The following is a 69,634-nucleotide window of genomic DNA, read 5'->3' as shown; positions in this document are numbered from 1 at the left end:
GCTAATTCACCAGCCCCAAACAGAGAGAGACAGAAAACTGCTCACGATTCCAGGATCATCCTGGACTGTAAAGATACCCGCAGTATCTCTTCTTCACTACAAATTATTATTCCTACAAGAAACTCCTTGAACCCCCTGCCTCCTCCACCCTCACCACAAAAATTGTGCGGAGCTCATGGACTATTTTATCACTAAGATTGAGACCATCCGTCCACCTGCCGCTCCCTCCCTTCCCCCACGGTTCCCCCCTGTCCTAGCCCTGAACTCACATCTTTCTCTAGTTTCTCTCCCAGTGGCTGTTGGAGGCCAATCATCTCAGCCCCAGGACATCGCTGCAGGAGTTCCTCATGGCAGTGTCCAAGGCCCAACCATCTTCAGCTGCTTCATCAATGACCTTCACTCCATCATAAGGTCAGAAGCGGGGATGTTCGCTATTGATTGCACAGTGTTCAGCTTCATTCACAACGCCTCAGATAACAAAGCAGTCCCTGCCCGCATGCAGCAAGATCTGGACAACATCCAGGCTTGGGCTGATCAGTGGCAAGTAACATTCACGCCAGACAAGTGCCAGGTAATGATCATATCCAAGTAGAGAGAGCCCAACCACCACCCCTTGACATTCAACGGCATTACCATCGCCGAATTCCCCACTATCAACATCCTGATGGTCACCATTGACTGGAAACTTAACTGGTCAAGCCACATAAATACTGTGGCTACAGGAGCAGGTCAGAGGCTGGGTATTCTGTGGCGAGTGACTCATTTACAAGGCACAAGTCAGGAGTGTGATGGAATACTCTCCACTTGCCTGGATGAGTGCAGCTCCAACAACACTCAAGAAGCTCAATACCTTCCAGGACAAAACAGCCCGCTTGATTGGCACCTCATCCACCTTAAACATTCACTCCCTCCACCACCGGCGCACCGTGGCTGCAGTGTGTACCATCCACAGGAAGCACTGCAGCGATTCGTCAAAGCTTCTTCGAAAGTACCTCCCAATCCCACGACCTCTACCACCGAGAAGGAAAAGGGCAGCAGGTGCAAGGGAACAACACCACCTGCACAGTCCCTTTCAATTCACACACCATCCTGACTTGGAAGTACATCGCCGTTTCTTCATCGTCGCTGGGTCAAAATCCTGGAATTCCCCATCGAACAGCACTGTGGGTGAACCTTCACCACACAGACTGCAGCGGTTGAAGAAGGAGGCTCACCACCACCTTCTCAAGGGCAATTGGGGATGAGCAATACCTGCTGGCCTAGCCAGCGATGCCCACATCCCATGAAAGAATTTTTAAAATCATCCAAATTACCTATGGTCTGCCAAACATCAATTCCTCGTTAATATCGTGGTGAGTATCCCTATCTATTATGCGGGAGACCGGGGTTCAATTCCCTGACGAAAAGGTCATTGCTGCTTTGGAAGTTTCACTTTCATTTATCTGCAATATTGGATGTTGAAAATACAATGAAAAACTTACTTTCCACCCACCAGCCTCCACATTCAATGTATGATCCTCTGCCATTTCCACCACGTCCAAGCGTGATGCCACCACCAAAAACATCTTCCCCTCCCCTCCACTTTCAGCCTTCCAAAGGCACCGCTCCCTCCACGACACCCTGGTCCACTCTTCCATCACCCCCAACACTCGCTCTCCTCCCCACGGCACCTTCCCATGCGAGTGCAGGAGATGCAACACCTGCCCTTTCACCTCCTCCCTTCCCACCTTCCAGGGCCCCAAACATTCCTTCCAGGTGAAACAGCAATTTATTTGTAATAGCTTTGCTGAACACCTCCGCCCAGTCCACGAGTGTGACCCTGAGCTTCTGGTCTCTTGCCATTTTAATTCCCTGTCCCAATCCCACTCTGACCTCTCTGTCCTCGGCCTCTTGCACTGTTCCAATGAAGCTCAGCAGAAACTCGAGAAACAGCACCTCATCTTTCGATCAGGCTCTTTACAACCTTCTGAACTCAACATTGATTTCAATAACTTCAGATCATAAACACTGCTCACATTTTTTCGGAGACCAAGTGCTGGTTATGGTTCTAATGTTGCCATTTACAGCTCCTCTAGTCCCATCTTTTGTTTCTTTACTGGTTCCATTACCACCCTCCTTGCCTTGCACCATCATCCCTTTTGTTATTTAATCACTCCTGCCCTCCACCCGATCAGAGACCTTCCCTTTTGTTCTTTCCTCCCCTCCCCTTCCTCCCCCATCCCTTTCCCTGACTCTGTACTTGTTTAAAAACTGTTTAATCTTCAACCTTTTCCAGTTCTGACGAAGGGTCATCGACCTGAAACGTTAACTCTGTTTCTCTTTCCACAGACGCTGCCTGACTTGCTGATTATTTACAGCATTGTCTGTTTTTATTTCAAATTTCCAGCATCCGCAGTATTTTGTTTCTGATATCTCCTTCTGTGGCTCGGTGTCAAATATTGTTTAAAAACGCTCCTGTGAAGCGCATTGGGACGTTTTGCTACATTAAAGCGCTATTTAAATAGTTCGGGCAGAAGTTTAATCACTGATGTGTGGCGCCGTGATCGTACAGTGGTTCGTACTCTGCGTTGTGGCCGCAGCAACCTCGGTTCGAATCCGAGTCACGGCATAGTGTGCGCTGCTTCTTTTGTTCTCTCCCGCGCTTGCGAATATAATGTAACAATATATCAATATTTAATAAATGAAAAAAACATTTTTTTTGGTGGCGAAAACCTATTTATTCCATCAAATCCCAGCACTCTCACATGTACTTGATGTTCCACGGTTCAAACCCATCTCTTCTCCCAGCTTTTTCTTCCTTCCACAGTCAATAGGCCGCCTTTTCTTTCCTCCTTCCATTTCATGGACACTTTCCTGCTCCATTGCCGACTCTAACATTCACTTTCACGATCTCATGCCTTTAAGTTTGTTCTGCTACGACCGCTGTTTCTATTGGGCACATGTCCCATTCGCACCAATGTTTATTTGTGCCTTGAAACCAGTCGATAGATTTCGATCTGCGTGACCGCTCGACAGACAAACACGACGAAAGCAGGGCTGGTCTCTGGAAAGACAGCCGCCCGATTGTTCACGAAATTTACTTGGGGAATCTTGTGATCCAGGGGATGGTAACTGAAGAACTGGGGTTTTTGTTTTGATGCTTGTTGGCTCTTTTCTCTCAGCAGTTGAGTTGCGTGAGCGACGGGCAGCGCTGCAGAGCTGCGAATGGCGGTTGAAAGGTGCACATTTGGCAAGTTGGGGCGGTGCAGTAAGATCGGAAGTGTTCCGCCTTGATCTTAATAGTTCTGTTGAAACGTGCAATTGAATCGAGTAGAGGATAAATGTAAAGAGCGCCTGTGGGGAAAAAGGGGCGATTACAGGCCGTGAGCGGAAGGTCTTACAAATTCTGTGTGCGGAAACGGCAGATTTTAAAGTGCGTGTGTCGGAAAGTAAAGTGCGATCTTGTGTGTGAGAAGAGCACAAGAAAGTTGTGTTTGAAGCTGCGCCCTTGAGGCAAGTTGCAGGTTGTCAGGAAAACTGCTCCAGTGAAAGCTCAAAAATAAACCCAGAAACTGCTGGCAACACTCAGCAGGTCAGGTAGTATCTGTGGAGAGATACTCGCTTTCCCGGGGCGTCATTGTGCACTTTGATTAATACTAAAGACCTGTACAAGATGGACGGGTTGCACCTCATCGGGGCTGGGACCAATGTCCTCGCAGGGATTTTACTCTTGACTTATCAGCGAGCGATACCGGCCTTTACTGGGCCTCAGCTATTTACAATCTACATCAGTGTAAAGTATCCAAGATATCTGACCATACAAAGCCACGTGGGAAAGTGAGCTGTGAGGAGGACTCAAAGTGTCTGCAAAGGGATATTGACAGGTTACGTGAGTGGACTGGAAGGTGGAAGGTGGAAGATGGAGTATAATGTGGGGAAATGTGAGGTTAGTCATAGAGTCATAGAGTTATACAGCACGGATAGAGGCCCTTCGGCCCATCGTGTCCGCGCCGGCCATCAGCCCTGTCTACTCTAATCCCATATTCCAGCATTTGGTCCGTAGCCTTGTATGCTATGGCATTTCAAGTGCTCATCCAAATGCTTCTTGAATGTTGTGAGGGTTCCTGCCTCCACAACCCTTTCAGGCAGTGAGTTCCAGACTCCAACCACCCTCTGGGTGAAAAAGTTCTTTCTCAAATCCCCTCTAAACCTCCCGCCTTTTACCTTGAATCTATGTCCCCTTGTTATAGTACCCTCAACGAAGGGAAAAAGGTCCTTAGTATCCATCCTATCTGTGCCCCTCATAATTTTGTACACCTCAATCATGTCCCCCCTCAGCCTCCTCTGCTCCAAGGAAAACAAACCCAATCTTCCCAGTCTCTCTTCATAGCTGAAGCGCTCCAGCCCTGGTAACATCCTGGTGAATCTCCTCTGCACCCTCTCCAAAGCGATCACATCCTTCCTGTAGTGCGGCGACCAGAACTGCACACAGTACTCCAGCTGTGGCCTAACCAGTGTTTTATACAGCTCCATCATAACCTCCTTGCTCTTATATTCTATGCCTCGGCTAATAAAGGCAAGTATCCCATATGCCTTCTTTACCACCTTATCTACCTGTTCCGCCGCCTTCAGGGATCTGTGAACTTGCACACCAAGATCCCTCTGACCCTCTGTCTTGCCTAGGGTCCTCCCATTCATTGTGTATTCCCTTGCCTTGTTAGTCCCTCCAAAGTGCATCACCTCGCACTTTTCCGGGTTAAATTCCATTTGCCACTGTTCCGCCCATCTGACCAACCCATCTCTATCGTCCTGCAGACTGAGGCTATCCTCCTCGCTATTTACCACCCTACCAATTTTTGTATCATCAGCGAACTTACTGATCATACCTTTTACATTCATATCCAAGTCATTAATGTAGACCACAAACAGCAAGGGACCCAGCACCGATCCCTGTGGTACCCCACTGGCCACAGGCTTCCAGTCACAAAAACAACCTTCGACCATCACCCTCTGCCTTCTGCCACTAAGCCAGTTTTGTATCCAAAGTGCCAAGGCACCCTGGATTCCATGGGCTCGTACCTTCTTGACCAGTCTCCTGTGCGGGACTTTATCGAAGGCCTTACTGAAATCCATGTATACCACATCCACTGCGTTACCCTCATCCACACGCCTAGTCACCCCCTCAAAAAATTCAATCAAATTAGTCAGACATGATCTTCCCTTGACAAAGCCATGTTGACTATCCCTGATTAATCCTTGCTTCTCCAAGTGGAGACTAATTTTGTCCTTCAGAATTTTTTCCAATAATTTTCCTACCACTGATGTTAGGCTCACTGGCCTGTAGTTCCCCGGTTTTTCCCTACTCCCCTTCTTGAATAATGCTATTACATTAGCGGTTCTCCAGTCCTCTGGCACATCCCCTGTGGCCAGAGAGGTTCTGAATATATGTGTCAGAGCCCCCGCAATCTCCTCCTTTGCCTCACACAGTAGCCTGGGATACATTTCGTCCGGGCCTGGGGATTTATCCATTTTTAGGCCTGCTAAAACCGCCAATACCTCCTCCCGCTCGATGTTAATATGTTCGAGTATATCACAGTCCCCCTGCCGTATTTCTATGTCTACATCGTCCTTCTCCATAGTGAAAACAGATGCAAAAAATTCATTTAGAACCCCTCCTACATCTGCCGGCTCCACACACAGATTGCCATTTTTGTCCCTAATGGGCCCTATTTTTTCCCTAGTCATCCTCTTACCCTTAATATACTTATAAAACATCTTAGGATTTTCCTTTATTTTGCTCGCCAGTGTTATTTCATGGCCCCTCCTTGATCTCCTAATTTCTTTTTTAAGTATCCCCCTGCACTTTTTGTACTCCTCTCGGGCTTCCTCCGTCTTTAGCCTTTTGTATCTGCCAAAAGCCCTCCTTTTTTTCCTAATCCATTCTCGTATATCCCCTGACATCCAAGGTTCCCTGGAGTTCTTGGAACCACCCTTGACCTTTACGGGAACATGTTGCCATTGTATGGTCTCAATCTCCCTTCTGAAAGACTCCCATTGCTCCGATGCGGATTTTCCTACAAGCAGCTGATCCCAGTCCATTTTGGCCAGATCCTGCCTTATCCTATTAAAATCGGCCTTCCCCCAATTTAGAACCTTTATTTCCGGCCCCTCCCTGTCCTTTTCCATGACCACCTTAAATCTCACCAAATTATGGTCACTGTCACCAAAGTGCTCACCTACTAGCACTTCTTCCACTTGGCCGGCCACATTCCCTAGAATTAGGTCCAGTACCGCCCCCTCTCTTGTAGGACTTTCTACATGCTGGCTCAAAAAGCTCTCCTGGATGCACGTTAAGAATTTTGTATCCTCTAAGCCTTTTACACTCTGAGTATCCCAGTTAATATTGGGGAAGTTGAAATCCCCCACTATTATTACCCTATTATTTGCACAATTTTCTGAGATTTGCCGACATATCTGTTCCTCTATCTCCCCCTGACTGTTTGGGGGCCTATAGTACACTCCCATCAAAGTGCTTGCCCCCTTTTTGTTTTTAAGCTCCACCCATATGGCCTCATTTGAGGAACCTGCTAATATATCATCCCTCCTTATGGCAGTAATTGATTCTTTAATTAATATTGCGACCCCCCCTCCTCTTATACCTCCCCCTCTGTCTCGCCTGAAGATTCTGTACCCCAGAATATTGAGCTGCCAGTCTTGCCCCTCCCTCAACCATGTCTCTGTGACAGCAACAATATCATACTCCCATGTGTTTATCAACACCTTCAGTTCATCCACCTTATTCGCAAGACTCCTTGCATTAAAATAGATGCCATCCAGCCTTGCCCTCACATATTTGCCCTGTCTTCCAAGCTGACTTGTTTTTTTCTCTATATTTGGCTGCACATCACCCCCTATTGTAGCTCCACTCTGTATCCCATCCCCCTGCCAAGTTAGTTTAAACCCCCCCCAACAGTGCTAGCAAACCTCCCCGCAAGGATATTTGTCCCGCTCTGGTTCAGATGCAACCCGTCCGACTTGTACAAGTCCCACCTTCCCCAGAAGCAGGCCCAGTGATCCAGGAAACTGAAACCCTCCCTCCTGCACCAACTCTTTAGCCACGCATTCATCTGTTCTATCCTCCTATTCCTATACTCACTAGCCCGTGGCACTGGGAGTAATCCAGAGATTACAACCTTTGAGGTCCTGCTCTTTAATCTGCTACCTAGCTCCCTAAATTCTTGATGCAGGACCTCATCTCCCTTCCTACCTATGTCGTTGGTCCCAATGTGGACCACGACCTCTGCCTGCTCCCCCTCCCCCTTGAGAATGCCCTGAAGCCGCTCAGTGACATCCATGACCCTGGCACCAGGGAGGCAACAAACCATCCTGGAGTCACGTTTACGGTTATTCACTTTGGTCGGAATAATAGAAAAACAGAATATTTTTAAATGGTGAGCAACTATTAAACATTCGTGTTCAGAGACTTGGGTGTCCTGGTACAAGAAACACAGAAAGTTAACATGTTGATACAGCAAGCAATTAGGAAGGCAAATGGAATGTTGGCCTTTATTGCAAAGGGTTGGAATACAAGAGTAAGGAAGTCCTGTTGCAATTGTACGGGGCTTTGGTGAGACCACACCTGGAGTACTGTGTACAGTTTTGGTCTCCTTATCTAAGCAAGGATAAACTTGCCTGAGAGGCGGTGTAACAAAGCTTCACTTGGAAATGAGGGTGATGATGCCTTTCCTCGTGGACTCTGACATGCTGTCTGCCAGAAACATATCCCCGTACACTTCCAGTCGGTCTGGGTCTATCCAGTCCCACAGAGCCAACGGCAGTTTCATGCCCGAGCACCAGTCCCAAATCTGCCCCGGTGACGAGGAGGGGTCGACATATGTCTTCACCACCTGGAGGTCATTTGGTGGGCGGACCGCCCGCTGTTTATACAAACCGCGGGAAATTCCCTGCCGTTCAATTCAACGGGAATCAAAATGGTCTTGGGCCGTAGCACAAAGTGGGTGGTAGCGGATTGGCCTGATGAAAGAGAGAGCTCTGATGAAAGGTCATCGACCTGAAAGGATGTTTCTCTCTCCACAGATGCTGCCTGACCTGCTGAGTGTTTCCCGCATTTTCTGTTTTTATTATTAATATAACCTGAGCTCTGTCGAGCGTTTGTTGTTCGATTCACTGATAAAGCTGGGAATTGAGGGGAAGCTGGTTCATGGCGAACCCCAGCTCTGAATCCCCCCGGCAGAGAGTTCAAGGAATGTTTAATACAAATGAGATTCAACGACAGTATCAGAAAATCTCTCCTTGATGGTCGGTCTCATTCTCCCGAAGTGAGGAATGAGCGGGAGGGGCAATTCCACCCGGGGTTAGATTTTATTACAAGAGAATGACCCAAAATGTCAGTTTAATATGGAGCTGAAATCGCTCAGTTGGTAAAGCATTAGACTGAAGATCTTACAGATCCCTGGTTCGATCCTCGGTCTTGGCAGTTTTGGGTTATTTTGTTTCTTCTTCTTTGGGCCGCTTCTCGAACATTTATTTGCACTGACACTTTTACCCGACACTGAACGGTTGGGGATGGAATAGAGAGACATCAAGGATGTCTGTATTTAGCTTTTATTTCTCTATTTCCTTCTGCCTTTCTCTCTGGTTTTTGTCTCTCTCGGTGCCCGATGAACATTTGATTTGATGCATTTGTCCTAAACTGATGCCTTTTCCACATCTCAGGGCGGTCAGACACGCTGTGTCTGTCTGTTACTGCTTGTGACCATTAACGGGAACAGGCCGCGAGTTAAACATTTATCAGCAAACCGCCAGAGAGATAACACAGCGGGAATAAAACACATTGCCTCACATTGTTCGACACCGAGTGACACAGATTGTAATGTGTGTCAGTAAACAGACCCGGAAAACAGAGTCCGAGAAAGGAAAGAAATAGAGAGATAGAAAAGAGTCCAACGCAGGGCTCGAACCCATGCCCATAGACTCACTGGCTGGTTGGCTCAGTTGGTTTGATCGTGGTGTGAATGATATCAACGTTGCAGCTTCGATCCTCAAACGGGTCATCAACTTCATTATTTTTCGGGTTTTGGTGTCCAGACTTGACAAACAAACAAATCCACATAAATAGTCACGGGGAATACTTTTTTCAATAACAGCCATTACAATGTTTGATATACCTTTGCCCCTGGGGCGGAGAAACACGTCTTATTTTTTATTTTATAATAAAACCAGAAAATGCTGGAAATACTCAGCAAGAACATAAAAACATGACAAAAGAAATAGGAGCAGGAGTGGGCCATCCGGCCCCTCGAACCTGCTCCGCCATTCAACAAGATCATGGCTGATCTTCTACCTCAACACCATTTTCCTGCACTATCCCCATATCCCGTGATGTCGTTAATATCTAGAAATCTATCGATCTATGTTTTGATTGTACTCAATGACGGAGCGTCCACAGCCCTCTGGGGGAGAGAATTCCAAAGATTCACCACCCTCTGAGTGAAGAAATTTCTCCTCATCTCAGTCTAAACGGCCGACCCCTTATTCTGAGACTGTGACCCCTGGTTCTTGACTCCCCAGCCAGGGGAAACATCCTCCCTGCATCTACCCTGTCGAGCCCTGTAAGAATTTTGTATGTTTCAATGAGATCACCTCTCATTCTTCGAAACTCTGGAGAATACAGGTCCAGTCTACTCAATCTCTCCTCATAGGACAATCCCGCCATCCCAGGAATCAGTCTGGTGAACCTTCGTTACACTCCCTCTATGGCAAGTATATCCTTCAGCAAATCAGGCAGCATCTGTGGAGAAAGAAACAGAGTAAAGGGCTGAAATTTTAACCCCACGAATGGGTGGGCTGGGAAGGTAAAATTAGAAAAAATAACTAAACCCTGACCCCAACCCGCCCACTCCTGGTTTTAACGGAGGCGGGTCGGTCAGTGAAAGCTTTGAAGGAGGCTGCGGGCCTCCATTTTCACAGCTTTTTTATTTTTAACTCCTGGGGGCTGGGATTCCTGGGCCTTCTCCTTCACACCACATGAGAGGAGACGAGAAGGCCCGAAACAGCAGGTAAATGCCTTTATAGCACAGCTTGTGGGCCCGGAGGAGCAGGAGTGCTTCCCCCAGGCCCAACAAGCCAACCTGCCGTGATCCCACACAGGCGATCGGCCGACCCCCTCCAAATCTCCAACCTATTTATTCCATCAAATCCCAGCACTCTCACATGCCTGTTCTTGATGTTCCACAGTTCAAACCCGCCTCTTCTCCCAGCTTTTTCTTCCTTCCACAATCAAGAGGCCGCCTTTCCTTTCCTCCTTCTATTTCATGGACACTTTCCTGCTCCATTGCCGACTCTAACATTCACTTTCACGATCTCACGCCTTCAAGTTTGTTCTGCTCCGACCGCTGTTTCTATTGGGCACATGTCCCATTCACACCAATGTTCATTTGTCCCTTGAAACCAGTCGATACATTTCGATCTGCGTGACCGCTCGACAGACAAACACGACGAAAGCAGGGCTGGTCTCTGGAAAGACAGCCGCCCGAATGTTCACGAAATTTACTTGTGGATTCTTGTGATCCAGGGGATGGTAACTGAAGAATTGGTTTTTGTTTTGATGCTTGTTGGCTCTTTTCTCTCAGCAGTTGAGGTGCGTGAGCGACGGGCAGCGCTACAGAGCTGCGAATGGCGGTTGAAAGGTGCACATTTGGCAAGTTGGGGCGGTGCAGTAAGATCGGAAGTGTTCCGCCTTGATCTTAATAGTTCTGTTGAAACATGCGATTGAATCGAGTAGAGGATAAATGTAAAGAGCGCCTGTGGGGAAAAAGGAGCGATTACAGGCCATGAGCGAAAGGTCTTTCAAATTCTCGTGGCGCAGGACGCTGTGTGTGGAAACGGCAGATTTTAAAGCGCGTGTGTCGGAAAGTAAAGTGCGATCTTGTGTGTGAGAAGAGCACATGAAAGTTGTTCTTGAAGCTGCGCCCTTGAGGCAAGTTGCAGGTTGTCAGGAAAACTGCTCCAGTGAAAGCTCAAAAATAAACCCAGAAACTGCTGGCAACACTCAGCAGGTCAGGCAGTATCTGTGGGGAGATACTCGCTTTCCCGGGGCGTCATTGTGCACTTTGATTGATACTAAAGACCTGTACAAGATGGACGGGTTGAACTTCATCGGGGTTGGGACCAATGTCGTCGCAGGGATTTTACCCTTGACTGATCAGCGAGCGATACCGGCCTTTACTGGGCCTCAGCTATTTACAATGTACATCAGAGTAATGTATCCAAGATATCTGACCATACAAAGCCACGTGGGAAAGTAAGCTGTGAGGAGGACACAAAGTGTCTGCAAAGGGATATGGACAGGTTACGTGAGCGGGCAAGAAGGTGGAAGATGGAGTATAATGTAGGGAAATGTGAGGTTATTCACTTTGGTCGGAATAGTCGAAAAACAGAATATTTTTAAATGGTGAGCAACTATTCAATATTCGTGTTCAGAAAGACTTGGGTGTCCTGTTTCAAGAAAGACAGAAAGTTAACATGTAGGTACAGCAAGCAATTCGGAAGGCAAATGGAATGTTGGCTTTATTGCAAGGGGTTCGAATACAAGAGTAAGGAAGTCTTGTTGCAATTGTACGGGGCTTTGGTGAGACCACACCTGGAGTACTGTGTACAGTTTTGGTCTCCTTATCTAAGCAAGGATAAACTTGCCTGAGAGGCGGTGTAACAAAGCTTCACTTGGAGATGAGGGTGATGATGCCTTTCCTCGTGGACTCTGACATGCTGTCTGCCAGAAACATATCCCCGTCCACTTCCAGTCGGTCTGGGTCTATCCAGTCCCACAGAGCCAATGGCAGTTTCATGCCCGAGCACCAGTTCCAAATCTGTCCCCGAGATGAGGAGGGGTCGACATATGTCTTCACCGCCTGGAGGTCATTTGGTGGGCGGACCGCCCGCTGTTTATACAAACCGCGGGAAATTCCCTGCCGTTCAATTCAACGGGAATAAGAATGGTCTTGGGCCGCAGCACAAAGTGGGTGGTAGCGGATTGGCCTGATGAAAGAGAGAGCTCTGATGAAAGGTCATCGACCTGAAAGGATGTTTCTCTCTCCACAGATGCTGCCTGACCTGCTGAGTGTTTCCCGCATTTTCTGTTTTTATTATTAATATAACCTGAGCTCTGTCGAGCGTTTGTTGTTCGATTCACTGATAAAGCTGGGAATTGAGGGGAAGCTGGTTCATGGCGAACCCCAGCTCTGAATCCCCCCGGCAGAGAGTTCAAGGAATGTTTAATATAAATGAGATTCAACGACAGGATCAGAAAATCTCTCCTTGATGGTCGGTCTCATTCTCCCGAAGTGAGGAATGAGCGGGAGTGGCAATTCCACCCGGGGTTATATTTTATTCCAAGAGGATGACCCAAAGGGCAGTTGGATGTGGGGTCGAAATAGCTCAGTTGGGAGAGCGTTCGACTGAAGATCTAAAGGTCCCTGGTTCAATCCTGGGTTTCGGCAGTTTTGGGCTATTTTGTTTCTTCTTCTTTGGGCCGAATCTCAAACATTTATTTGCACTGACATTTTTAGCCGACACTGAACGGTTGGGGATGGAATAGAGAGACATCAAGGATGTCTGTATTTAGCTTTTATTTCTCTGTTTCCTTCTGCCTTTCTCTCTGGTTTTTGTCTCTCTCGGTGCTCGATGAACATTTGATTTGATGCATTTGTCCAAAACTGATGCCTTTTCCACATCTCAGGGCGGTCAGACATGCTCTGTCTTTCTGTTACTGCTTGTGACCATTAACGGGAACAGGCCGCGAGTTAAACATTTATCAGCAAACCGCCAGAGAGATAACACAGCGGGAATAAAACACATTGCCTCACATTGTTAGACACCGAGTGACACAGATTGCAATGTGTGTCAGTAAACAGACCCGGAAAACAGAGTCCGAGAAAGGAAAGAAATAGAGAGATAGAAAAGAGTCATAAAAAGAAAGAAAACCCTTTCTCCACCCCAACAACAACAACAACAACTTGCATTTATATCGCGCCTTTAACGGAGTAAAACGTCCCAAGGCGCTTCACAGGAGCGATTATCAAACAAAATGTGACATGGAGCCACATAAGGAGATATTGGGACAGGTGAGGTAGGTTTAAAGTGTCTTAAGGGAGGAGAGAGAGGTCGAGAGGCGGGGAGGTTTCGGGAGGGAAATCCAGAGCTTTGGGCCCAGTCGGTTGAAGGCACGGCCGCCAATGGTGGAGCGATGAAAATTGTGGATGCGCAAGAGGCCTGAATTGGAGGAGCTCAGAGATCTCGGAGGGTTACAGAGATAGGGAGGGGCGAGGTCATGGAGGGATTTGAACACGAAGCTGATAATTTAAAATTTGAGATGTTGGTGGACTGGGAGCCAATGTCGGTCAGTGAGCAGAGGGGTTCTCCTCCTGAACGGTGGTTTGAATGTTTGGGGGGCGGGGCTGTGATAAATATCTCGATTTAATATAATGATCCCACTTTTCTACTACCCCGAATTATTACAATGCTGACCTGGAACAATCTAGAACATACCGCAAAACAAGACATTCAGATCAAAGGTCACTTTAGCAAGGAGTTTAAAAGATTCTTCTAAGGAGGAGAAGGCTCAATAAACGGACTGTGAACATTTCATGACGGCCTATTTATTTGTGTCCAGGGAGAGGGATGAGACACATGAAATGTTTCACACATTTCAAATCTCCCCGGTCAGACTGCTGATTGTTTATTGATCAGGAAGATGGCTGGTAATAATCTGAGACCCAGTGAAGAGGTGAGAACAGAGCAGCAGGGAATGATCCCAGAACAATAGGAGCCAGCAGCTCACCGTCTGGTCCCTGTGTCAGGGACAATACACAACACCTCAGCTCCAGAGCAGGAACAGAGAGCTGCTGTTAACGTGGCCCAGCCCTCGCAAACTGCTGCAACTGTGGGATGGAAATCAGACTTTGGGTGTCGGAGGCTGCTTTAGCGGCTCAGTGGCTCATCGAAAGAATAATTTCTATTAAAGAGCAGGGCTCTGCTTCATTACAGACTGATACTGTAAAGTACATGGCAGAGTAAAGCTCCCTCTACACTGTGCCATCAAACACTCCGGGGGACAGGTGCATCAAGGGTTAGATCAAGATCAAATCTCCGTCCACACAGTCACAGAGGATGTCATTTGTGACTTTGACAAGGGCCGTTTCAGTACTGTGGCAGGAGTGGAAACCTGATTGGAGGGATTCAAACATGGTGTTGTGGGAAAGATGGACATGGATTTGGGAGGCGGCAACACTTTGGAGAGGACAGGGAGGTGGGAGATGGGGTGGTAGTTTGCAAGGACACAGGGGTCAAGGGTGGGTCTTTTATGAAGGAGGGCGATGAGAGCAGATTTGATGGGGAGGGGGACAGTACCTGAGGAGAGGGGACCGTTAACAATGTCAGCTAACAGGGGGCCAGGAAGGGAGGTTGTGTGGTCAGCAGTTTGGTGGGAATAGGGCCGAGGGAGCAGGATGTTGGTCTCATTGTCAAGAGAGCTCAGCGAGGGCATGAGGGGAGATAGGAGAGAAACTTGGTGGGCTTGGGAAAGGAGGGGAGCGGCAGAGGCAGCTGAATGGATGGTCTCAATCTTAGTGACAAAGAAGTCCATGAGCTCCTCGCACTTTTTGTTGGAGGTGAGGGTGGAGGAGTGAGGGGAGTGGGGTTTAAGAAGACCGTTTGTAGTGGAGAAGAGAAGCCGGGGGTTATCTTTACATTCCAGGATGATCCTAGAATAGTGAGCAGTTTTGTCAGAGGAGACAGGACCCGATAGTGCTTTATGTGGTCCAGGCAGATCTGGCGATGAATGGCCAAACCAGTTGTCCACCATAAATGTTCAAAGCTGTGTCCCTTGGACTTAGGGGAGAGGAAATGAGGGCAGACCCAGGGGGAGCGACCAGGGTGAGGGGGAGTGATGGTTTTAATGGGTACAAGAGCGTCAAAGGTGGAGGTGAGGGTGTGATTGAGCAAATCAGTAGCTGCAGAAATGTCGTGGTGAATGGAGGGCCAAAGACTGGACAGTTGGGAATTTGAAAGTGCCGTTGTAAGTGACTTGGGGGAGAGTTTTTTCCAGGGATGAACACAGAAGGAAGTGGGTTAGTCCCACTCCCCGGCTCTTTCCCCACAGCCCTGTGAATTTTTTCACGTCAAGTATTTATCCAATTCCCTTTTGAAAGTTACTATTGAACCTGCTTCCACCTCCCTTTCAGGCAGTGCATTCCCGATCATAACAACTCGCTGCGTAAAGAAATCTCTCCTCATTCCCCCGCCCGTGGCTTTTTTGCCCATTTATCTTAAATCTGTGTCCTCTGATTATTAACCCTCCCATCACTGGAAACAGTTTCTCCTAATTTACTCTGTCGAAATCTTTCATAATTGTGAACACGTCCATGAAATCGCCCTGCAACCTTCTGAGTGTAGTCTCAGTGCCCTTCCTGTTGTTCCTTCCTTCAGTTCCCATGTGGTCTAGCGGTGAGGATTCCTGGTTTTCACCCAGGCGGCCCGGGTTCGACTCCTGGTGTGGGAATAACAGCCTTTTCGTCCCAGCCTCACAATTTGCCTGGAGTCCGGGCTGTGGCTGCTGCTTCTTCCCTCGCTTCTGTGTCAGTCCCACAATCACACTGACAAATGAGGCAGACCACAGCTCTTAAAGGGACAGTGCACCGAAACCCCAACCGTGCAAGCTGAAGGGAAGCAAGCAACAATGTCCCGACAGGTCACTCAGCAGCTCATGGCCAAGTGTTTGACAACAATCCTTTTATCATTTACTGTAAAACCCGAGTCTCAGTGAAACACACACAGAACATTCTGGAAACACTCAGCGAGTCAGGCCGAATCTGTGGAGAGAACAGACCAATTAACTGAGAGTCTCAATGAGACAAGGAACGAGACACGGCTCTTCACAAATTGTCACGGGATCTTTTACACTTCGGAGCAGAAAGAACGGACCGCCATTAAACACCTCATTCAAAGGACAGCACCTCTCACGATGCAGCTCCCTCTCAGCACGACACAGTCAGTCTGGATCATGTGTCCCAGTCCTGGAACGGGAGCTGGAACCCACACCCTTCGAAACACCAGCCTGACTCCCTGGTGTTACTCTCACCCCCGGCTAGTCATGAACCAGACTGTGCCATTCCCAGAGTAACTGATGACCACAGCCTCAGCCCTGGGTCCCGGTCTGCATCATAACCGCAGCCTGTCACCGCTCATAGAAAGTGGCGTGGGATTCCTGAGTTCATTCTGTGATGTGCATTGGGGGAGTGGGACTACATGGATTGATCTTGCATAGAGCTGGCATGGACCCGATGGGCCGAATGGCCTCCTTCCGTGCTGTAACCTTTCTATGATTCTATGATTCCATGTGGGTGGAGAGGGATACAAGGAAGTGATCAGAGATGGCCTTATCCATGATTGACACGATCGGGGGGAGAGAGGCCACGTGAGATGGCAAGGTCGAGGGGGTGGCCATGAATATGGGTCGGGGAGTTTCTATGCAGGGAGAGATTAAGGGAGGATAAAGTATCACACAATAGACTTGTTGGCAAAATTGAAGCCCATGGGATTAAACGGACAATGGCAGCGTGGATATAAAATTGGCTCAGGAGCAGAAAACAGAGAGTAGTGGTGAACGGTTGTTTTTCAGACTGGAGACAAGTATACAGTGGTGTCCCCCAGGGCTCGGTATTGGGACCACTGCTCTTCTTGATATATATTAATGACCGGGACTTGGGAGTACAGGGTATAATTTCAAAGTTTGCAGATGACACGAAACTCAGAAATGTAATAAACAATGTGGAGGACAGTAACAGACTTCAGGAGGACAGAGACAGACTGGTGAAATGGGCAGAAACATGGCAGAAGAAATTTACTGCAGAGAATTGTGAAGTGACACATTTTGGTCGGAAGATTGAGGAGAGACAACAATTTTAAATGGAGTGGATGAATAGAGAGACCTGGGGGTGTAGTTACACAAATCTTTGAAGGTGGCAGGACAAGTTGAGAAGGCTGTTAAAAAAGCAAATGGGGCCCTGAAAGACATCCAATCGTTTCAAAACAGCGACTCTTTTTTTTCTTTTTCTTTTTTTCTTCTTTTTTGTGTGTTTTTAGGCCCCCCTTTCATAAGAAGGGGGGGTTTAGGGTTTGTTTATGTGCAAAAACACCCAAAGAAAACCAAAAACCAGTGTGAAATTAAGATTTTATTATTTTTGTCCAGAATGCACTCCAGCCCCTGCGGTGCCCACCGGTCGGGGAAACCGGGGAGTAAGTGAACTCCAGCTCCCCAACTCACCCGGCACCGTGCCCAGAGACCGGGAGAAGGGGCTCCCCCCGCCCACACCGCCACCAACCGACCCGGCAGGTGAGACGTTTTTATTAAAACCGTCCACCAGGTCGAGCAGGTCCTGGGAGATGTCGAGCCGCGAGCGGGCGAATTCAGCCTTATCGGCCTCGTCCACCCCGGCACCCAGGACGCCCGACCCGGTGAACTGTATACTCTCCTCCGTGCCCGGATCCGCGACCCCCCCTATAGGCAGGGTCTCCCCATCCCCCCCGGGAGGCACGGACTCGGTCTCCTCCCCCCGAGTGGTGGACGACTCCCGCCGATGGTGTGAAATGGAGGGTGGGGCCGCTGGATCCGTAGCAGGTGCCAACTCCCCTTCCACGGGGGGCCGTCCCTTTGCAGGGTTCCCCTCCGCTTCCAGGGAGTGGCGCCTTTTTTTCTTTCCGGAGGCTCGCGGCGGGAGGGTCTGCTGGGGCCCCCTCCTCCGCTCCCTCCTGACCAACGATCTGCCCGGCCTCCGTCGCGACCACGAGATGTAGATCGGCCGCGGTCACGATCGCAGCCTCGGGCTCACTCGATTGTTCAGCATCCCGGGGACCAGCCTCCAGATGTTTGATTTTCCTCCTCGCCTTTTTTCCGCGAGGGTGCCCTCCTTCCCCCCCGGCGGAGGCCTTGTGTTGTTTTTTTATTCTTCGAGTGTGTTCATGTGCAGTAAACAATAAACCCAGAATATGTGATAATAATTTTTTCCCTTGTGTTTTCGGCCCTCTTTCACAAGAAGGGGGGGTTTGGGTGGTTTTTTTGTCGACTGGAAGTTCAGTCAGAATGAGGCTTTTTTTTTTCCCTTTTTCCTTGTGTGTTTTTCTTTTTTTTTGGAACATTTACATTGCTTGAGTGAAAGGGGTTAACTCAATCTGTTTGTTCAGTGACTGGCATTAATGATACTTGATTTTTCTTCCTTTTTTTGTTGGCTTCAATTCTTTTTCTTTTCTTCCTCCTATTTTTTATGTGTGTTTTTCGGCCCACCGTTTATAAGCAGGGGGGGTTCAGGGTGTGTTCATGTGCAGGAAACCAATAAATCCAAAATAACTGTCAAATAATAATTTTATTATTTTGGTCCAGGATGCACTCCAGTTTCGTCCAGTTTTCTCGTTTAGCCTCATCTGGGACAATTGGAGTCAGCTGACTGCAGGTTGTGTATAAAAGGTGCTGGTTGGTGGGGAAAGTGATAGTTGAGTTGTTTGGTATCATGGGGGATTTTGTAGTGAGAGGTTTGTTCTCAATGCTGGTGTTATTTGGAGTGGTTTGTTGCTCTGATATTTGGCAACAGTTTAGAGGCCAGAGATTTCCATGGAGAAGAGTAAAACCCACCCCTGTGCCCCAGAGAGTCCCTCCCTCTGTGCCTCCCTTTGGTTCCCATTTCAGTGTGTCTGAGGGGAGAAGTCTGTCTCCACTGCAGACTGTGATGGTGCAGTGTGGAGAGCAGAACCTGCTGGTGAGGGTAGACATGGATTTATTTAGAACCAGGCACCTGATTAAAGCTGCTGACCTGACCCTGGGGACAGCAGGTTGTTGGCCAACTGGGATCTACTCTCAGAACCACACTGTCCTCTTTGACTATGGGCTCCATGAATGTGGCAGCAGATTGCAGGTAATGTGATTCCTCAACTCTTGTTCCAATTTCACTGTGTGGATTACTGCCCACTCTGAACTCATTAATATTGGGTGAAACTCCAGCCACTGAGGAGATCCCTGAATGAAATCTGTGTATAAATTCTTGCCCACTGTTAAATATCACCCTGTGTGAAACTACTTCTTTATGTTGCCATGTCTATCTTAGCTTCATATTTAAAAAAACTTCAAATTGTCACCAAGGGACTGCATCTTTCTTAAATGGGTCATTACTACTCTCTAACTCTGAGATTCAACTCTATTGGCCTTGAACCTTCACCTACATTTTTCCAAACCACTCTGTTCTCTTGTGCCTCAATTGATTTATCTTTTCTGTTCCTTCCTGTGGACATTCAGGCCTGTTGCCTCAACTTGTGGTCAATGAATGTTCAGTGTGGAAGTTCCTGTTGAGACTTCTCTTGAAAAATGAAACAAGTGGAACAATAATTGGGATACAGTGTATTAAAGGGGAACTCCACTTTTGGTTATTACACCTGCCAATCCCCTTGATTCCATGGATACAGATGAGGTTTAAAAGTGATGTTGTGTTTTGTGCTCTATATCAGGGGTAACTTGAAGCCCCTGAAGGTGAAAGCTCTATTCTATATGGGAAAGAATGCTCATCAAATCTGGCAGTGCCAATCATTTCAGGGTTTCTGACTGCAGGCCTGAAGTCCCCTGTAATAGAAGGTGGACTGAGCAGAGTAACAGAGGCTGCTCCAGGCAACTTCAACCAATGGTGGAGCAGCTTCAATCATGTGTGATTGAGGAGCAGCTAAAACCCCTCAAACTGCTGCTTAACAGGGCAGGAAAATGACCAGAAATAGCTTTTGTCCAATGAGACCAGCTCTTCATTCCTTAACCTGATGTATTTCAGATGGCTGGAGATTTCCTGGTCTATACCACCCACCTGAACCATACCCGAAATGCTTGTGGATCTGTTATTGTGAGAACTAATGGAGCAGTCATTCCCATTGAGTGCCACTATTTTAGGTAAGAATCTTTACTCTATTGCAAATGAGGTCTACAGCAGGTGCAGTTCTCTGAAGTTGTCCTGAAATTACACTCCTGTCCTTCCAGGAAGGGCAATGTGAGCAGTGACCCTATCAAGCCCACCTGGATCCCATTCAGCTCGACCAAGTCTGGAGAAGGGCTTCTGTCATTCTCGCTGCGTCTTATGAACGGTATGTGATGGGTGGATGGGGAGTGCTTTTCTGTCGTCTCCCACTGGGAGTTACATCCACTGTCTCCAACCCTTGTCCTCTTGTACTTCAGATGACTGGCTTACAGAGCGTACCTCGACTGTCTACTACCTGGGGGACCTCATTCACATTGAGGTCTCTGTTTCAATGACCAACCACATGCCCTTGAAGCTCTACATTGACAGCTGTGCAGCTACATTGAGCCCAGACAAGGATTCCACCCCAAGATACAACATCATTGACTACCATGGGTAAGGAGCTCTCTGCTTTCTCCAGCTGGTTATGTCTCAATAGGTTCACTTTATTCACTTCGTCCCTTTTTTAATCTTTCTTCGGTTGCCTCCTGGACAGCAAAGCTGAGGACTCCTTTTCAACCTTTGTGTTGCCAAGAGGTGAACGTGAGCTGGACAAACTCCAGTTTGACCTGGATGCGTTCCGCTTCTTTGGAGATGACCGTTCCTTGGTAAGAGGAAGCCAAACATTGGGTTCCCCATGTTGGGAGGAGGTCACTAAATAACAACTTGTATTGAATGTGTCCCTCAGATTTTCATCACCTGTCACCTGAAAGTTGCTGCAGTGGATCGGAGAGATTCCATGAACAAAGCTTGTACTTTCCAGAATATGTAAGTTCCCTCTCTCTCTCAGGGATGTGTTGTATTAAAGGGTGATGGACAACCTGGTTGATAAACTGATTCTCTGGTTTAGCTGGACCCCATTGGAAGAATTGACCAATGACGTGTGCGCCTGTTGTCATCTGGGCAACTGCAGTGTCACGAGCGAATTCCGACTTGATTCCAGAGGAAGGAGGGATCTTTTATCTGGACCTGGTAGGACATTGATCCTCTCTATGTTGGAGGTCACCCTTTACCCTCTCTAACTGGAATGTTTGATATTGCAGAGAGTGATGCTGAATTGAAGTGGGAGGGTGAGGCCTCACTTGGACCCCTGGTCATTCTGGATCCTGAAGTGTCAGACCTGGCAACTGAGCCCCTTAATGAGGTTGAGCAAAGGATGCAGGAGAGGTCTCCAGGTGGTGAGTTGGCGGACTGCTAGTTTCCATTTTCCCTCAGTATTTGCTTCACTCACTAACCGTTGGTTTCTTGTTCTGTTTTAGGTGTGGAGTCTGATGTGGTCCTGATCCTGTTCCTGGCCCTGACTGTGACTGCTGTCTCTGATCTCTGCTTTTTTTAGGCCCCCCTTTTATAATTAGTGGGGGTTTAGGGTGTGTTTGTGCAGAAAACCAAAAACCAGTGTCAAATTAAGATTTTATTATTTTTGTCCAGGATGCTCTCCAGCCCCTGCAGTGCCCATCGGCGGAGATGGTGTCGCCATATTCCATCGAGCTACACCCACCCCAAGTCTCAGGCCGACTAATAACAAAGGCCTTGCAAAAGAAAACCTCCTCTCCCCAATTCCCACTGTTTGGAGGGGGGCTCCTTTGCAGGATTTTGTAAACAAGAATATCCGTGATAGTGAGAGGGAGGGATGGTCGAATGGGAAGGAGGGAGTCTGCAGGGGTGGGCTGCTGCAGAAGTAGGTGGAAGAGGGGTGGGGTTGCACCTTAACAGGTGGATCTTCTGGTGGGCAGGGGGAGATGATGTCTTCCCCTAGACAGCTGGAGCTGCCCAGGCTCAGTCCTGCACAGATTGAAAAGTAACTTCACCCAGGCAGCTCCAGCTGTTCTGGGCCAGACACTGGGGGGAAACCCCCTGTTCTGTGCGATCTTCGTTCCTCCCCCTCCCTTCAGTTGATCACACTGCACCGCACCGACCTCCTCTTCCTCCCTCTGTTGGATGGTATCGGTCAGCAGCAGCACACCCCTCACAGTGAATGGTGGTCGTCTTCTCCCTCCTTCCCTGTTGGTTGTTTGTTCCTTCTCCTTCTCCCAGATTCAGAGGTATACAAGCAAGGGCTAGTACTTTTCACCCTGCTCTCCACCCAGAGCTCTCGCTCTGACCTCCACTCTGCTCTACTCAGCAGTATTAACTGGCAAGTTCAGTCAGGCTGATTCCTGGATGGATTGATTGTCTGTTTGAAAGACATCCAATCATATCCCAACAGTGACTCCTTATTTTTTCTTTTAGAAATTTATGAAATGGGACATTGGAAGTGATTGAACGAAAGGAGGATCCGAAAGACATTGAGTTGTATCAAAAACAGTTTTTTACTATTTTCACCACTCCGCTCAGCTCAGGAGTGTGGGATGGAAGAGCAGCCGGGGGTTTATCAGTGACTTTTTCTGATGAGTCTGAAAGACATCCAATCGCATCAAAGAAGTGACCTTTTTGCTCCCAGGTTTTTTTTTAGGACTTTTTTCCATTCCCAACAGCGACTTGTTTTTTCTTTTTTTAGGCCCCCCCTTTATAAGAAGTTGGGGGGTTCAGGGTGTTTTATGTGCAAAAATCCCAAAGAGAAACCAAACCAAGTATCAAATTATATTATTTTCCTCGTTCAGGATGCACTCCAGCCCCTGCGGTGCCCACCGGTCGCGGAAAGCCTCAAGCGTACCGGCAGACTCCGCGTGCTCCATCTCCAGGACCACCCGGGCGCGGAGCATTCTGTGGAAGAGAGGCAGACAGTCCGAGCGACCGCCCCCACGGGCCGCGAGCAACCTGCACCTGTGGATGGCCACCTTGGACAGGCCCACGAGGACGTCCACCGACCTGCCCGCTCCCCTCCTAACCGGGCGGCCAAAGATCAGGAGCATGGGACTGAATTGTAGCCAGAACTTGGAGCAGCCCCTCCAAATAATCAAACAGGTGCTGCAGTCTCCCACACCCCGTGAACAAATGAAACACTGACTCATCCAGGCCGCAGAAATTGCAGGTGGACCGGGAGTCCGTAAAATGGTGTAAACGCCTATTGCACGCGACTGCTCCGTGCAACACTCTCCACCCCAGATCCCCAATGGAACACTGGAGGATCCCTGAGTAGAGAGCCCCCCACTGGGGACCCCCGTCTCCGCCGGACGGCAGGATGGTACGCCAGGGCGTGTCCGGGTAAGAGACAAGGGCGAGGAAGGGGAGAGTGTGCAGGAGCAGCCCGGACAGGAAATCCCTCCGTGCGGAGTGAAGAGGCACGGAGGGAATTTCCAAGACTGCTCAAGTTGAGGCGCAGCCTCCCGAGCCAGACTCAGCAGAGCGTCCAGCCGGTCGGCATCCTCCGGGCTGACCTTTGGCAGGTCCTCCCACAAAACTCTGCGCGCTTCCTCACTGGACGGATCAGGAGAGAACAGAGCCTCGTAGTAGGATCGAGCCCGGGCCCTGAATCCCTCCGGGTCCGAGACGAGGGACCCGTCGTCGGCCAGCAGCGTAAGGAGCTGTTTACGGGCCCCCCCGCCGCTTTTCCAGCGAGGTCCAGTTGCAGGTCCCTCAGAGCATCCTTCATCTTTTCGTACACCTGCCGCAGGGCCTGATCCTCGGCGGCCTGACCGAGACGGGACTCCAGGCCAAGCACCTCCTGCTCCAACCGCCTGACCTCGGACTCCCGCCTCTTAGTCGACCCCCTCGCGTACTCTTGACAGAAGAGGCGGACGTGAGCCTTGCCCACGTCCCACCATAGCCTCAAGGAGGAGAAGCCTCCCCGCTTCCCTCTCCAGTCGCTCCAGAACAGACGGAACGAGTCCCGGAACCGCGCGTCCTCCAGCAGCCGGTTGTTAAAGTGCCAGTACGCGGACTCCGACCGGGCACGGAGCAGAGCGAGCTCCATCCACACCAGGTGGTGGTCCGAGCACGACACCGGCCGGATGGAGGCCGACGGGACGCAGGAGGCGTACGCCCGCGAAACGTACAGGCGGTCGATTCTGGTGCTCCCCCCTCCGGCCCTCACAAAGGTGAACTGGCCGGAGTCGGGATGGAGATTCCGCCAGACGTCCACCAAGTCGAAGGACCCGACCAGGTCCCTCAACTTCTCCGTCGCCGTTCGGGCACGCGCGGGACCGGAGCGGTCCCTCGCCTCGAGTGTACGGTTAAAATCCCCCCCGAGGATAATGCACTCGCCGGCGTCGACTGAGTTCAGGTAAGTGGACACTTCCTCAAAGAAGCTCACTTGCTCGGCTCCGGACCAGGGGGCGTACACGTTCACCAGGTGAAGCAGCACGTCCCCGTGGCGAAGGGCCACGTGGAGCAAGCGGCCCGGCACCGGCTCCTTGACCCCCAAGATCTCCGGCTGAAAAGTCGGGGCCAACAAGATGGCCACCCCGCTCGAAACGCTGGCGAGGTGACTCAAGTAGACCCCCCCTCCCCATTCCAGGATCCACGTGGCCTCGTCTCCCGGAACGGTGTGGGTTTCCTGCAGAAAGCACACCGCATACTTCCCGTCCCGCAGGACCGAGAACTTGTCAAATCTACGGCGGGCGTGTCTGCCGCCGTTGATGTTGAGGCTGGCTATGGTTATCTCCATGGCAAGAGCACAGCGCAACCTACCTAAAAACTAATGCGCGGAGGGAGCGGGGCCGCTAGTCGACCGCCACTCCCTCAAGAGCCCGGTGAGGAGGGATCTGAGCCGACGCAGCCCGACCCCGCCGCCGTCCCCCTCCGCGGCCACGGACGCGACGGCGGCCAGGACCGAGCGGATTAACTGCGCCGGCTCCGACCAACGGTCGAGGGCCAGCCGGACGCCATCGCGACGACGGCTCCAACCGGACGCAAAATCCCGGAGTTCCTCAACGGGGATGAGGGGAGACTCGGTGCCGGGCACGAGGGCGTCCACCACCTCACTGGCGGCGAACTCCAAATCCTCCCCAGTGCCCACCACCGAGTCCCCGTCCTCCTCCGGGTCATCGTCGCCCGCGGCCGACCCACTCCCCGCACAAAGCGCGGAGAACGAGACGGCCGCGCCGGCCGGCCCCGCCTCCGCCACGATCCCACCCCCAGGATCGTCGGCAGAGGAGTCCTCCCCGGGCTCCACCGGGGGGTCCGGGTCAGAGGGCGGCGCCGGGCGGGGACCCTCCCCAGCCTCCGAGCTGTGAAAGACCGGCACCCGGATATAAGGGGAACCCGGGGAAACCGGGGAGAACGTGTACTCAAGTTCTCCCACCTCCCCCGGCTCCGAGCCCAGAGACTGAGAGGAGGGGGTCCCCCCACCCACGTCGCCAGCGACCGACCCGGCCGGTGAGATATTCTGGTTAAAACCCACCACCAGGTCGAGCAGGTCCTGGGAGAGGTCGAGCCGGGGGCAGACGAATTCGGCCGCAACGGCCTCGCCCACCCCGGCACCCAGGACGCCCGACCCGGTGAACAGGGTAGTGTCGGGTAAATGCGGATCCGCGACCCCCCCTATCGGCAGGGTCTCTCCATCCCCCCCGGGAGGCACGGGCACGATCTCCTCCCCCCGAGAGGTAGATGACCCCCGCCGCTGTTCGGATGTCACGGGCGGGGCCGCAGGATCCGCGACCGGCACCGACTCCCCTTCCACGGGGGGCCGTCCCTTAGCAGGGAGCCCGTTCGCTTCCGGGGAGTGGCGCCTCTTTTTCTTCCCGGGGGGTCGCGGAGGGAGGGGGAACTCCATGTCTGCTGGGACCCCCACCTCCGCTCCCTCCTGATCACCTGCCAGCCCAGGCTCTGTCGCGACCGCGAGATGTTGACTGGCCGCGGTCACGGCCTCGGGCTGACTCAGATCTTCTCTGTCCCGGGGACCAGCCTCTAGATTCTTCCTCTTTCTCCGCGCCTTTCTCTGGCGAGGGTTCCCCTCCTCCCCCCTGGCGGAGGCCTCGACGCCAACCTCCACCCGCGCAGTTGACTGTCCCGACGCGGGGGCGGGGTTGGGGGGAGGAGCGGTGGCGGCGCCAGCCCCGGCCGCCGTAGCTGTTTTGGCGGCCTGAGAGGCAGGGCAGTTCCTCTTCAGGTGCCCCACCTCCTTACAGGCATGGCACCGCCCACCCTCTGCCGTCCAAAAGACGCGGTAAGGGGTCCCCTCGTGGAGGGCGTTAAAGCCCCCCTCTGTAACCTCCTCCCGTGCCAGCTTGACGAATGCCTGGCGACGGAAGGAGTAAACATGCCGGAGGCTGTTCTCCCTGAGTCCGAGCGGCAGCGGCGTTACCCCCGACCTCACCTCCCCCAGTTGACGTAGGTGGGGGAGGAGGAGCTCGTCCGACAGAAAAGGCGGGACGTTAGATAAAATGACCCGCTGCGCGGTGGCCTCCAGCGGGTCCACCGGCAGGAAGGTCCCGCCCACCGTGAGCCCCTTACTAAGGGCCAGGGACACCGCCCGCTCGGACCTCAGGAAGAACACCGCCCTCCCGTACATTTTCGAGGCCGCGACGTTGGCCGAGGGGCCGACAACCTCGGCCATGGCCTTAACGCAGGCCTCAATGGTCATGTTGGGGTGGGCGTAGCTCTTCACCCCATGCTTCCTTGTAATGAGGCGGAAAGGCGCCGGCCCAGCAGGAGCGGCACGAACTGTAGGAGCGGCCCCCGAGGTAACCGCCGCATACGTCCTGCTGGGTCCCGGCACCGGCGAAGATGGTGAAGCCATGACTTCAGGAGCCACACCCACCCCAAGTCTCGGGCCTACTGATGAATTTAGGCCTTTTTAAAAGAAGCCCTGAGGAAACCTCTCTCCCCGAATCCCAGAGCTTGGTTGGGAGAGGGGCCCCTTTGCTGGTTTTATTTTCCCCCAGAATATCCGGGAGAGCAAGAGAAGGTGGGAGGGATTAATGGTGGAATGGGAAGGAGGGAGTCTGCAGGGGGAGGCTGCTGCAGAAGTGGGTGGAAGTGGGGCGGGGTTGCACCTTAAAAGGTGGATCTTCTTCTGTCTGTCTTCCAGTGGGCAGGGGGAGGAGATGTCTTCCCCTAGACAGCTGGAGCTGCCCAGGCTCAGTCCTCCAAAGATTGAAAAAGTAACTTCACCCAGGCAGCTCCAGCTGTCCTGGGCCAGACACTTGGGGGGGGACCCCTGTCCTCTAAGGTCTTCTTCCTCCCACTACCTTCAGCCGACGCACCTCACTGCACCGACCTCCTCTTCCTCCCTCTGTTCGGTGTCGCAAACCAGCAGCAGCAGCAGCACAACCCCTCCCGGCTGCTGTTTGGTCGTATTCTCCTTCTCCCTCCCTCCCTCCTTGTTGATGGTGGTTTCTCCTTCTCCTTCTCCTTGACTCAGAGGGACCCGGGCAAGGGCCTGCTCTCTCTGCTCTCTCTGCTCTCCACTCAGTGGCAGTTCAGCCACAAACACCTCCAATGCCGAGCTGGTGTGTCTCAAAGACAACCCAACAGAGATGTGATCAGATTCCGTTTGAGGAAAGTCAAAGAAACCAACAGCAATGGCATCACAGAATAATTCTCCAATCCCACCTGTATTCCAAAGCTCTGATTGGTTCTGGGAATCACACCCCACCTTCTGTCCTTTGTTAATTGGTGCCTGGATTCATGGACGATTCCTGAGTGGTTGTCAGGGATTGTCAATCATCATTGGTGATCTTATACCCTGTTTTCAGGCAGGCTGTCCCAGTAGTATAAATACAAGAGCTTGTGGGGGAAGAGGTTAGGTTGTTTTTGCAGTTTGAAGTGTGATTGTGGTTAATAGTAAAAGTTAAAATGGCCTCCCAAGTGTGTCAGAACTATCACAAGGAGTGTGAGGATGGTGTCAACAAGCAGATCAATATGGAGCTCTATTCCTCCTATGTTTATCTTTCTATGGTGAGTTTTCTATCTGAGGTATTATTTCAAAATTATGGCTGTGGTGTCATTTTAATCTAAGCAGGTAGAATTCTCTGAAAATGAATTGGCTTTGGAGTGTACCTCTGTGACCCTCCCAATTTTTTTTCTGATTTTGGTTCTGAGCTGCCAGTTATCTTCAATCTCTGTCCTCTGGTTACTGACCCACCTACCAGTGGAAACAGTTCCTCTTAATTTCCTCTATCAAAACCCTTCATATATTTTGAACACCTCCATTAAATCTCCCTTTAACTTTTTCTGTTCTAAGGAGAACAATCCCAGTTTCTCTAGTCTCCCTCATCCCTGTAGGTTGAATGTGGAAATGAAAATTAAATCCAAAAGCATTATTGCTTTCCTGTTTTCTATTACTACAACCTCTTGTCTTGTTGAGCTACTTCACAGGGAGGGACTTTCAACATATTCAGTAAAGATCAATGAAGCAAAGTGAGATTGACTTTTAAGAAAAATGCTTTTTTTTTAGACACTGAGCCCCTTAATTCCAAGCACTGTGGCAGAGAATGGGTAATTTGTCTACTGTGATGTTGCTGCCATTTTGAATTGGCCATTAATGAGATCTCTGTCTGACCTGACTCTTCCATTTTATCTCTCTAGTCTTATTACTTTGACCGGGATGATGTTGCCCTGCGTCACTTTGCTGAGTTCTTCAAGGAGCAGTCACATGAGGAACGGGAGCACGCTGAGAAACTGCTGAAATTCCAGAATCGGCGTGGGGGCCGAATCATCTTGGAGGACATCAAGGTTCGGTTCAGCAAACTGAAGAATTGCCTTGGTTTTGTGAAAAGTGGACTAGTTTGGTCTTGCTCAATAGATTTTCAATTGAGTTGTCTGGAGGAGGATTAATATTATAAAAATGGATCCTCAAAATAGGAGATTTCAGGCTCTAATTTAAGTGAGAAATTAGAAGTAACCTTGTGACACCAGCAAAACTGTGTGGAGCAGGAGGCAGAGTTGGGATCAAATCGATCAACTTTGAGTAGATCATGACAATTAGTGCTAATGCTCTGTAATTGCAAATAGTGGCATAGTGAGCTCTGAAGAGCAAAAATTGAGGGAGCAAGTGGATGATTATGATGGTCGATGCAGTTTGATGAAGTCGTCCACATCAGATGGCAGTATGAGCAAAGGGATTAGGGAGTCTCGAGGACAAATGTCAAGTTAGCTTGTAGGTGGAATAAAAGACTAATTGGGTTCATCCCAAGGCACAGAATTTAAAAGCAAGGAAGTGTTAGTGCTAGTTAGACCTCATTGGAATGATCTTTCTTGGGATACCTGAAAGCATATACTGCTGTGAATGAAGTGCAACAACTCATTCCCAGGGTATCTCCTAGGATGAACAGACTAGTAGAACCTGTGTGGTCCCCTGGTTTGGGGAATCTAGAAGTGACATTGACTTGTGATCCTACTAATGCCTGTTATGCTCAAGGACAAGTAATTTTCAATTTCATATACTAACCACTTATTTAATTGTTGACTAGAATAATTTTTTCTCCATTCTTAATCTTCCCTTTCCAGAAGCCAGAGCAGGATGAGTGGAGCAATGGTCTGGAGGTGATGCAGAGAGCTCTGCAGATGGAGAAGAATGTGAACCAGAGTCTGCTGGATCTGCACAAACTGTCCACTGAGAGGACAGACCCTCATGTAAGTCCTTAATGTCCATAAAAGGATTTGCATTTATATAGTTTTTCAGGATGTCTCAAAGTGCTTTACAGCAAACAAGCTATTTTTGAAGTGTAGTCACTGGTGTAATGAGGGAACAGGGCAGACAATTTGCACATGGCAAGGTCCCACCCACAGTGATGTCCAGGTAATCTGTTAGTTGGTTAAGGGCTGCTAGCCAGGACACTGGAGAAAACTCCCCTGCTGTTGTTCAAATAATGCCAGGGGTTCTTTTGCATTCAGCTGAGGGCAGATGCAGCCTCTGGTTAACATCTCATCTGAAAGATGGCCCTTCTGACCATGCAGCATTCCCTCACTTCTGCAGTGAAGTGTGAGCTTGGATTGTGCTCCACTCTCTGGAGTGGACTTGAATCTCTGGCACGAGTGCTACCATTGCCAACAATTGGTATGTTTGTTTTTGGGTGATTTGAAGACTCTCCGCTTAATCTGTGATGATATTTAGAAATGTTTCTCTATCCAGTAGCTTTGTGTTGATCTTTCACAAGAGAATGCAACACTGGAATCTTCTTAAAATGGGTTAGTGCATTAAGGGTTTAGGGCACTCCAGTAAATTCTTTTTTAAATACTGATCAGTGGTTCCAACTCTAAATTAATAAATATATTTCCTCCAGGAGTAATGCAATCTGACACACAATCCACCAATCTGTGCAGGAGTTGTACCAGTTATCCAGTCCAGAAGAGGATCATGAATAATCCCCAGGGGAGGTTAAGCTCAGACCCTGGATATTGTCTCCTCTGAGCTAATGTACTTCATATTTTTCTTCCAGTTGTGTGACTTCCTGGAGAGCCACTACTTGGATGAACAAGTGAAGATGATCAAGAAGCTTGGAGATCACATCACCAACCTGAAGAGACTGGGAGCCCCTGAGAATGGCATGGGAGTGTACCTGTTTGACAAGCACAGCCTGCATTGACTGGGATTCTATAACCATTAGTTCTATACTTGGTGAATGCTTTGCTTGTGGTTATTTTCCAGTTTTCTCACCTGTTGTACATGGCAATAAAAGCTATTCATCAAACTGGTTTGTCTTTGTTGTATAATTAAGTATCTGATCTGATTATCCAGATCACAAAGCTACCCACTGCACCACACCCAGCTGAGGAACTTATGATCCAAGTTAGAACTTTCTCCAGGTGTAAAAATATAAAAACCCCTCCTGGTCCAGCTTCCTGACTTGACTCTGTGCCAATCCAGGATGGTTATGATCACATCTCCAAATTGTTACTGGGATGCCTGAAATACATAATTTCTACAACTACAATCTCAGTAAACAATTCCTGCAGAAAAGGGGTTTTCATAACATCTGCAAGCAAGACAACATCAATATGTCGTGCTTTAAAACAACAAAAGGGGAGGTGTGGCTGGAGAAAGATGAATATGTCAGGACAAGGGAGGGGATCCCTGCAATTTTGCTGTAGTCTAATGCCATAAGTCACTCACTAGGTTGCTCGAGTTGTGGCCTGTACAAAGTATACTGTTGACAACCCTAGAGTCTTCCTTTGGTCAGACTGTCCTGTTTAACGTTCCCTCATCCAGGGCAATATTTGCCCATTCTTTGTGTTTGAGTAAACCAGCTGTTTGCAGAAAACACCAAACTGCAGTCTGTCCTGTGGTGTTTGTTGTTGGGTAACCTGTGCTGGTAGAGGAATCATTTGATTTCATTTCTATCACCCAACAACTTAAACTGCCTTCCTTTTGATCATTGCATTACTAACTGTTAAATGGAGCCACAAGTTAATTGTAATCCAATAGTTACTGTACATTATCTTCCATACTTCATGTATTCTTTCTAACTACCACAACTTGTACAAAAACACTGCCCTTAACCCACAAATAGTGTGATTTTTTTTTCCTGAAGGTATCAGAAATGAAACCATAAAGTTTGTGAGCCCACTACATAAATATTCTCTTGGACTGAGGTTGCAGACAAAGGGATCTGTTATACATGGTTACACTACCTACAAATTAAACATTGGCTTGACTCGCAGGGGATGGAGGATGTCTGTATAAGCAAGACTGGATAACAGGGTAGGCCTATGGGATTAAGACTACTGCTTGTGTGAAAGATAAACACCAACATGAACTGGTTGGGCCAAACAGCCTGTTTTGGTGTAAGTTTTATGCAATTCACTCTTCTCTGTTCTTGAGGCTTTGTGATCCTTGTATTCAATGCCTGATAGTTGGACCAGAGATACAACAGGAGAGGGACAAGATACTGCAGATACTGGAAAACTCAAACACACAGAAAATGCTGAACATACTCACCAGATCAGGCAACATTGGTCTTGAAAACAGGAGACAGTTGACATATCAGATATAAAACCTTTCCTCACAACAGACTCGAGATTTGCAGGAGATGAATAAACAGTGCAAACTAAACACTGGACTTTACAGGTTCTAAATTTCATGGGGATAAAACTCCACATCGCACTTTACAGTGATGGAGCAACAGAGTTCTGTTTGACGATCCCAACTGATCCAATTTCCATTTCCCCGACTCGTTGTCGGTTGGTTTGCGGACTCACTGCGGACTGTCTGGTGAAGGTCAGTCTCCTTCAATCTATTGCGGTGATCAACATTGTGAATCTGGGTATAACGGACTCTTTCAGGACACACCAAGATGCCCATCAATTGTCCAAGAGACAGGATAACTCAGAACCAAATGTGCTCGACACCATCTACGGGATGGGATTTCCATTTGTAAACTCATCGATCTCTTTGATATATGTTGTGAAGCTCTGATTCTGGGAACAGAGATGTTATCAGATTCAGTTTGAGGACTCAATAACTGGGATGACATTGGAGGCCATTGTTGGATCCAAGGAGCCGATCAGTCCTTTGAGGAAAACAACAGCAATGACATCACAGAATAATCATCCAATCCTGCCTGTATTCCAAAGCTCTGATTGGCTCTGGGAATCAACTCGCCCCCTCTCTCCTTTGTTAATTGGTGCCTGGATTCATGGAAGATTCCTGATTGGCTATCAGGGATTGTCAATCATCATTGGTGATGTCATACCCTGTGTAAATGCAGGCTGTCCCAGTAGTATAAATACAAGAGCTTGTGAGGGAAGAGGTTAGGTTGTTTCATGCAGTGGTGTTTGAAGTGAGGTTTCTGTTAACCGTAAAAGTTAAGATGGCTTCCCAAGTGTGTCAGAACTACCACAAGGAGTGTGAGGATGGTGTCAACAAGCAGATCAATATGGAGCTCTATTCCTCCTATGTTTACCTCTCCATGGTGAGTCTTGTACTGTCTCTTCATTCTGAGAACTTGGAATTTTTTTTTTGTTCAGAATTGGATTCAAATTACATTTCTCTTGAGTTCCTTTTCCTCCCTGGGGTGGAATATCTTTGGGCAGTGAGTACTTTGTGTGTAATATGGGGTGATCTTGTGTTAATGGACTGCTCCTTACAGCACCTGCACTCTATTGAGGGGCTTAATATATGAACCTGGCTCAGCTGCTGCTTGAATTTGTAAGAGAAGAGCAGAAACCTGGTCAAGTGCTTGTCAACAATTGACTTAAAAGGTTCAGTTTCAATGGGGTGACTGTTGCCAGTGAAATGTTGACAGGTCCTCACTAGTTTTCTTGCATTTTTACTTGCAGGTGAAGTACTATGAGAGTCCTAGGCTTTTGTCACTGCCTTGATCCTTAACACATTGTGGAGTTTGAAACTTCTGGAATATAAGAATTTTCTTGTTCCTTGCCCAATTTTAGATTAGAATAGCAAGTAGAAGGAGGGGCTACTTACTGTAAGTACAGTTTAGTTTGCGTTACTAGTTAACATAGTATTTTTTTAAAGAAACTTTGAGCACTCATTAACTGGGGAGGGGAGAGAAAGATAATTGTATGTCGGTGAGATCTAGGTCTGACATGATTCTATTTAAAATTCCAGTCCTATTACTTTGACCGGGATGATGTTGCCCTGCGTCACTTTGCTGAGTTCTTCAAGGAGCAGTCACATGAGGAACGGGAGCACGCTGAGAAACTGCTGAAATTCCAGATTCAGCGTGGAGGCCGAATCATCTTGGAGGACATCAAGGTTTGTTCATAGAATCAGGCCATTTGGCTCATAGTGTCTGTGCTGGCTCTTTGAAAGAATATCCAATTAGTCCCTCGTGCCCTGCTCTTTTCCCATAGAGCTGTAAATTATTCCTTTTCATGATTCTATACATAAAAATCTGTTCTGACAGTTGCTATTGAATCAGCTTCCCTTTCAGGCATTTCATTCCAGACTGTAACAATTCACTGTTTATATATGAAATCTCTATCTTCCCTCTGGTTCTTTTGCCCATTATCTTCAATGTGTGTCCTCTGGTTAATGACCCACCTGACAGTTGTTGAGTTCATGACTGGGCCAAATGTAATTTATTGAGGCTTATTTTCATATTGAATGATTGGTCCCCACTGCAGCCTCTATCCAGCTTTCAGAATGTGGAAAATTTCTCCACAGCAGAGAAGATGTTTTCTCATTAATGAGCCACATGTTCTACATTATAACTGAACAGAGTACTTGTTGCTAACATCAGGGCAAAAATCAATTTTCTTCCACTCTCCAGTCATCCTCTTGTTTCAGGCTAGTTTGAGATTAATACTGCATGGGATGCAGATGGGAGCTTGAGCATTTTGTGACTTGAAAGACTTCCCTTTTCAGAAGCCAGAGCAGGATGAGTGGGGCAATGGTCTGGAGGCGATGCAGAGAGCTCTGCAGATGGAGAAGGATGTGAACCAGAGTCTGCTGGATCTGCACAAACTGTCCACTGAGAGGACAGACCCTCATGTAAGTCCTTAATGCATCAGTGGCATTTAGCTTTTGGGTTTATTTTTAATTTGGATTGCGTAATTTAGCATTGTCCTTTAAAATCACATCAGACTGAATGCAGCTCAATACTTTCCATTTCTAAATCTGAGGTTTGTTAAATCTACTGAAGGTGAGCATTAAAATCTGTCCTTGAAATCAATCTGTTTCAAGGGTTGAGATATCTTGGGCTTGAAGGGAACCTTCAAATGGATACTGACTTTAGGTGAGTGACTGGGGCAGGGCAGCATTTATTTTCAATACCAGTGGCTGGGAGGGCAAGGAGTTAGATCGAGTAGTCTCTTGGCCATATTTTGTAATGAGACCTTGAGTATTCCCCAGTAGGGAAGTGAGATTAAAGGAACCTAATGATTCAAGTAGCTAGCTTGATTTTTATTTTTCCCTTTCCAGTTGTGTGACTTCCTGGAGACCCACTACTTGGATGAACAAGTGAAGATGATCAAGAAGCTTGGAGATCACATCACCAACCTGAAGAGACTGGGAGCCCCTGAGAATGGCATGGGAGTGTACCTGTTTGACAAGCACACCCTGGGGGAGGAGTGACTGGACTGTTGTCCATGTTGCAGATATTCAACTTGTGTATTGAAGTTTTATGTTGCCATCTCTCTGACCTGGGAATGGAATTCAAAGTCTAAGATTAACTTCCAAACATTGTAGTTGAGTGTTCTTGCAGCTGAAATAAAACATTTTGATGTTGAACTGGTTCCTTTTCTTCAGTAATTGAGCACATTCTAACACCAATGCACGTGGCCTTGCGTCAAACAAAAAAAATTCTAAGAAATAGGTTGTCACCGTGATAAAATCTGATTTGTTTGGGCACATGGATGTTTTAACCCCTTCCCCTCCAGAAGGCTTAATTTGGTTTTGTAGCAGCCTAGGATGGCCATCAGGCCAAAATTAGATTTGTACCTAACAGCTTTCAATATTTGGTGTTCTGTAGTAGAGATTAAAGTGTAATCTGATTACAGTAAGACCTCTTCCTCCACATAGGCTTGAATCCCTTTAGGAGGGTGTGCATTTTTTTATTACTATTCGTTCATGGGATGTGGGCATCAATGGTGATTACAGTAGTTAACCTCCTGAATAAACAACCCCACACATTGCTGCTGACTTGTCCATTGTAGGACATGAGGGAAGTGTTCCCTGAAGCAGGTATTCAAATTTAAGTAGTTACAAAAATCCTGGAGCAAAGTAAGACCAAATCTCCAATTGTTCCTGCTAGGGTTACCTGGCTCTTTCCTCCTTCTCTTCAGCCCATCTTTTTCTTCCTGTGCAGAACTTGGGTCCAGCTCCTGCTATTTGTTTCAATCTCAATTTTTATTTTCCAGTCTCTGTTCACCTCATGCACCTTTTATATCCTGGACCCCATAGCCTCTAAAATACTTCCATTTGCTGTTGCAAATCTAAGAGTCCCTCGAAGTTTCCCTTGCTGGATTCTGTTTCATTAAACAGTTCTTGCCCCATTCCCCTCTCCTTGCGAATACAATCTTTGTGTAATCTTATGTGGCCTGGAACCAAATAACACTCGATCCCAATTGCCAAAACTGCCACTTATAATTCTACTGAAGAGTTGGAGAATAGAGCCATCTAATTAAAGGCTAAACCACCAACTACTTGGTCTGTTCAAAGCTTTAACTGAGTTTGCACCAGTGATGTTCAGGTTATTCTCACACAGGGATCATATGATCAGATCAGTCCATCGACCCCACTTTTCGTTGCTTCATCTTTCCTTCACTAGGTTCCACCTTTGATATTTTTTTTTAGCCTGCTGTTTGTTGTTGATCCGACAGTATTCTGATGTGATCTGGAACACAAAATATCCATGGAGCCCCATCCTTCCCTGACCGGATTTAGGGAAATATCAGTAACTCCCCTTTCTAATGAGAAAATTCACCACTTGACTCTTTCCACTTGGTGTTTGACTGTCCAAAAAGTACAAGAGATTAATCATTGAAACAAGGGATTACCAAACCCAGGAAATACCAGATAGTCTGTTCACCACTGTCGCTCACTGTATATACAACCAACACACTACACATAGTGTTTGCCTCTCACCGCAATCCCTCCCAACACCAAACACCCCCCGCCCAAATCCCTTCAGTCAATGGTCCACAGTCTCTTCCCCGTGGAGTGCTCTGCATTTTATTGTTTGTAAAATGTCATGATGACAAAACAAGAACTCAACATGCCGTGGCCCCCTTCACTTTCCAGCCGATGTGTGTACAGATGCTCACTGACCCTAGAATTGATGGAGTATTGAAGGACTTGTGTTTAACACGTTCATCACACCCACTTTCCATTCGCCTGACTCGCTGTTGGTTGTTGTTCACAGGCTCTGATCTGTTTGGATGTTGCCTCAAACCCGCAGCTACTTGCCAAATAACCAACTCACGGATCCATCCAGAATTATTCAAAGACACTGACCCGCAAACAACAATTAAACCTGTGGTTCTGGATCTTTGAACCGTCACGATCAGTGACCATAACCGATGGGATGGGGGCAGATCCACCAATTGACAATTTGGTCCATTATGGTCAAGTGCCCGGGTGGCCCCGGAGAGGGAGCATGTGGTGTCCACCGTTACGCTTGATGCCTTCCGCGACCGCTGGGCACCGTAGGGTATAGACTGTCTTTCAGACATCAATAATAGAATCCTGATTTAATTGGGAAAGTATCCTGTTGTTTTTGGTGGCACTTGATGCTTATTTTGGTATCTTTTCAGTTTGATTGGACCATCCAATATTAGTGGTGCCCTGAGAGGGCCACTTGTGATGGTTTATGTTTGGTGATCCTGGGGCAACCCAGAGTCTCCCTTATTGGTCCATCAAAGAAAGGTCGATTATGGTCAAGAATATGGTCACGATCAGATTTTTTTTTCTTTGGAGTGTGGGATGGAAGAGCAGCCATGGTTTTTTTGCTTTTCCTTTTTTTGTGTTTTAGGCCCCCCTTTTATAAGAAGGGGAGGGGGGTTTGGTTGTGTTTATGTGCAATAAATCAATAAACCCAAAATAAGTGTCAAATTATAATTTTATTACATCGATCCAGGATGCACTCCAGTCCCTGCGGTGCCCACCGGTCACGGAAACAGATTTTACAGTTTGAGGAAAGTCAAAGCAATTGGATCTTTATTGAATTGTCAGCCAATGATGCTCCTCCTTCAAAGTTCTGACTGGCTCTGGGTGTCATCTCCCCTCCTCCCTTTTCTTGATTGGTGTTCTGAGAGAGGATGTAATTTCTGATTGGGTATTGCCAACTGTCACTCATCATCTAGGCTGCCACGCCCAGGATTAACCAGCAGTATAAATATGGAGCTTTGGGTGGCTGTTTTTCAGTTTCTTGCTTCAATAGAGTTGTTTAGTTTTGTTAAAGTTAATTTAAAGATGGCTTCCCAAGTGTGTCAGAACTATCACAAGGAGTGTGAGGATGGTGTCAACAAGCAGATCAATATGGAGCTCTATTCCTCCTATGTTTATCTTTCTATGGTGAGTTTTGTTTCTTTGACGCCTTCACATTGGAGATTCTAATGTGACATTACAAAATTCTGTTTTCTCCAACTCATCTATTGCCTTTTCTCTAATCTGCACCCCCTCCCCCCAATTGATGGATGGTGAGTGTCTTTTTAAAGCTGTAATATAATGTGATTTATTGTACAGTCATTATCAAAATGTCTCCCTCTTCCTTGCAGTAGTTGCACCACATTCTATATCTTAAATCTCAATCGTTCACTTTCCTGGTGTCTGAGCTTTCTATTGAAGTTGTGTTTTGCAGTACACTCTGCATTCAATGCCTGGGATTCATATTTCTTACCCTCTATTCTACATCTCTCCACAGTCTTTCCCCACATTCTCCTTGCAATGGTGGGGGTCATAATCTTAAATTAGAGCTAGTCCATTTAGGAGGTAAGTGATGAAGCACTTTTCCCCTCAAAGGTACTGGAAATCTAGAACTCTCTCCCTTGAAAGTCTGTGGATGTTGGGGATTAATTGGTGCTTTCAAGACTGAAATCTTTTGTTGGGTCAGGGTATTGAAGGATGAGTTGATGTACAGATCCATGTTCTAATTAAATCATTGAGTTGGCTCAAATGGCTGTATGTCCCACTTCTGTTTCTATGCTCTGAACCTTCACTTTTTAAGTACCAGCTTGTCCCTGTCTGTCTTCTCTCTCTGCCTTTGCTCTATTGGTGGTAGGGCCTTCAGCCATTTTGGTCCTACTCAGTGTAACTGTTAATCCCTTTGCCTTCCTACCTCTGTCTGTCTCTCAAAGCATTCAAATGCTAACAGTTTCTAGTCATGCAACTCTTACTGCTTGGTATCTGTTTCTCCTCTGAAATGCCTTGATGTTTAGTGTTGAAGGTGCTTAGTAAATGCTGTTTGTGGTAGTTGTAGAAAGGGGTTTGTTTCAAATTTCAGTCATGAAAAGGATGTAAGCTTTTATGTTCCTTCACTAATTTCTAGACATATAATTCAGTCTTGGGTGTGAAGATTAAAGTGAAATATTGTGTTGAGCATGTTCAAAGCTGAATTGGTAATTTTCCATTGGCCAGCTTCCCTATTGCTAGGAGTGAGATTATCTCACTACCAGGTTAGTGAAGCAAGTCAGCCTGTGCTAGTTTTCAGAACCATCTGCCTACAAGCTCAGTGAGACTTTAACCCTTGACAGAAAGCAAAATATTGAGGTTGGCTTTATGTACAATACCCATGATGATAATTCTGATACCCAACTACTTTTGATCTCACCAGTCCTATTACTTTGACCGGGATGATGTTGCCCTGCGTCACTTTGCTGAGTTCTTCAAGGAGCAGTCGCATGAGGAATGGGAGCACGCTGAGAAACTGCTGAAATTCCAGAATCAGCGTGGGGGCCGAGTCATCTTGGAGGATATCAAGGTTAGATTTAATGGAGTGGCCTTCTGAATGGCTCCCCTTAAATGGACAATTTTAAATATTTCTAAAGCAATTTGTTCTAATGCACATAATTACATAGAATGTCCAGCACAGAAACAGGACATTTAGCCCAACTGGTCTATGCTGGTGTTTATGCTCCACATGAGCTGCCTCCCACCTTCATCTTGCCCTATCATCACATCCATCTATTACTGTCTCCCTCAGTACTTCTCCTTAAAGACATTTATACTATTTGACTCGTGGTTGTCGTGGTGTAATTCTATACTCTTGGGACAATTGGTTCATGGCAACATGGACATCTGATTGCTTTTCAACCCTATTTTCCTTCAGTACTTTCTTGTGTATTTTGTTTAATCCATTAAGTGAACTGGCTGAGACCTGATTCCCTTTTCAGAAGCCAGAGCAGGATGAGTGGAGCAATGGTCTGGAGGCGATGCAGAGAGCTCTGCAGATGGAGAAGAATGTGAACCAGAGTCTGCTGGATCTGCACAAACTCTCCACTGAGAGGACAGACCCTCATGTAAGTTTTTAATGTGGGCCTTTGGGTAAGTTCGAGGTGGTGGAAATTTACTGTCCTTGAGCCTATTCAAAAGATCTTCATACCCAATAGCTTTGTTGGTGTCATGCTCAAATTTTATTGGGGAGGGGAGACAGGAAAGGGAGATTGCCCTACTGTCTGCATTAGAAGTAAATGTATCTGATCCCAGGATCTAAGCACTTAATAGAGCAAAGTTACTGTATAAAATGCATCAATCTAAAGTGCACCACTTGACTATCCTCCAGACCAAGAAAATTAAAATCCAAACCCTTGGAGAAGCTCAGATCTTCCTCCATCTCTTGCTGGACATAACTATTTTCCATCTTTTCTTCCAGTTGTGTGACTTCCTGGAGACCCACTACTTGGATGAACAAGTGAAGATGATCAAGAAGCTTGGAGATCACATCACCAACCTGAAGAGACTGGGAGCCCCTGAGAATGGCATGGGAGTGTACCTGTTTGACAAGCTCACCCTGGGGGAGAGTGATTGAACTGACTGCAGGGATAAAGCTTATTGTTCAGTACTCCTGTTTATAGTCTGAAGAACCCCTATCCTGTAGCAATGGTGACTTTGTACTAAGAGCTGTGAGACCTGGGCTCTTGATGTGAAATGTAATAGTAACTGGAAATAAACTGTTACAGAAGACTGGGTTTTGGCTCCTTGTAAATTGAGTGATTGCTTATTTTTCAGATTAACATAATTCAGCTGTTGTAACAAATTACATTGGGCTATGTATTGGCTTTCGGGTGAGATTCTGCCCATGACATTTTTTCTTCTGGGGTCATATCAATGTAGTGACTTGGGTGTTGAGGGCCAATGTGTCTGCCTTGAGTGTAAATTGTATTTATGCAGTAAAATGATTACTGCTGATTTCAATGCAAAGAACAATACAGTAATGAGTTACTGTTCCTATTAGTACTGCATATTATCAACTGTTTAACTCATTAATGATGCAAAATCAGCTGCTGTAACATTTTGTTCCAATAAAACACAAGGAAAGTGAACTAGTAATTTCAGTCCAATAGGCAATTTTTTTAAGAATAGTATCTGCCTGGGGAAGAACAATCCAGATGCTTTTTTTTCAAAGATGCTACAGACCTCAGTCGGTAGTTGGGGTAGCTTATGAAATCACTCACTATTACTCCTAATAAACTGTTTGTTTGGAGTCAAATAGGTCTCATATGGGGGAGTGCAGGTTCCCTGTTTGTCTATTTCCCTTCATTTTCATCTTCTGCCCCCCAACCCCCTGTTAATCTCCCCCATGAATAATAAATTGGGTATGGTACAGAAAAAATACCTCGAACTAAACTCCAGCAAACAAAATCTTCCTTCTGGGAGATGTAGTAAATGCACTAAACAACTAACTTGAACCATTAAGTTGAATAGATAAGGCTCCTAAACTCTTCCATACCACTACTGTTCCATCAATTCATAAACCCAATATAAGCAGCTCATCCATAAATCTATCAATTTGTATTTATCCCATTGTGCAGTTAATACTAGATTGCAATTCTAAATTCTACTGGATCACCATTTCATTTAAACCAAGTTAAATAGATATTTTGCCTGAAACTCCACATCCCAATGCCATCAATTCATAAACACAATACAATCAGCTCCTCCATAAATGTGTCGATTTGCCTATAGTCCTATTGTGCGTTCCATACCAAATTGTAATCAACCTTTCCAAATCCTATGGGTTCTCCATTCATCTCCTTCACCCCTATGAATGGATTCAAATGTTGATGCTGTAGCTGTAATTATCCAGTGTTTCCAAGTGAAGTTTAGGAACTTGTGACTTGCACTGGGTGTGATAGAATTGCCGTCTTCAGTCAGTCCATGTTAATATCTTTATATTGATTGAGTAAATAAGGGGAAACTGATTCCAGTAGCAGACCGGTTAGTAACCAGCAAACACAGATTTAAGGTGATTGGTAAAAGAACCAGAAGTGACACGAAACTTTTTTCAGTGTTCTGATCTGGAATGCATTGCCTCATCGGGTGGTGGAAGCAGATTTAATAACTTTCAAAAGGAAATTGGATAAATACTTGAAGGGGGAAAGAGCAGGGGAGTGGGACTAATTGGATAGCTCTTTCAAGGAGGCAGCATAGACACAATGGGCTGAATGGCTTCTTTCTGTGCTGTAATAGTTGGATATTATGATCTCTAAAGGCACTTTTGGGATATCAATGTCACCACATTTCATACGTTGTTGAGCCATAATTTTACGAGTCAGTGTGGATTATCTGGTAGCTTTGACTGCTGCATAGTTCGCACCTTTGAGGTGTAGTCACTGTTGTAAGGTAAGAAATGCGGCAGTCAATTTGCCTCCAGCAAGGACCCAAAAACAGCAATGAAATATTGACCTGATAATCTGTTTTAGTGATGTTAGTTGAGGGATAAATATTGGTCCAGATATTGGGGAGAACTCCGCTGCTCTTCCTCGAAATAGTGCTGTGGGATATTTTACGTCCACCTGAGAGAGCAGATGAGGCCTCGATTTAATATCACATCCAAAAGACGGCACCTCCGACAGTACAGCACTCCCTTAGTCAGCCTAGATTATGTGCTCAAGTCTCGAGATGATGACTTGAACCCACAACCTTCTGACTCTGAGGTGAGAGTGCTGCCACTGAGCCACAGCTGACACAAATGGAGATGTTTGTGTGGGTGACATTGCATTCAGTAATCTTCACTGCCTCTCATTCTCGCTGAATATCCTGAATTTTACCAAACAACATTTCATGAGAATCAAAACTAAAAATGATGCATCCCACAATGCTTTGCCCAGTTGATGCCCCCATGCTGCCAATCCTCAGACACACCCATTCTCTATATTAGAACTGGGGACGATTCACACCATCCATGGGATGGAATTTCCATTTCTCTGACCAATGGATGGTTTGCAAATTCACTCAAGACAACTTGATTGCTTTGAATATTGTCTCAACATCACAATCACCAACAAGTAATAAACTTGACCAGATTATGAAGAGCCACTTCAGTGAAAATATCAAATTATTATCAAATAATTCAAAGTTATGATTCCAAGAGATTGAAACAAAGAGAAACTTTCCGATTTTTTTTTAAATTTTTTTTTTCACTTTCAGATTTTTTTTTTCCTTTTTTCTTTTTTTTTATTTTGTTAGGCCCCCCTTTTATAAGAAGGGGGGTGTGGTGTGTGCTTAAATACTAAAACCAAACAAACCAAAACCAAGTGTTCAAATTAAAATTTTATTCTCCTCGTCCAGGATACACTCCAGCCCCTGCGGTGCCCACCGGTCGTGGAAAGCCTCGAGCGTACCGGCAGACACCGCGTGCTCCATCTCCAGGGCCACCCGGGCGCGGAGCATTCCGCGGAAGAGAGGCAGACAGGCCGAGCGACCGCCCCCACGGACCACGATCATCCTAGACCTGTGGATGGCCACCTTGGACAGGCCCAGGAGCAGGCCCACGAGGACGTCCACCGACCTGCCCGCTCCCCTCCTCACCGTGCGGCCAAAGATCAGGAGCGTGGGATTGAAATGCAGCCAGAACTTGAGGAGCAGCCCCTTCAAATAATCAAACAGGGGCTGCAGTCTCGCACACCCAGTGTACAGATGGAACACGGACTCCTCCAGGCCGCAGAAATCACAAGCGGCCTGGGTTCCGTGAAATGGCGTAACCGCCGGTTGCACGCGACGGCTCCGTGCAACACTCTCCACCCCAGATCCCCGATGGAACACGGGAGGATCCCTGAGTAGAGAGCCCCCCACTGGGAACACCCGTCTCCGCCGGACGGCAGGATGTTACGCCAGGGCGTGTCCGGCCGAGAGACGAGGGCGAGGAAGTGGATGGTGTGCAGGAGCAGCCCGTACAGGAAATCCCTCCGCGCGGTGAGAAACGGCACGGAGGGAATTTCCAAGAGACGGCTCAAGTTGTGAGGCGCGGCCCCCCGAGGGAGGTTCCGGGGTTTGGCGCCGAGGAGGAACTCCGTCCGAACGGGGGTCAGGTCGGACGGGATGGCTCCGCACGCCTGAGCCGCCTCCACATCCCGAGTGGAGTCAGGGCCGAGCGCCGATTTCAACGCCCGGATGGCGATGGCCGCGTCCCCGGCACGCCACGAGGACATCCGTGCGGCGAGCGCCCACGGCTCCAACCAACCCGACCCACCGCCATCCAGGACGTCCCTGACTCTGGTCACCCGACCGGCCACGGCCCTCCGCACCGACAGCCGCGAGCGGCCGAAGCCGATATCGCGGAGGAACGGATTCCCGAGCAGCGGCTCCTGCAGGACAGCCGCTACCCCTGACGGGCGAGAGCTCCGACCGGAGGCGACCATGTTCCAGACCCTGAGCAGATCCTGGTAAAAGACAGGCAGCTCCCGCAAAGACGTGCGGCCGCCCACCAGCGAGACGAACAGGAGCTGCGTGTCGTAGTTCAGGCCGTGCAGCTGGCGGAAAAAATACGTCGCCAGCGCACGCCATCTAAGAGGACGCTCAACGTACAGGTATCGCCGCAGCGTCCGAAGGCGGAAAGTTGCCACCTGGGTGCGGACGCACACCAGCCCCTGACCGCCCTCCCTAAGCGGGAGAATCAGTACCGCAGCAGCGACCCAGTGTATCCGTCTGGCCCAGAAGAAGTCGACGAACTTCCTCTGAATCTTGGCGACAAACTCGGGGGGTGGGGTCAAAGTGACCAACCGGTACCACAACATGGCGGCCACCAGCTGGTTTATGACCAGCACTCGACCCCTGTAGGATAACACTCGGAGCAGTCCTGTCCAGCGCGCCAGGCGAGCGGCGACCTTGGCCTCCAGCTCTTCCCAGTTCGCCGGCCAGGCTTCCTCGGCAGGGCCGAGGTCGACTCCCAGGTACCGGAGGTGCGTGGTACTCCAGGCGAAAGGCCTGAGCTCCTCCGGCAGGGACTCCACCCGCCACTGACCCACCAGAAAACTAGACAAAACTGGAGTGCATCCTGGATATCCACAGGTCCAGGATGCTCGCGGTCCGTGGGGGCGGGCGCTCGGCCTGTCTGCCTCTCTTTCGCGGGTTGCTCCGCGCCCGGGTGGCCCTGGAGATGGAGCACGCGGTGTCTGCCGGTACGCTTGAGGCTTTCCGCGACCGGTGGGCACTGCAGGGGCTGGAGTGCATCCTGGACGAGGAAAATAAAATTTTAATTTGATGCCTGGTTTCGTTTTATTTGGTTTTTTGTACTTAAGCACACCCTACACCCCCCCACCCTTCTTATAAAAGGGGGGCCTAAAAAACACAAAAAAAAAGAAAAAAAAAAGGTGCTGGTTGGTGGGTAAAGTGATAGTTGAGTTGTTTGGTATCATGGGGGATTTTGTAGTGAGAGGTTTGTTCCCAGTGCTGGTGTTAGTTGGAGCGGTTTGTTGCTCTGATATTTGGCAACAGTTTAGAGGCCAGAGATTTCCATGGAGAAGAGTAAAACCCACCCCTGTGCCCCAGAGAGTCCCTCCCCCTGTGCCTCCCTTTGGTTCCCATTTCAGTGTGTCTGAGGGGAGAAGTCTCTCTCCACTGCAGACTGTGATGGTGCAGTGTGGAGAGCAGAACCTGCTGGTGAGGGGAGACATGGATTTATTTAGAACCAGGCACCTGATTAAAGCTGCTGACCTGACCCTGGGGACAGCAGGTTGTCGGCCAACTGGGATCTACTCACAGAACCACACTGTCCTCTTTGACAATGGGCTCCATGAATGTGGCAGCAGATTGCAGGTAATGTGATTCCTCAACTCTTGCTCCAATTTCACTGTGCAGATTACTGCCCACTCTGAACTCATTAACATCGGGTGAAACTCCAGCCACTGAGGAGATCCCTGAATGAAATCTGTGTATAAATTTTTTGCCCACTGTGAAGTATCACCCTGTGTGAAACTACTTCTTTATGTTGACATGTCAATCTTCGCTTTATATTTAAAAAGAACTTCAACTTGTCACTGAGGGACTGCATCTTTCTTAAATGGGTCATTGCTACTCTCCAACTCTGAGATTCAATTCGATTGACCTTGAACCTTCACCTGCATTTCTCCAAACCACTCTGTTCTTTTGTGCCTCAATTGATTTATCTTTTCCGTTCCTTCCTGTGGATATTCAGGCCTGTTGCCTCAACTTGTGGTCAATGAATGTTCAGTGTGGAAGTTCCTGTTGAGACTTCCCTTGAAAGATGAAACAAGTGGAACAATAATTGGGATGCACTGTATTAAAGGGGAACTCCACTTTTGGTTGTTACACCTGCCAAGACCATTGATTCCACGGACACAGATGAGATTTAAAAGTGATGTTGTGTTTTGTGCTCCATATCAGGGGTAACTTGAGCCCCTTAAGGTGAAAGCTCTAATCTATATGGGAAAGAATGCTCATCAAATCTGGCAGTGCCAATCATTTCAGGGGTTTCTGACTGCAGGCCTGAAGTCCCCTGTCACAGAAGGTGGACTGAGCAGAGTAACAGAGGCTGCTCCAGGCAACTTCAACCAATGGTGCAGCTACTTCAATCATGTGTCATTGAGGAGCAACTGAAACCCCTCAAACTGCTGCTCAACAGGGCAGGAAAATGACCAGAAATAGCTTTTGGGACAATTGGTTCATGGCACCACCCACCTGAACCACACCCCAAATGCTCGTGGATCTGTTATTGTGAGAACTAATGGAGCAGTCATTCCCATTGAGTGCCACTATTTTAGGTAAGAATCTTTACTCTATTGCAAATAAGGTCTACAGCAGGTGCAGTTCTGTGAAGTTGTCCTGAAATTACTGTACTGTCCTTTCAGGAAGGGCAATGTGAGCAGTGACCCTATCAAGCACACCTGGATCCCATTCAGCTCGACCAAGTCTGGAGAAGGGCTTCTGTCATTCTCACTGCGTCTTATGAACGGTATGTGATGGGTGGATGGGGAGTGCTTTTCTGTCGTCTCCCACTGGGAGTTACACCCACTGTCTCCAATCCTTTTCCTCTTGTACTTCAGATGACTGGCTTACAGAGCGCACCTCGACTGTCTACTACCTGGGTGACCTCATTCACATTGAGGCCTCTGTTTCAATGACCAACCACATGCCCTTGAAGCTCTACATTGACAGCTGTGCAGCTGCATTGAGCCCAGACAAGGATTCCACCCCAAGATACAACATCATTGACTCCCATGGGTTAGGAGCTCTCTGCTTTCTCCAGCTGGTTCTGTCTCAATCGGTTCACTTAATTCACTTTGTCCCTTTTTAAATCTTTCTTCAGTTGCCTCCTGGACAGCAAAGCTGAGGACTCCTTTTCAACCTTTGTGTTGCCAAGAGGTGAACGTGAGCTGGACAAACTCCAGTTTGATCTGGATGCGTTCCGCTTCTTTGGAGATGACCGTTCCTTGGTAAGAGGAAGCCAAACATTGGGTTCCCCATGTTGGGAGGAGGTCACTAAATAACAACTTGTATTGAATGTGTCCCTCAGATTTTCATCACCTGTCACCTGAAAGTTGCTGCAGTGGATCGGAGAGATTCCATGAACAAAGCTTGTACTTTCCAGAATATGTAAGTGCCCTCTCTCGCTCAGGGATGTGTTGATTAAAGGATGATTGACAACCTGGTTGATAAACTGATTCTCTGGTTGAGCTGGACCCCATTGGAAGAATCGACCAATGACGTGTGTGCCTGTTGTCATCTGGGCAACTGCAGTGCCACAAGGGATTTCCTCGTTGATTCCAGAGGAAGGAGGGATCTTGTATCTGGACCTGGTAGGACATTGATCCTCTTGATTGTTGGAGGTCACCCTTTACCCTCTCTAACTGGAATGTTTGATATTGCAGAGAGTGATGCTGAGTTGAAGTGGGAGGGTGAGGCCTCACTTCGACCCTTGGTCATTCTGGATCCTCATGTGACAGACCTGGCAACTGAGCCCCTGAATGATGTTGAGCCAAGGGTGCAGGAGAGGTCTCCAGGTGGTGAGTTGGCCGACTGCTCGTTTCCATTTTCCCCTCAGTATTTCCTTCACTAACCATTGGTTTCTTGTTGCTTTATAGGTGTGGCGTCTGAGGTGGTCCTGATCTTGGCCCTGACTGTGAGCGCTGTCTCTCTGATCTCTGCTTCTTGGATTGCCTTGTTCCTGAACAGGAAACACAAGCAAACCCAGTTTAACTAGTTATCAAATGACCAATAAAGCAGTGACCACTTGTATCTTCTAATGGCTGGTTGCTCATTTCTCACTGTCTCCAGTCAACGACACAATGAGTGCTCAATACCGTGTTAGTAACACACTGCACTCCTCCGTCAGTTCCTCCTGTTAGTGAAATGGGTTGAAATGGGTCCATGTAACTAGTGGCAGAATGGCTGGTAATCGTGTATCCAGGCCCAGTCCAGGGATGGCTGCAGCAATGGGTGAAGGCTTGCCAGGCCCTCATTGTGCAGGTCAATGAGCTCTGAAGGGACAGTGGGACTGGCCTGAAGTACTGGTGCCGGGTGGTTGACTGCCCAATCATTCCCTTGGTGCTCTGTGGCCATTGATCACTCGAATCCGCACATGGGCTCCAAACTCCTAAACTTTCCCATTTGGAGCTAATTGTCCAAACACCAATAGGATTGAAAGTGGGTGGACTTGAACTCTCTTCCAAGATTGAAGATCTCTGTCCCTGGTGTGAAGATCTTTGTTTTGTTGGGCTGGGGCTCCAAGTAAATTTCCAATGCCCAGTGTAAAGATTAATGTTCACAGGGGGCAATGTTGTGCTCATTGGGTACAGGCACAGAGTGCGAGGGACGGGGAGCCCAGCGGTTGTGATTTACCTCTGTTGGATTTGAATTTCACCTGTCTTCTCGTGAGCACAGACTGAAGTTTCGTTATCCTCAGCTTCCCCTCACGGCAGGCCCTCAGGATTGTATTGTAAGTAGTTAGTCCTATTTTTCAGATTACGTTATTGTTTATCATTCACTATATTTGAGGGGTGGCAATAGGAACAGGAGTAGGTCATTTAGCCCCTCTCGCCTGGTCCACCATTCAATGAGATCATGGTTGATCTGTGACATAACTCAATATACCTGCCTTAGTCATATCCCTTACCTTTTTGATTAACAAAATTTTCACCTGAGATAATAGATTTAACAATTGAGCTAGCATCAACTGCCATTTGTGGAAGAGTGTTCCTAACTTCTCCCACTCGTTGTGTGTCGAAGTGTCTCTTAACTTCATTCCTGAAAGTCCTAATTCGAACTTCGAGGTTATGTCCCCTGGTCGTTAAACTGGCTGTGTCTTTATAACTTTACAGTGAATTGGGTACAATCCATGTCTGGGACAACCTTGCCTTTGAAATACTGAAATTTGTTCATAAAATGTTCTTCAGATTTAATAAGAGCATATTTGTTTATTTTTACTGAGCTGGGTTTTTCTTTTTGGTAAATCAGACATTCAGGGGGTCTATTAAACAGGATGGGAGCTGTTAGCAGTAAACACCCTCGCTTCAGACAACATTCTTTGGCAGGTGGAAACCACTTCTCCATTTAAATCAAATCATAGTAATATTTTACTTAACCTATAATCACTGAAGTTTAGTGTTTAAACATAGCAGGAGATCCAGGCTCGTTCTGTTGCAGTAGAATCACAATAAGTTAGTGGGAACTTTTAACAATAGCAATTCATTTCTGCTCACTACACACAAGGTGATTTTTCTTCCAGTGGAAACTGCAGTCAGACGGCCCCTCCTCACTTTCACTCTGAGCTTCCTCACACTATTGATAAATAATGTTAGGAAACATTAAACCCAATAGATGACAATACATTGTAGTGTAGTGTAGGGCCATCCTACCCTCTTCTGACTGTTGTCTGATTTACATGTAAACATTTCAGGGAGGCTTTACAAACTGGATATACTGGCCAGGACACCAGGAGAACTACTTTGGGGTATTTTTAAAATGTTGCAACAAAATACCATGTAGAAATGCTTCATGAATTCATTCTCAATGAAGCTTAGGATCTTACAGGACAGAAACAGGTGACTTTCCTCTCGCCCCCTCATCCAATTTAATGTTCCTCTGTTCCAAGGTGCCTCCACTATTATTCCCATTTAAAATAATTCATGGAGTCTGTGTGAACAACATTTTCGGGCAGAACTCTACATTGTCCCCTCCCTATAAAGATATTTTTTTGAACCGTAGACATGTATCTTTTGCCATGTTACATTTGAACCTAGGGGTTATAGAATCATAGAAATTTACAGCACAGAAGGAGGCTATTCGGCCCATTGTCTGTGCCAGCTGAAAAAGCTATCCAGCCTAATCGCACTCTTGGCCTTGGTCCGCAGCCTTGCAGGTGACGGGACTTCAAGTGCGCATCCAAGTACTTATAAAAAGCGATGTTGGTTTCTGCCTCGACCACCCTTTCAGCGAGTCAGGTTCAAACCCACACCACCCTCTGGGTGAAAAAAATTATCCCCGGGTCCCCTCGAATTCTTCCAATTATTTGAAATATATGCCTCCTGGTTATTGGTCTCTCTGCTAAGGGATATAGGACCTTCATATTCTTTTTTTATTTGTTCATGGGATGTGGGTGTTACTGGCAAGGGCAGCATTTATTGCCCATCCCATTTGCCTTTGAGAAGGTGGGGGTGAGTTGCCGCCTTGAAGTGACGCAGTCCGCGTGGCCCCCAATAATTTTATACACCTCAATTAAAACCCCAATCAGCCTCCTCTGTTTCAATGAAAACAACTCCAGCCGATCCAATCCTTCCTCACAGCTAAAATTCTCCACTCCTGGAACATCCTTGTAAATCTCCTCTGGACCCTCTCTGGTGCAGTCCCATCTTTCCTGTAATGTGGTGACCTGAACTGGACACGGGTTAAATTTATTAGTCCGCCTGTTCCCACAGGTCCCAGTCGAGTTTCTTCATTCCTTTCCTTGGTTCAATCCGTCATTCACCGATTGGGTTTATGACCGGTCACCACCTCCTGTGATTTCCCCAATTGGCTGCCCCTCTTCTCAGAGATTCTCTCGCTCCACAGACCACCTGCACTCTGTCGGTTCCACCAATCCGGGAAGCTTCACCTGTGATTGGATGAACTCGGTGACCCGGGCCCGTCATGGCGGCCGAATCTCCCACAATGCACAGCGGCAGAGAAAAGGCCCCATCTGTGAGACAGGCCGCGCTGCACTCTGGGAGAATGTTCGCACATGCGCACATCACCCGCCGGATCAGCGACCGCTTCCGGTTGTGTCGCGAGACAAACTTTCCGTTTTTTCGGTTGAGAACGAGCGGTTTTTATTGTGACGGAAACTGACGTCACTTTTCCTTTGAATCGCACGGTTTGATTTAAATAAACGGCGCACATGCGCAGTGTGGCGCGTCCCTCTTAAAGGGCCCTGGACCGGCCGAGAGTCCCCGAGCCCGGGGTCAGGACCGAGAGACGGGCAATGGGATTAGAGCGGAGGGCGGCAGCACAAGTTGGTGAAACCGTTAAAACAGCATCCGGTTCCTTGGCTTAATAATCGAGAAATAGAGCACAAAAGCAAGGAAGTTCTGTGAAACGTTTATAAATCATTGTTCAGGCCTCATCTGAAGTATTGTGTCCAATTCTGGGCACTATAATTTATTGAGGAGGTCAAGGTCTTGGAGAGGATGGAGAGGAGATTTCCCAGAATTATACCAGGGGTGGGGTTTAGTTGTGTGGAGAGACTCGAGAACCTGGGATTGTTCTGCTTCGAGCAATGAAGGTTAAGGGTAGAAGTAATCGACGTGTTCAAAATTAAGAGGGGTTTTGATCGAGTAAATAAGGAGAAACTTCACCCACTGGCGGGAGGGTCGGCAACCAACGGACGCAGATTTAAGATGATTGGCAAAAGAACTAGAAGGGAGATAAGGAGATTTTTTACACAGCGAATTGTTATGATCTGGAACGCACTGCCTTAAAGGATGGTGGAGCTCGATTCAATCGTAACTTTAAAAGGAAAATTGGATAAATACTTGAAAAGGTAAAAATTACAAAGTTTATGGGGAAAGAGCACGGGAATGGGAGTAATCGGTTACATCCTTCAAAGAGCTGGCCACTGCACGATGGGTCGAATGGCCTCCTGTGCTGTGAGATTCAAGGATTGTATATTTTCCATATATTTGTTTCTGTAAGAAGGACAATGACAGGCTGTCTGAGCAAAGCAGATGTTCAAAAGGCCCAAACACACGAGGCATCAAAGAATCAGGTGTAGATTTCAGCCCAAAGATGTTTTTTCTGCTCCAGTCATCAGCACAACACAGACCCCTGAAACACAACCAGTCACTCCTTCCAATATCACAGAGCCAGAAACAGACCAGCTCTCAGTTTGCTTTCGAGTGAGTGCTGAACTCATCACATGGTGTCTGCACTAAACTGGCAATTAGAATCTCCTCATCACTTGGCTGTTTGTTAATACGATAAAAAATCAGATTTTAACTGACCTGCCCTTTTCAATCCATTCATTGATCATTCACAGAGGCCCAAAGAGACCTCTCAGAGTGTCTGAATCAGCTGTACTAAAGATGATCCATTAGTTCTTCGCGATGAACGTGATGAAAACATAAGTCGCTCGTTGATTTTGGTGTCAGAGGGTTAGATATTTATCTCACGGTGGGAAAGAGATGAATAAGATGAAATAAAACGAGTGTCTGTGGTAATGTTTGAATGACCGACACCAATCCGGAATTTGTACAATGCTGAATGTTTCAATTCACAATGTGGATTTCCAATGGATTCTCTGCAATGTTAACACAAATCCGTTTGTTCCACAGGAGATGGTCGTGGTTCTGGTCACAGGAAATGTACAAATTCAGAAAATTTCTTGTCTTAAATTTCTATATACTTCAGTTCCCAGAACGAATAATTACAGACTCTCTGGGGTACATTTTCCGCTTGGTGATCTGGTGTAAAACTGGCCTTGCAGATTGACCGCTCGTTATTAAAACCACCTGGGGCAGGAATTCTTCCTGGACGGTACCGCCTGACGGCCGGTATCGCTCGCTGAAGCTTCCTCCTGATATTCAGTCAAGTCCCACTGAAGTCAAGGGAACTGAATATCAGGTGGGAGGTGTGATGGGAGGCCTATCCGCTATCACCCACTTTGTGCTACAGCCCAAGACCATTCTGATTCCCATTGAAATGAACGGCAGGGAAATTCCCGCGGTTTGTATAAACGGCGGGCGATCCGCCCACCAAATGACCTCCAGGCGGTGAAGACATATGTCGACATCTCCTCGTCACCGGGGCAGATTCGGTACTGGCGCTCTGGCATGAAACTGCCGTTGGCTCTGTGGGACTGGATAGACCCAGACCGACTGGAAGTGTACGGGGATATGCTTCTGGCAGACAGCATGGCAGAGTCCACGAGGAAAGGCATCATCACCCTCATCTCCAAGTGAAACTTTCTTACATCGCCTCTCAGGCAAGTTTATCCTTGCTTAGATAAGGAGACCAAAACTGTACACAGTACTCCAGGTGTGGTCTCACCAAAGCCCCGTACAATTGCAACAAGACTTCCTTACTCTTGTATTCCAGCCCCCTTGCAATAAAGACCAACATGCCATTTGCCTTCCTAATTGCTTGCTGTACCAACATGTTAACTTTCTGTGTTTCTTGCACCAGGACACCAAAGTCTCTCTGAACGTGAATATTCAATAGTTGCTCACCATTTTAAAACATTTTGTTTTTCTATTCTTCCTATCAAAGTGAATAACCTCACATTTCCCCACATTATACTCCACCTGCCACCTTGTCCACTCACGTAACCTGTCTGTATCCCTTTGCAGACACTTTGTGTCCTCCTCACAGCTTACTTTCCCACGGAGCGAGCGTCAGAGATCTTTTTACACTCATATACATTGTAAATAGCTGAGGCCCAGTAAAGGCCGGTATCGCTCGCTGATAAGTCAAGGGTAAAATCCCTACGAGGACATTGGTCCCAGCCTTGTTGAGGTGCAACCCGTCCATCTTGTACAGGTCTTTAGTATTAATCAAAGTGCACAATGACGCCCCCGGTAAAGCGAGTATCTCCCCACAGATACTACCTGACCTGCTGAGTGTTGCCAGCAGTTTCTGGGTTTATTTTTGAGCTTTCGCGATAGCAGTTTTCCTGACAACCTGCAACTTGCCTCAAGGGCGCAGCTTCAAGCACAACTTTCTTGTGCTCTTCTCACACACAAGATCACACTTTACTTTCCGACACATGCGTTTAAAATCTGCCGTTTCCGCACACAGCGTCCTGCGCCACGAGAATTTGAAAGACCTTCCGCTCATGGCCTGTAATCGCTCCTTTTTCCCCACAGGCGCTCTTTACATTTATCCTCTACTCGATTCAATCACAGGTTTCAACAGAACTATTAAGATCAAGGCGGAACACTTCCGATCTTACTGCACCGCCCCAACTTGCCAAATGTGAACCTTTCAACCGCCATTCGCAGCTCTGCAGCGCTGCCCGTCGCTCACGCAACTCAACTGCTGAGAGAAAAGAGCCAACAAGCAACAAAACAAAAACCAGTTCTTCAGTTACCATCCCCTGGATCATAAGATTCCCCAAGTAAATTTCGTGAACATTCGGGCGGCTGTCTTTCCAGAGACCAGCCCTGCTTTCGTCGTGTTTGTCTGTCGAGCGGTCACGCAGATCGAAATGTATCGACTGGTTTCAAGGCACAAATGAACATTGGTGTGAATGGGACATGTGCCCAATAGAAACAGCGGTCGGAGCAGAACAAACTGAAAGGCGTGAGATCGTGAAAGTGAATGTTAGAGTCGGCAATGGAGCAGGAAAGTGTCCATGAAATGGGAGGAGGAAAGTAAAGGCGGCCTATTGACTGTGGAAGGAAGAAAAAGCTGGGAGAAGAGGCGGGTTTGAACTGTGGAACATCAAGTACAGGCATGTGAGAGTGCTGGGATTTGACGGAATTAAAAGGTTTCACCAAAATAATATTATTTCTTGTGCGAAAGATTGATTTCTTGCTGCATTCTCTTAGCATATGTGGCAATGGAGAAAATCGGTAAATGACACTCTGTGGAGACTCGGATTCGAACGGTGGTGACTGCGACCACAACGCAGAGTATTAACCACAAAACGATCACGACGAGGGACATCAGGTGTGGCAGTTGTGCCCGAACAACAGCAATGGCGCTGCTTCGAAAAGAAGGATTCTGAGCGATGAGGCCGAAACAACCAGCACCTCAAATTGGAGCAGCGGTGGGATTTAAAACCACGTCCCCACAGAGACTGGGACCTCAATCCAGCGCCTTCGACCGCTCAGCCACACTACCATGTCACCTCTGCTGCTTTCAGAATCTGGGAACTGGTGATTGAAAAGCGGCTTTCTTACTCTGATCTTTCAGTCCAAGACTTTTGCTTTTACAAAATAAAAGGGCTTTCTTTGCACTGTTCATGCGACAATGTGGCCGAGTGGTTCCGGGCACGGACTGCTAATCCACTGTGCTCTGCACCCATGGTTTTGTATCCCACCCTCGCCATTATTGTATTTTTTAATCGTTCATGGGATGTGGGCGTCGCTGGCAAGGCCACCATTTATTGCCCATCCCTAATTGCCCTTGAGAAGGTGGTGGTGAGCGGCCTTCTTGAACCGTTGCAGTCCGTGTGGTGAAGGTTTTCCCAATGTGCTGTTAGGTAGGGAGTTCCAGGTTTTTGTCTGAGCAACGCTGAAGGAACGGTGATATATTTCATAGTCGGGATGGTGTGTGACGAGGAGGGGAACGTGCAGGTGGTGCTGTTCCCATGTGCCTGCTGCCCTTGTCCTTCTATATGTTAGAGGTCGTGGGTTTGGGAGGTGCTGTCGAAGAAGCCTTGGCGAGTTGCTGCAGTGCATCCTGTGGATGGTACACACTGCAGCCACGATGCGCCGGTGGTGAAGGGAGTGAATGTTTTGGGTGGTGGATCGGATGCCAATCAAGTGGGCTACTTTGTCCTGGATGGTGTCGAGCTTCTTGAATGTTGTTGGAGCTGCACTCATCCAGGCAAGTGGAGAGTATTCCATCACACTCCTGACTTGTGCCTCGCAGATGGTGGAAAGGCTTTGGGGAGTCCAGAGGTGGGTCACTCACCACAGAATACCCAGCTTCTGGCCTACTCTTGTAGCCACAGTATTTATATGGCTGGTTCAGTTAAGTTTCTGGTCAATGGTGACCCCCAGGATGTTGATGGTGGGGGATTCGGCGATGGTAATGCCATTGAATGTCAAGGGGAGGTGGTTAGACTCTCTCTTGTTGGAGATTGTCATTGCCTGGCAATTGTCTGGCGTGAATGTTACTTGCCACTTATAAGCCCAAGCCTGGATGTTGTCCAGGTCTTGCTGCATGTGGGCACTGACTGCATCTTATCTGTGGGGTTGCGAATGGAACTGAACACTGCGCAATCGTCAGCAAAGATCCCCATTTCTGACCTTATGATGGGGGAAAGGTCATTGATGAAGCAGCTGAAGATGGTTGGGCCAAAGACACTGCCCTGAGGAACTCCAGCAGCAATGTCCTGGGGCTGAGATGATTGGCCTCCAACAACCACTCCATCTTCTTTTGTGCTCGGTATGCCGATCCAGTGGAGAGCTTTCCACCGGAGCGGCAGCTGAACGGATGGTCTCAATCTTTGTGACAGAATAGTCCAGGAGCTCCTCACAATTTTTTTGGTGAGTGTGGAAGAGGCAGGGGGTGCAAGAAGACGGTTTGTGGTCGAGAAGAGATACAGGGGATATCTTTGGATTCCAGGATGATCCTGGAATAGTGAGCAGTTTTCTGTCTCACTCTGTTCAGAGAGAAAGAGACAGAGACCTACGCAGGAAAACATAGAAACTATGAGGCACATACACAGACAAACAGACACAGATACACAGAAACAGACACACATACACATGGAGTGACTCAGAAATACAGAGATACAGAACATGGATAATTTGGCTGATTTTTGTTCGATTTCTGTCGCAGATTTCGTGAAATCTTGCAGATCAATTAAAATGAGCATAAAACTCGCGGTGTTCAACATCGTGGAATTTCAATTCACTTTAGAATTATTAATTCGACAAGGAACTTGTTGAATTTTGAAACGCAGAGATGAAACGGGTTGATGAATGACGGGATCTGAAGTCTGTCAGATTTGAACCTGCGCGGGGGAAATGAATGAATTTCGAATCTGTCACCTTAATCACCAGTTAGTAAAAATCACAATTGCTCTGCATCCAGTCCTCAAATAGTCTCCGTACAATAATATTCTGAAAGTGACAATCACCTGTTTTTTTTCTCTGCAGTTTATTTTTTGGAAGAAGCTCGGCGAAGACATAAAATTAAAAGTTGGAGTCTTATAAATGCTTCCTCCCCGTCGGGGAATGAAACCCCGGACGAAGGCGGGGCAACTCACCACGATAAGTGAGAAAGAAAGAACGAAAGAAAGACAGAGTCAGTTGTTCGTTGTCTAACAAAGAGATGGAAATGTAAAAGGTTCTTTCAAGAGTGGCCCGTGGAAAATGAAACAAACTGTCATCAAATAATTAGTTGAAAGAAATGCACTTATACATGAAGCATGTCTAACACCAGATGGGATGAGTGCACGGTGAACGCAGTAGTTAGTATAGTGGCGCGTATCCCCGCCTGTCACGCGGTCGACCGGGGTTCAGTTCCCAGACGGGGCAATTAAACTTTCTCCGCCTTCAAAAGCTTTTCTCTTATTAATTTCCAATATTGGATGCGGAAGAACAGTGTAAAACTGACTCGGAGTTTCCCACTTTCCCCAATTTAATTTCACTGATATTCCAGTGGTTTTAAAATCTGCTCTCAGCGTCACTCTTCACCTCGATGTTCGACTGGCTTCTGTGATGGTGGGGATTTCGGGAGGAGGCCGAGATGGATCATCCACTCGGCACTTCTGGCTGAAGACGGTTTCTAAAACTTTGCACTCACGTGCTGGCCTTTACCATCATTGAGGATGAGGATGTTCATAGAGCCTCTTCCCGTTAGTTGTTTCATTATCCACCATCATTCACAAATGGGTGTGGCAGGACTGCAGAGCTTTGATCTGATCCGTTGTTTGTGGGATCGCTTAGCTCGATCGACAGCATGCTGCTTCCACTGTTTGTCAAGTAGTCCTGTGTTACTTTCAGGTTATTGGTGTGTGTATGTTTGTGTGTAAGTGTTTATGTAGAGAGGAATGTGTGTGTTTGTGTATGTGTGAATATGACTATGTCTGTCTCACTTGTTATATGCGTTTCTGAGTGTCTCTCTCTTCCTTTCTATCTGTCACTTTTTCCCTGCTCCTCAAATAATTTTTCTCTGGACCTTGACTAACAAAGAGATAGAAAGTAAGTCCTCTTTCAACAGTGGCATGTGGAAAGTTAAACAAATTGTCATCAAAGAAGTAGTTAAAATAGATTCACTGAAACATGCATCAGTTTCATTGCTGTCTGCGCGATCTTTCATGTCTGCGCGATCTTTCATGTCTGCGCCTGTTCCGAGACCTGTCTCTCTCTGTTTCGGGCTGGTGACAACCGATTCTGCGTTTTATTTCTTGCCCATCATTGTGGTTCTCACATCGAGCTGAAGCGTGAGGCAGAGAGCAGATATTTAAAATCGCTGTGAAATCAAATTGCAGAAGTGGGAAAGGCCGAGTCAGTTTTTCATTGTATTTTCAACATCGCAGATAAATGAAAGTGAAGCTTCGAAAGCAGCAATAACCTCCTCGTCGGGGAATTGAACCCCGGTCTCCCGCGTGACAGGCGGGGATACTCACCACTATACTAACGAGGAATTGGTGCAGACAGTTGCCGTATATTCACGACAGATGCTTCACGTTTCAGTGAATCTGTTTGAACTGTTCATTTGATGACAGTTTGTTTCACTTTCCACGGACCACTGTTGAAAGAAGAATTACCGACCACTTTTCCATCTCATGTTGGATCATGATGTGGGTAACGCGGGAGAGAGTGAGACAGAAAGAGACAGATCTTCTCAGGAAAATATAGAAAATATGAGGCACATACACAGACAGACAGACACACATACACATGGATTGACTCAGAAATACTGAGAGTCAGAATATGGATAATTTGGCTGACTTTTGTTCTATTTCTGTCGTAGATTTCGTGAAATCTTGCAGATCAATTAAAATGAGCATAAAACTCGGGGTTACTCAATGCTGTGGAATTTTAATTCACTTAAGAATTATTAATTCTAGAAGATACTTGTTGAATTTTGAAACGCAGAGATGAAACAGGTTGATGAATGACGGGATCTGAAGTCTGTCAGATTTGAACCTGCGCGGGGGAAATGAATGAATTTCGAATCTGTCACCTGAACCACCAGTTCGTGAAAATCACAATTACTCTGCATCCAGTCCTCAAATAGTCTCCGTACAATAATATTCTGAAAGTGGCAATCACCTGTTTTTTTTCTCTGTAGTTTTTGTTTGGGAAGATGCTCGGCGAAGACATAAAATTAAAAGTTGGCGTCTTATAAATGCTTCCTCCCCGTCGGGGAATTAAACCCCGGACTGACGCGGAGCAACTCACCAGGATAAGAGAGAAAGAAAGAACGAAAGAAAGACAGAGTCAGTTATTGACTAACAAAGAGATGGAAATGTAAAAGATTCTTTCAAGAGTGGCCCGTGGAAAATTAAACAAACTGTCATCAAATAAATAGTTAAAAGAAATGCAGTGACACATGAAGCATGTCTAACACCATCTGGGGTGAGTGTACATTCAATGCAGCAGTTCCTCTTTAGTATAGTGGTGAGTGTCCCTGCTTCTCACGCGGGAGAACGTGGTTCAATTTCTCAACGCGGCGATTCAACGTTTTCAAAAGTATTTATCTCCAATGTTGGATGTGGAATGTGCAGTGCAACTGACTCAGAGTTTTTCAATTTAATTTCACTGATATTCCAGCGGTTTTATAATCTGCTTTCTGCATCACTCTTCACCTCGATGTTCGACTGGCTTTTGTGATGGTGGGGATTTCGGGAGGAGGCCGAGATAGATCATCCACTCGGCACTTCTGGCTGAAGGCGGTTGCGAACACTTTGCACTCACGTGCTGGGCTTTACCATCATTGAGGATGGGGATGTTCATGGAGCCTCTTCCCGTTAGTTGTTTAATTATCCACCATCATTCACAACTGGATGTGGCAGGACTGCAGAGCTTTGATCTGATCCTTGTTTGTGGGATCGCTTAGCTCGATCCACAGCATGCTGCTTCCACTGTTTGTCAGGTCGTCCTGTGTTACTTTCAGGTTATTGGTGTGTGTATGTTTGTGTGTATATGTCTGTGTGTGTGTTTCTGTTGCTCGGATGCGGGCCTCCATTTTCACAGCTTTTTTATTTTTAGCTCGTGGGGGCCGGGATTCCTGGGCCTTCTCCTTCACACCACATGAGAGGAGACGGGAAGGCCCGAAACAGCAGGTGAATGCCTTTATAGCACAGCTTGTGGGCCCGGAGGAGCAGGAGTGCTTCCTCCAGGCCCAACAAGCCAACCTGCCGCGATCCCATATAGGCGATCGGCCGACCCCCTCCAAATCTCCGACACCCCTGCACGAGCGACAAACCCCATGATCTCCGACCCCCGCGATGACCCCCGAACCCAGCCCCCGATGACTGAGTCTTCGCACCGATGACTGTCCAACCCATGACCCCTGACCAGCTCCCATGACCCCTGACCGCCTCCCATGACCCCCCCCCCCCCTCGATAAAATCATGCCCAATGAGTTTGATTCCCGTTGTGTTTTCTCTTTGTCGGTTTGCTGGTAAACGGTTAACTCGCGGCCTGTTCCCGTCAATGGTCACAAGTAGTAACAGACAGAGCGGGTCTGACCGCCCCGAGATGTGGAAAAGACATCAGTTTAGGACAAATGCCTCAAATCAAATGGTCTCCCGGCACCGAGAGACAAATGCCAGAGAAAAAGGCAGAAGAGAATAGAGAAATAAAAGCTCAATAAAGACGCTATCAATATTTCCCATTCTTGATGCCTGTCTATTTCTTCCCCAACCTTTCTGTGCCGGTTAAAATTTCAGTGCAAATAAATGCGAGAATCGACTCAAAGAACGAGAACAAAGCAACAAAAATTGCCGAACACAGAATCAAACCCAGAGACCTTTAGATCTTCAATCTCACGCTCTCCAAACTCAACTTTTTCGGCTCCACTGTAAATTGGACTTTGTGACATCACCTTGGAGGAAAATATAAACCGGGTGGAATTTCCCCTCCCGCTCATTCCTCACTCTGGGGGAATGGGACCAGACCAGATGTCGGAGCTCAGGTTATGTTAATGTTCAGCTGATGACATCTTAATATTATCTTGTGTTTGGCCTCATTTAATCAGGTTCGTGGGCACTTTCTTCCATCATCTCGTCTCCAAAATCCCTTCTCCCCCGAAGGAATGTGGTGCAGCCGTTGCTACATTTAGCAGGAAAAGCCAATTATCGCCCCCATTTCACAGGAGAAGAAACTCACTCTGGAGATTCGCATGGAGCGAATTCCCAAAATAGGTTCCCGCCCTGGAATCGCTCGCGTGGGAGGCAAACGTGATAACCGCCACAGGACAGAAACCACTACTCAATTTATAGCATCTTGTGGCTTCTCCATTAAATAACATCACTTCTGTCCCACACTACAAGCTCACAATCCGTCTCTTTCACAAACATTTCACTGATCAAAACTTCAGAAGTCACACAGGAAAAAGTCTTCATTTAAAAATCATTGAACTCCCGGAGGAGCTGCGGGGACAGACTGAGCGGTGCAACTGAGTACAGAGATACAGAGAGACACCAGCAGAGGGAGGTAGAGAGCGGTGTAACTGTGCACAGAGATACAGAGAGACACCAGCAGAGGGAGGTAGAGAGCGGTGTGACTGAGTACAGAGAACCAGAGAGACACCAGCAGAGGGAGGTAGAGAGCGGTGTAACTGAGTACAGAGATACAGAGAGACACCAGCAGAGGGAGGTGGAGAGCGGTGTAACTGAGTACAGAGATACAGAGAGACACCAGCAGAGGGAGGTAGAGAGCGGTGTAACTGAGTACAGAGATACAGAGAGACACCAGCAGAGGGAGGTAGAGAGCGGTGTAACTGAGTACAGAGATACAGAGAGACACCAGCAGAGGGAGGTCGAGAGCGGTGCAACTGGGTGCAGAGATACAGAGAGACACCAGCAGACTGTGCAGCAAAGCAACCTTTTATCTGAAATCTGAGGCGAGATCTAAACTGCACAGAGTAGAGGAAGCATTACTGTGTTTCTAACCCGTGTTGTACCTGCCCTGGGAATGTTTGATTTGACAGTGTAGAGGGAGCTTCATTCTGAATATATCCCGTGCTGTACCTGTCCTGGGAGTGTTTGATGGGGCAGTTCAGATGGAACATTAATCAGTCTCTCCACATAACTGAAGTCCCTCATCCATGGCACCATTCTAGTAAATCTCCTCTGCACCCTCTCGAAGGCCTTGACATCCTTCCCAATGTTTGGTGTCCAGAATTGAACACAATACTCCAGCTGAGGCCCAACCAGTGTTTTATAAAGGTTTAATATCAATTCCTTGCTTTTCTATTCTGTGCCTCAATTAATAAAGCCAAGGGCCCCATTTGCTTTTTTTAATAGCCTTCTCAACTCATCCTGCCACCTTCAAAGATTTGTGTAACTACACTCCCAGGTCTCTCTATTCCTGCACTCCCTTTAAAATTGCACCATTTAGTTTATATTGTCTCTCCTCATTCTTCCTACCATAATGTATCACTTCACAATTCTCTGCATTAAATTTCATCTGCCATGTTTCTGCCCATTTCACCAGTCTGTCTATGTCTTCCTGAAGTCTGTTACTATCCTCAATATTGGTTATTACATTTTCGAGTTTCGTGTCATGTGCAAAATTTGAAATTATACCCTGTACTCACAAGTCCCAGTCATTAATATATATCAAAACGAGCAGTGGCCATAATACGGAGCCCTGGGGGTCACCACTGTATACTTGCATCCAATCTGAAGAACAACCGTTCACCACTACTTTCTGTTTTCTGCCCCTTAGCCAAATTTGGATCCACACTGCCATTGTCCGTTTAACCCCATGGGCTTCAATTTTGCTAACAAGTCTATTATGTGATTCTTTATCCTCCCTTAATCTCTCCCTGCATAGAAACTCCCCGACCCATATTCATGGCCACCCCCTCGACCTTGCCATCTCACGTGGCCTCTCTACTCCCGATTGTGACAATCATGGATAAGGCCATCTCTGATCACTTCCTTGTATCCCTCTCCACCCACATAGAATCATAGAAAAATAGAAAGTTTACAGCATGGAAGGAGGCCATTTGGCCCATCGAGTCCTTCCCGGCTCAATGCAAGATCAATCCATGTAGTCCCACTCCCCCAATGCAGATCACAGAATGAACTCAGGAATCCCACGCCACTTTCTATGAGCGGTGACAGGCTGCGGTTATGGTGCAGACCGGGACCCAGGGCTGAGGCTGTGGTCATCAGTTACTCTGGGAGTGGCACAGTCTGGTTCATGACTAGCCAAGGGTGAGAGTAACACCAGGTAGTCAGGCTGATGTTTAGAAGGGTGTGGGTTCCATCTCCCGTACCAGGACTGGGACACATGATCCAGACTGACTGTGTCGTTCTGAGAGGGAGCTGCATCGTGAGAGGTGCTGTCCTTCTTTCTGCTCCGAGGTTTTAAATGTCCCGTGGCAATTTGTGAAGAGCAGGGAGTTCTCCCGGTGTCCTGGCCAATATTCTTTCCACAACCATCAGCACCCTACAAACAGGCGATCTGCTCAATATCTCATCACTGTTTGTGGGATCTTGCTGTACACAACTTGGCTGCTACGTTCTCTTATAAAACGATAGTGACTGAAGTTCCAGTGAAGTGCGTTGGGATGTCCTGCGGATGTGCAAGGTGCGATACAAATGCAAGTTCCTTGTTTCTCACAGTGGGCCGTGTCTCTTTCCTCGAATCATTGAGACTCTCAGTCAATTGGTCCGTTCTCTCCGCAGATGGGGCCCGACCCGCTGAGTGTTTCAAGATTGTTCTGTGCGTGTTTCACTCAGACTCGGGTTTTACAGTAAATGATAAGACGATTGTCGTCAAACGCTTGGCCATGAGCTGCTGCCCAGCTGCTGAGTGACCTGTCGGGACATTGTTGCTTGCTTCCCTTCAGCTTGTGGGACTGGGTTTTTGGTGCACTGTCCCTTTCAGAGCTGTGGTTTGCCTCATTTCTCAGTGTGATTGTGGAGCTGACACAGAAGTGAGAGAGGAAGGAGCAGCCACAGCCTGGACTGCAGGCAAATTGGGAGGCTGGGACTAAAAGTTCACTAACCCCACACCGGGAGTCGAACCCGGGCCACTTGGGTGAAAAACAGAATTCCTCACCGCTCGACCATATGGGAACTGAAAAACAGATTAGCAGGAAGGGCACTGAGACTACAACCGGAAAGTTAACGGACGATTCAAAGGAGGTATTCACAATTATGAAAGGGATTGACAGAGTATGGAAGGAGAAATTGTTTCCAGTGATGGAAGGGTTAATAACCAGAAGAGAAAGATTTAAGATAAATTGAAAGACAATCATGGGGGATGTGACTAAGATTGAGACCATTCATTCAGCTGCCTCTGCCGCTCTCCCTCCATTCCCCTCGCCCACCAAGTTTCTCTCCTATCTCCCCTCATGCCCTCTCTGAGCTCTCTTGACCACCTCCTGCTCCCTCGACCCTATTCCCACCAAACTGCTGACCACACAACCTCCCTTCCTGGCCCCATGTCAGCTGACATTGTTAATGGTCTCCTCTCCTCAGGTACTGTCCCCCTCCCCATCAAATCTTCCATCATCACCCTCCTTCATAAAAGACCCACCCTTGACCCCTGTATCCTTGCAAACTACCACCCCATCTCCCACCTCCCTTTCCTCTCCAAAGTGTTGTCGCCTCCCAAATCCATGTCCATCTTTCCCACAACACCATGTTTGAATCCCTCCAATCAGGTTTCCACTCCTGCCACAGTACTGAAACGGCCCTTGTCAAAGTCACAAATGACATCCTCTGTGACTGTGTGGAGGGAGATTTAATCTTGATCTAACCCTTGATGCACCTGCCCCCGGAGTGTTTGATGGCACATTGTGGAGGGAGCTTTCCTCTGCCATGTACTATACAGTATCAGTCTGTGATGGAGCAGAGCCCTGCTCTTTAATAGAAATCATTCTTTCGATGAGCCACTGAGCCCCTAAAGCAGCCTCCAAGACCCAAAGTCTGATTTCCATCCCACAGTTCCAGCAGTTTGCGAGGGCTGGGCCACGTTAACAGCAGCTCTCTGTTCCTGGTCTGGAGCTGAGGTGTTGTGTATTGTCCCTGACACAGGGACCAGACGGTGAGCTGCTGGCTCCTATTGTTCTGGGATCATTCCCTGCTGCTCTGTTCTCACCTCTTCACTGGGTCTCAGATTATTACCAGCCATCTTCCTGATCAATAAACAATCGGCAGTCTGACCGCGGAGATTTGAAATGTGTGAAACATTTCACGTGTCTCATCCCTCTCCCTGGACACAAATAAATCGGCCATCATGAAATGGTCACAGTCCATTTCTTGAGCCTTCTCCTTCTTAGAAGAATCTTTTAAACTCCTTGCTAAAGTGACCATTGATCTTAATGTCTTGTTTTGCGGTATGTTCTAGATTGTTCCAGGTCAGCATTGTAATAATTCGGGGTAGTTGAAAGGTGGGATCATTATATTAAATCGAGATATTTATCACAGCCCCGCCCCGCAAACATTCAAACCACCGTTCAGGAGGAGAACCCCTCTGCTCGCTGACCTCCATTGGCTCCCAGTCCACCAACATCTCAAATTTTAAATTCTCATCCTCGTCTTCAAATCCCTCCATGACCTCGCCCCTCCCTATCTCTGTAACCTCCTCCACCCCTACAACCCTCCGAGATCTCTGAGCTCCTCCAATTCAGGCCTCTTGACCATCCACGATTTTCATCGCTCCACCATTGGCGGCCGTGCCTTCAACCGACTGGGCCCAAAGCTCTGGATTTCCCTCCCTAAACCTCCCGCCTCTCGACCTCTCTCTCCTCCCTTAAGACACTTAAAACCTACCTCACCTGTCCCAATATCTCCTTATGTGGCTCCGTGTCACATTTTGTTCGATAATCGCTCCTGTGAAGCGCCTTGGGACGTTTTACTCCGTTAAAGGCGCGATATATATGCAAGTTGTTGTTGTTGTTGGGGTGGAGAAACGGTTTTCTTTCTTTTTATGACTCTTTTCTATCTCTCTATTTCTTTCCTTTCTCGGACTCTGTTTTCCGGGTCTGTTTACTGACACACATTACAATCTGTGTCACTCGGTGTCTAACAATGTGAGGCAATGTGTTTTATTCCCGCTGTGTTATCTCTCTGGCGGTTTGCTGATAAATGTTTAACTCGCGGCCTGTTCCCGTTAATGGTCACAAGCAGTAACAGACAGACAGAGCGTGTCTGACCGCCCTGAGATGTGGAAAAGGCATCAGTTTAGGACAAATGCATCAAATCAAATGTTCATCGAGCACCGAGAGAGACAAAAACCAGAGAGAAAGGCAGAAGGAAATTGAGGAAAAAAAGCTAAATACAGACATCCTTGATGTCTCTCTATTCCATCCCCAACCGTTCAGTGTCGGGTAAAAATGTCAGTGTAAATAAATGTTTGAGAATCGGCCCAAAGAAGAAGAAACAAAATAACCCAAAACTGCCGAAACCCGGGACCTTTAGATCTTCAGTCGAACGCTCTCCCAACTGAACTATTTCGGCCCCACTGTAAGCAGTACTTTTGCGTCATCCTCTTGGAATAAAATATAACCCCGGGTGGAATTGCCCCTCCCGCTCATTCCTCACTTCGGGAGAATGAGACCGACCATCAAGGAGAGATTTTCTGATCCTGTCGTTGAATCTCATTTATATTAAACATTCCTTGAACTCTCTGCCGGGGGGATTCAGAGCTGGGGTTCGCCATGAACCAGCTTCCCCTCAATTCCCAGCTTTATCAGTGAATCGAACAACAAACACTCGAGAGAGCTCAGGTTATATTAATAATAAAAACAGAAAATGCGGGAAACACTCAGCAGGTCAGGCAGCATCTGTGGAGAGAGAAACATCCTTTCAGGTCGATGACCTTTCATCAGAACTCTCTCCACAGATGCTGTCTGACCTGCTGAGTATTTCCAGCATTTTCTGTTTTTACTTCAGATTTCCAGCATCTGCAGCATTTTGCTTTTGTTTTACAGCTTGTATTAATGTTCTGCTGATGATATCTTAATATTATCTTGTTTTTGGGCCACTTTCATCAGGTTCACGGACAAATTCTTCCATCATCCCTTCTCCCACATCGCTTCTCTCTCTCATTCATTCTTTTCTCCTTTCAATCCAGAAGAGGGCGGGAATCAGAGCTCACCCCCTGAACCCTCCGCACACAGACCCCCGTCTACCACCCCGTGTGATCCAAGAGACAATTCAATACATTACACTGTATGAACACAGAAAGCTGACACACCAGGGGAGATCGCACGGTGTTGGACACGGAGTGAAATAAACTGAAGTGTTTATAAAAAGTTACAGATCACAACCCGTGTCTCTGTCTCTCTCCACCATCCCGGCCTGTGCTGAGTGAGCTGATCTCAACTGGTGTGGTACTGAGTCCCACACAGAGCAGGATGGGCACATGTTCAATCTCCAGCCTGTACTGAGTTAGCTGATCTCACGAGGTGTGCTACTGAGCCCCGGAGCAAGAAAAGCCGAGGCTCAGTCCTCGGCCTGAGCTGAGTTACCTGGATTCACCCGTGTGGTACTGAGCCCCACAGGGCAAGTTGGATCCCCGGCCTGTGATATGTTAGTTCATCTCACTATAATTTATTAAGGAGGTCAAGGTCTTGGAGAGGATGGAGAGGAGATTTTCAGAATTATACCAGGGATGGGGTTTAGTTGTGTGGAGAGAATCGAGAACCTGGGATTGTTCTGCTTCGAGCAATGAAGGTTAAGGGTAGAAGTAATCCACGTGTTCAAAATTAAGAGGGGTTTTGATAGAGTAAATAAGGAGAAACTGCACGCACTGGCTAAGGTGCCTGTCTACCTCATACGTTGCAGGAAAGGATGCCCCGGAGCATGGTACATTGGCGAGACCGTGCAGACACTGCGACAACGGATGAACGGGCACCGCACAACAATCGCCAGACAGGAGGGTTCCCTCCCAGTCGGGGAACACTTAGCAGTCAAGGACATTCAGCCTCCGATCTTCGGGTAAGCGTTCTCCAAGGCGGCCTTCGAGACACACGACAATGCAAAATCGTCGAGAAGAAATTGATAGCCAAGTTCCGCACCCATGAGGACGGCCTCAACCGGGATCTTGGGTTCATGTCGCGCTACATGTAACCCCACCGCGGCGGGGGGGGGGGGGGGGGGGGAAGAGAAAAAAAAAAGTTATCTGTTTTTAATACAACTGGCCATTCTTTGTCTCTCTCTCTGTCTCTTTTTTTCCCCGGGATGAGGGGGCGGACATATGAGGAGAGGTTGAGTGGATTGGGACTCTACTCATTGGAGCTCAGAAGAATGAGAGGCGATCTTATTGAAACATATAAGATTGTGAAGGGGCTTGATCGGGTGGATGCGGTCGGGATGTTCCCAAGGATGGGTGAAACTAGAACTAGGGGGCATAATCTTAGAATAAGGGGCTGCTCTTTCAAAACTGAGATGAGGAGAAACTTCTTCACTCAGAGGGTAGTAGGTCTGTGGAATTTGCTGCCCCAGGAAGCTGTGGAAGCTACATCATTAAATAAATTTAAAACAGAAATAGAGAGTTTCCTAGAAGTAAAGGGAATTAGGGGTTATGGGGAGCAGACAGGAAATTGGATATGAATTCAGATTTGAGGTTAGGATCAGATCAGCCATGATCTTATTGAATGGCGGAGCAGGCTCGAGGGGCCGATTGGCCTACTCCTGCTCCTATTTCTTATGTTCTTATGTTCTTATGTCTTTGTAATCTGACCGCTTGCGTATTCAGTGGTCTTGGGTGTAATGTTCCCCTGTCTGAACACCATCCATGCAGAGGTGTGATAACAGGCAGTTGGAAAGATTATCTGTAATCGCCAGGCATTGTTCTGTTACTATACATGCGGAGCTTTTATGGAAACCTTCACACACCTGACGAAGGAGGAAAGCTCCGAAAGCTTGTGATTTTCAATTAAAACTGTTGGACTATAACCTGGTGTTGTAAGATTCCTTACATTTGTCCACCCCAGTCCATCACCGGCATCTCCACATCATATATTCTTTCAGTTCTGGTATCATACTTGTGAATCTTTTTTGCATCCTCTCCAATGCCTCTATATCCTTTCTATAATATGGAGACCAGAACTGTGACCAGTACTCCATGTGTTCTATAAGCGTTTAACATAACTTCTCAGCTTTTGAATTCTTTCCCTCTAGAGATGAACCCCAGTGCTTGATTTGCCTTTTTATGGCCTTATTAATCTGCGTCACTACTTTTAGTCATTTGTGTATCTGTACCCCTAGACCATTTGGTCCTCCATCCAATTTGGACTTTTATTATCCAAGTAGTGTGAGGCCTCCTTATTCTTCCTACTGGTAGATGCCAGTGTTGTCGATGTAGTGGAACAGCTTGGCTGGTTCTGCAACACGTTTTCAGCTGGGATGTTGTTGGGGCACATAGTTTTACTGTGTCCAGTGCGTTCATCCGTGACTTGATATCTTGTTGAGTGAATCGAATTGGCTGAAGACTGGCATTTGTGATGGTGGGGACCTCAGGAGGAGGCTGAGAAGGATCATCCCTTTGGTGCTTCTTGCTGAAGATGGCTGCGAACACTTCAGCCTTGTCTTTTGCACTCACATACTGCGCTCCACCACCTTTGAGGATGG

General features: G+C 47.6%; 4 protein-coding genes and 4 non-coding genes across 10 annotated transcripts; 7 read left to right on the top strand and 1 right to left on the bottom strand.

Moving 5' to 3' along the window:
• Positions 1–2,536: 2,536 nt before the first annotated feature.
• Positions 2,537–2,608, top strand: trnah-gug (transfer RNA histidin (anticodon GUG)). Its single transcript has one exon. It is a non-coding gene; the product is annotated as a tRNA-His (tRNA).
• A 9,816-nt stretch (positions 2,609–12,424) lies between these two features.
• Positions 12,425–12,497, top strand: trnaf-gaa (transfer RNA phenylalanine (anticodon GAA)). The gene has a single exon. It is a non-coding gene; the product is annotated as a tRNA-Phe (tRNA).
• A 2,987-nt stretch (positions 12,498–15,484) lies between these two features.
• On the top strand, positions 15,485–15,556 carry trnae-uuc (transfer RNA glutamic acid (anticodon UUC)). The gene has a single exon. It is a non-coding gene; the product is annotated as a tRNA-Glu (tRNA).
• A 1,786-nt stretch (positions 15,557–17,342) lies between these two features.
• LOC137302362 (zona pellucida sperm-binding protein 3-like) lies at positions 17,343–20,885 on the top strand. The gene is made up of 6 exons (XM_067971996.1): positions 17,343–17,389; positions 19,860–19,975; positions 20,063–20,166; positions 20,258–20,435; positions 20,521–20,647; positions 20,728–20,885. Exons 2-6 carry the CDS (start codon positions 19,860–19,862, stop codon positions 20,809–20,811), a joined length of 609 nt encoding a protein of 202 aa, XP_067828097.1. The 5' UTR covers positions 17,343–17,389; the 3' UTR covers positions 20,812–20,885.
• Positions 20,837–30,553, top strand: LOC137302361 (ferritin heavy chain, oocyte isoform-like). 3 transcript variants are annotated; one of them, XM_067971995.1, is made up of 4 exons: positions 20,837–21,011; positions 28,449–28,595; positions 29,370–29,495; positions 30,302–30,553. In XM_067971995.1, the coding sequence occupies exons 1-4, from the start codon at positions 20,916–20,918 to the stop codon at positions 30,446–30,448; spliced, it is 516 nt and encodes a 171-aa protein (XP_067828096.1). In that variant the 5' UTR covers positions 20,837–20,915; the 3' UTR covers positions 30,449–30,553. The 3 variants fall into 3 exon arrangements, with proteins under 3 accessions (XP_067828096.1, XP_067828094.1, XP_067828095.1); XM_067971993.1 differs by lacking the exon at positions 20,837–21,011 and adding an exon at positions 21,720–22,943; XM_067971994.1 differs by lacking the exon at positions 20,837–21,011 and adding an exon at positions 26,935–27,818.
• Positions 30,554–32,629: 2,076 nt separating this feature from the next.
• Positions 32,630–35,292, top strand: LOC137302363 (ferritin heavy chain, oocyte isoform-like). The gene is made up of 4 exons (XM_067971997.1): positions 32,630–32,773; positions 33,430–33,576; positions 34,189–34,314; positions 34,744–35,292. The coding sequence occupies exons 1-4, from the start codon at positions 32,672–32,674 to the stop codon at positions 34,894–34,896; spliced, it is 528 nt and encodes a 175-aa protein (XP_067828098.1). The 5' UTR covers positions 32,630–32,671; the 3' UTR covers positions 34,897–35,292.
• Positions 35,293–37,706: 2,414 nt separating this feature from the next.
• On the top strand, positions 37,707–40,443 carry LOC137302098 (ferritin heavy chain B-like). Its single transcript, XM_067971776.1, has 4 exons — positions 37,707–37,836; positions 39,095–39,241; positions 39,654–39,779; positions 40,133–40,443. Exons 1-4 carry the CDS (start codon positions 37,735–37,737, stop codon positions 40,286–40,288), a joined length of 531 nt encoding a protein of 176 aa, XP_067827877.1. The 5' UTR covers positions 37,707–37,734; the 3' UTR covers positions 40,289–40,443.
• A 17,997-nt stretch (positions 40,444–58,440) lies between these two features.
• Positions 58,441–58,512, bottom strand: trnad-guc (transfer RNA aspartic acid (anticodon GUC)). Its single transcript has one exon. It is a non-coding gene; the product is annotated as a tRNA-Asp (tRNA).
• Between the last annotated feature and the right edge of the window lie 11,122 nt (positions 58,513–69,634).

The sequence above is a fragment of the Heptranchias perlo genome, chromosome 35 (genome assembly GCF_035084215.1).
Source record: "Heptranchias perlo isolate sHepPer1 chromosome 35, sHepPer1.hap1, whole genome shotgun sequence".
NCBI lineage: Eukaryota > Metazoa > Chordata > Chondrichthyes > Hexanchiformes > Hexanchidae > Heptranchias > Heptranchias perlo.
Note: the sequence above shows the minus strand (reverse complement) of the source record. Positions and strands in the feature narration are given on the sequence as shown.

Bases quoted from the DNA above. Each gene is read 5' to 3' on its own strand.
- LOC137302362 (XM_067971996.1), top strand. From the start codon at position 19,860: ATGGCTGGAGATTTCCTGGTCTATACCACCCACCTGAACCATACCCGA. The intron at 20,167-20,257 runs GTATGTGATGGG...CTTGTACTTCAG, and splicing joins CTCGCTGCGTCTTATGAACG to ATGACTGGCTTACAGAGCGT. The intron at 20,648-20,727 runs GTAAGAGGAAGC...TGTGTCCCTCAG, and splicing joins TTGGAGATGACCGTTCCTTG to ATTTTCATCACCTGTCACCT.
- LOC137302363 (XM_067971997.1), top strand. From the start codon at position 32,672: ATGGCTTCCCAAGTGTGTCAGAACTACCACAAGGAGTGTGAGGATGGT. The intron at 32,774-33,429 runs GTGAGTCTTGTA...TTAAAATTCCAG, and splicing joins CCTATGTTTACCTCTCCATG to TCCTATTACTTTGACCGGGA. The intron at 33,577-34,188 runs GTTTGTTCATAG...TTCCCTTTTCAG, and splicing joins TCATCTTGGAGGACATCAAG to AAGCCAGAGCAGGATGAGTG.
- LOC137302098 (XM_067971776.1), top strand. From the start codon at position 37,735: ATGGCTTCCCAAGTGTGTCAGAACTATCACAAGGAGTGTGAGGATGGT. The intron at 37,837-39,094 runs GTGAGTTTTGTT...TGATCTCACCAG, and splicing joins CCTATGTTTATCTTTCTATG to TCCTATTACTTTGACCGGGA. The intron at 39,242-39,653 runs GTTAGATTTAAT...TTCCCTTTTCAG, and splicing joins TCATCTTGGAGGATATCAAG to AAGCCAGAGCAGGATGAGTG.
- LOC137302361 (XM_067971993.1), top strand. From the start codon at position 22,641: ATGCACTCCAGCCCCTGCGGTGCCCACCGGTCGCGGAAAGCCTCAAGC. The intron at 22,944-28,448 runs GTGCTGCAGTCT...TTATCTCTCTAG, and splicing joins CCCTCCAAATAATCAAACAG to TCTTATTACTTTGACCGGGA. The intron at 28,596-29,369 runs GTTCGGTTCAGC...TTCCCTTTCCAG, and splicing joins TCATCTTGGAGGACATCAAG to AAGCCAGAGCAGGATGAGTG.